This window comes from Eubalaena glacialis, chromosome 13 (assembly GCF_028564815.1).
Source record: "Eubalaena glacialis isolate mEubGla1 chromosome 13, mEubGla1.1.hap2.+ XY, whole genome shotgun sequence".
Classification (NCBI taxonomy): domain Eukaryota; kingdom Metazoa; phylum Chordata; class Mammalia; order Artiodactyla; family Balaenidae; genus Eubalaena; species Eubalaena glacialis.
The window spans coordinates 44370912-44443000 of NC_083728.1; the positions used below are offsets into that span (position 1 = coordinate 44370912).

Genomic DNA, 72089 nt, shown 5'->3' on the forward strand with positions numbered 1-72089 from the left:
AGATTCCTGAAAAGAACCGTCACCTTGAAGATAATACCAGTTAAGCAATGATAAGAAAACAGCAATGCCAGCAACATTGACTTTTATCCTACTCTTAGAGCGATTGCTTCATCCATCGTGTCATGAGATTACAAATAATGAACTAATAAGTAGGTCCCCCCCCAAAAAAACAAAAAATTAGAAATGATTAAGAAGACTATTTGAAGTATGGATTAAAGCCACTATTACTAAAAATGTAGCTCAGGCCATACCTCAAGAGGATACTGTTTCTTGAGATGATAGCTGTTCATAGTGTAAAATAATTTTAGTAAGCTTTTTGGAAATAGCATACTATTTCATATTCCTTTTCATATTTCTGTTTCTTGACTTTGTTTTACCATACAAATGATATATTAGTACAGTATACGTATATAATTTATAAACAAATACATATACATATGTGTTTGCATACACACATATACACATATAAAAATATGTATGTGTTATTGATAAATGCTAAAGTTCTCTCCCCTCATTATCAGACTCTGAAACAAGGACCAGGGTAGGTAGTTTGCTTGGGAGGTGATTTCAGGAAGGACACATAAGAGGGTGAGGAAGTGACACAGGGAAGAGAGAAATGCCAATAAAAGGTGTGAGTATGGTGGACAGCTTGTGCTCTGTCTTGTTGGGGACCATCTAAAGGACCACGCGAATGCACCCCAGAATTGCTCACTGAGAGCTAGGATTGTTGGGGTAATTTCCCCTGATTCACAGCCCTCATTTGTTGAGTTTTACACATGGAGGCATTTGATCGCTGGATTTTCCAAGCTGCCCCTCCATGAGGCTGTGAGATCCCTCTATCCAAGGATGGAGGGACTAGGGGAAAGCCCCCATGCAGCGAGCAGAGGACACAGTGCCTGCGTGGGCAGTCGTGTCAACATGCTGGGTACTGTGTCCCAAGTCACGGGTAGAAACAGAGTTGGGCCAAGTGGCTGTAAGGCAAGGCATCAGTAGCATCAGTTATAATCTCCGCCATGAATATTTGAAGATCAGTGTCCTAGGTGAAGGGCATCCCATGGAGGAGATGTATGATAGATTGAGGTATTCAGAATTGGGGTTTAGAGAGGTCCCTTGAACAGCAGCGTGATGGTGGGTGTTTTGGAGAAATAGGGAGATAGGAGAGGGGAAGACCCATTAGGAAGATGTGATAATCCAAGTGAACAGTGGATCCGAGGGGCAAAGTCTAGAGGTGTGTTGGTTGAAGTGTAAAGATCTCGGTGGCTGATTTGACACTGGAGAGTGAAAGAAGAAAGCATGGCCTGATCCCCTGATTTTGCCTCAAGTTACTTGGTCGATAAAGGTAAGGAGTAACAGAAGGAAGCGGGAGGGTGATGGTATAATGGGCTCAGTCTGAGCAGCTTCAGTGTGACGTGTCAGAGGGATGTCTAGGGGTGGACGGCTACTAGAGACGTAGATAGAGGGGTCTGGAAGCCAAGGGAGAGTTTCCACATTTTTAAAATGGTGGATCTGGGTTTCTGTGACTTAAGATCCTTTCCAAATTGAATAATCTAAAATCCTAACTCTAAATGACCATTGCTTTTCATTATAGATTCAGCCGGTCTAGAAGTTAGGCCCGGAAAGAACACCCATCAAGATGGCTACTATTATTTCTCAAATGAAAATATTTTCCCTACATATTTCAACATACTTAGAGAATGTTTCCACCTGCTAAATTGAAAAATACAGCAGCTTCAGCTAGAGCCTATAAAGATAAATGCATCTTCCTCCAAATATTGGTGCCTGATACAAATGAAAAATATTTTACCACTTTTTAAATTTTGTTGATGGGTTCACAAATAGATGATTTAATTCTTCTGTTAACTTTGACAGTGCTATGGACAGTATAAGCCCTTCTTGAAGTTTAATATGTGCAAAAATTATGTGGGGATCTTACTAAAATTCAGGTTCTGATTTGGTGGGTCTGGGGTCGGTCCTGACATCCTGCATTTCTAACAAGCTCCCAGGGGATACTGGTGCTCCTAGTTCATGGGTTTATGGGATTCAAAAGAGGCAAAATGAGACATTCATGCAGTCAGATTTTGTTTGGATAAAAGCCCAATTGCTTGGTTTTGGGCAATTCATTTTGCTGAATCCACTTTCTCTTGCTGTGGAATGAGGCGATCATCACCAGCTGCCTTGGACTTTTGTGGGTCAAACACTGAGCCCAGTGTACCTGGAAGATCAGAGAGAAATTCACAGGAAATGATGAGGAGAGAGTGGATACATGAATGTATGAGACAGAGTAATAAAAGTTGAGAAACAGAAGCAAGAAGAAGTAGGAACAGATGAGTGATGCATTGAAGAAAATGAGCCAAGCATGGAACCTTTTATTTATTTAAATTTGAAAGATACTTCTGAGTTTTCTTTTTTTTTTCCCCTGTGAATTGAAGGGGAAAAGAGAAAGGATGGAAGAATCGGACAGGAAGAGAATGCTAACTGCCCAAGAAAGCCAATTCCTGACAGGCTGTCTCTTGATTTTCTGAAGGTAGTTTTCAGCAAATATTAATGTGTATAAGATTCACCTGCTCTGTTTGTTAAAATGCAGATTCCTCAGCCTTATCCCAAGAGATTCTAAATCCAGCTCACTGAGGTGGGCCAGGGTCTATGCATTTTATTTTTTTATTTTATTTTTTTATTAATAAAAAATATTCAATGTAAGGCATTAAAAAGCAAGTTGAGCAAATCTAGAAAGTAGAATATTTTGTAAAATATTGAAGTATAGTTGATTTACAATGTTGTGTTAATTTTTTTTTAACATCTTTATTGGAGTATAATGACTTTACAATGTTGTGTTAGTTTCTGCTGTATAACAAAGTGCATCAGCTACATGTATACATATATCCCCATATCCCCCGCCTCTTGCATCTCCCTCCCACCCTCCCTATCCCACCCCTCTAGGTGGTCACAAACACCGAGCTGATCTCCCTGTGCTATGCAGCTGCTTCCCACTGGCTATCAATTTACCTTTGGTAGTGTATATATGTCAATGTTATTCTCTAACTTCGTCCCAGCTTACCATTCCCTCCCCCGTGTCTTCAAGTTCATTCTCTACATCTGTGTCCTGCCCCTAGGTTCATCAGAACCATATTTATTTTAGATTCCATATATATGTGTTAGCATACAGTATTTGTTTTTCTCTTTCTGACTTACTTCACTCTGTATGACAGACTTTAGGTCCATCCACCTCACTACAAATAACTATTTCATTTCCTTTTATGGCTGAGTAATATTCCATTGTATATACGTGCCACATCTTCTTTATCCATTCATCTGTTGATGGACAGTTAGGTTGCTTCCACGTCCTGGCTATTGTAAATAGTGCTGCAATGAACATTGTGGTACATGTCTCTTTTTGAATTATGGTTTTCTCAGGGTATATGCCCAATAGTGGGATTGCTGGGTCACATGGTAGTTCTATTTTCAGTTTTTTTGAGGAACCTCCATACTGTTCTCCATAGCAGCTGTATCAATTTACATTCCCACCAACAGTGCAAAAGGGTCCCCTTTTCTCCACACCCTCTCCAGCATTTATTGTTTGTAGATTTTTTGATGGTGGCCATTCTGACTGGTGAGAGGTGATACCTCATTGTGGTTTTGATTTGCATTTCTCTAATGATTAGTGATGTTGAGCATCCTTTCACGTGTTTGTTGGCCATCTGTATGTCTTCTTTGGAGAAATGTCTTTTTAGGTCTTCTGCCCATTTTTGGATAGGGTTGTTTGTTTTTTTGATATTGAGCTGCATGTGCTGCTTGTATATTTTGGAGATTAGTCCTTTGTCAGTTGCTTCATTTGCAAATAGTTTCTCCCATTCTGAGGCTTGTCTTTTCATCTGGTTTATGGTTTCCTTTGCTGTGCAAAAGCTTTGAAGTTTCATTAGGTCCCATTTTTTAATTTTTGTTTTTACTTCCATTTCTCTAGGAGCTGGGTCAAAAAGGATCTTGCTGTGATTTATCTCATAGAGTGTTCTGCCTATATTTTCCTCTAAGAGTCTTATAGTGTCTGGCCTTACATTTAGGTCTTTAATCCATTTTGAGTTTATTTTTGTGTATGGTGTTAGGGAGTGTTCTAATTTCATTCTTTTACATGTAGATGTCCAGTTTTCCCATCACCACTTATTGAAGAGGCTATCTTTTCTCCATTGTATATTCTTGTCTCCTTTATCAAAGATAAGGTGACCATATGTGCATGGATTTATCTCTCAGCTTTCTATCCTGTTCCATTGATCTATATTTCTGTTTTTGTGCCGATAGCATACTATCTTGATTACAGTAGTTTTGTAGTATAGTCTGAAGTCAGGGAGCCTGGTTCCCCCAGCTCCATTTTTCTTTCTCAAGATTGCTTTGGCTATTCAGGGTCTTTTGTGTTTCCATACAAATTGTGAAATTTTTTGTTCTAGTTCTGTGAAAAATGCCATTGGTAGTTTGATAGGTATTGCACTGAATCTGTAGACTGCTTTGGGTAGTATAGTCATTTTCACAATGTTGATTCTTCCAATCCAAGAACATGGTATATCTCTCCATCTGTTTGTATCATCTTTAATTTCTGTCATCAGTGTCTTATAGTTTTCTGCAAACAGGTCTTTTGTCTCCTTAGTTAGGGTTATTCCTAGGTATTTTATTCTTTTTGTTGCAATGGTAAATGGGAGTGTTTCCTTTATTTCTCTTCAGATTTTCTGTTGTTAGTGTATAGGAATGCAAGAGATTTCTGTGCATTAATTTTGTATCCTGCTACTTTACCAAATTCATTGATTAGCTCTAGTGGTTTTCTGGTAGCCTCTTTAGGATTCTCTATGTATAGTATCATGTCATATACAAACAGTGACAGTTTTACTTCTTCTTTTCCAATTTGGATTCCTTTTATTTCTTTTTCTTCTCTGATTGCTGTGGCTAAAACTTCCAAAACTATGTTGAATAATAGTGGTGAGAGTGGGCAACCTTGTCTAGTTCCTGATCTTAGTGGAAATGGTTTCAGTTTTTCACCATTGAGAACAACGTTGGCTGTGGGTTTGTCATCTATGGTCTTTATTATGTTGAGGTAAGTTCCCTCTATGCCCACTTTCTAGAGAGTTTTTATCATAAATCCATGTTGAATTTTGTCAAAAGCTTTTTCTGCATCTACTGAGATTAGCACATAGATTTTATCCTTCAATTTGTTAATATGGTGTATCACATTGATTGATTTGCGTATATTGTAGAATCCTTGAACTCCTGGGATAAACCCCACTTGATCATGGTGTATGATTCTTTTAATGTGTTGTTGGATTCTGTTTGCTAGTATTTTGTTGAGGATTTTTGCATCTATGTTCATCAGTGATATTGGCCTGTAGTTTTCTTTTTTTGTGGCATGTTTTTCTGGTTTTGGTATCAGGGTGATGGTAGCCTCGTAGAATGTATTTGGGAGTGTTCCTCCCTCTGTTATATTCTGGAAGAGTTTGAGAAGGATAGGTGTTAGCTCTTCTCTAAATGTTTGATAGAATTCGCCTGTGAAGCCATCTGGTCCTGGGCTTTTGTTTGTTGGAAGATTTTTAATCTCAGTTTCAATTTCAGTGCTTGTGATTAGTCTGTTCATATTTTCTGTTTCTTCCTGTTCAGTCTTGGAAGGTTATACTTTCCTAAGAATTTGTCCATTTCTTTCAGGTTGTCCATTTTATTTGCATATAGCTGCTTGTAGTAATCTCTCATGATCCTTTGTATTTCTGCAGTGTCAGTTGTTACTTCTCCTTTTTCATTTTTAATTCTGTTGATTTGAGTCTTCTCCCTTTTTTTCTTGATGAGTCTAGCTAATGGTTTATCAATCTTGTTTATCTTTTCAAGAGCTAGCTTTTAGTTTTATTGACCTTTGCTATTGTTTCCTTCATTTCTTTTTCATTTATTTCTGATCTGATCTTTATGTTTTCTTTCTTTCTGCTAACTTTGGGGTTTTTTTCTTCTTCTTTCTCTAATTGCTTTAGGTGTAAGTTTAGGTTGTTTATTTGTGATTTTTCTTGTCTCTTGTGGTAGAATTGTATTGCTGTGAACTTCCCTCTTACAACTGCTTTTGCTGCATCGCATAGGTTTTGGGTCATCGTGTTTTCAGGTATTTTTTGATTTCCTCTTTGATTTCTTCAGTGATCTCTTGGTTATTTAGTAGCATATTGTTTAGCCTCCATCTGTTTGTATTTTTTATAGTTTTTTTCCTGTAATTGATATCTAGTCTCATAGAGTTTGGTAGGAAAAGGTACTTGATATGATTTCAATTCTCTTAAATTTACCAAGGCTTGATTTGTGACCCAAGATATGATCTATCCTGGAGAATGTTTCATGAGCACTAACACCTTAAATATGTATTAATTTGGAACCACAGTTTAAGAAGCCTGCTAACACCCCAGGAGAAAGAGTAGACATTGTAGATTATTTGAAAGCCAGTAAGATGTAGTAGAATCAGTGAAAAAACACTTTGAGAAGTATAAGTTTAAAAGCACTTCCAGAAAAGTATCTAGGCAGCATTAATGGATTAAAAAAAGGCATTTACAGACGTTCAGAGCAGTGTCTTTCAAATATAATGTGCACATAAGCCACCCGGTGATCCTGCTACAATGCAGATTTTGACTTAGAGAGTCTGTGGTGAGGCAGGAGAGTCTGAATTTCTTTCAAGCTCCCAGGTGATACTGATGCTGCTGTCCTTTGGACCACATGTTGCATAGCAGAGAGTTAGAGGATGGGATGAAAGAAGGCTCTAGAAGTCTGGCCATTTAAAATTGATATGGAGAAAATGAAGTAACACTACCTGAAATTTGCACTCATAACATTCAATAGATAAGGAAAATGTGTTTATTAATTTACCATGGAATAGTTGCTGAGAATGGCAAGAGACAGGGCTAAAGAGTGACTCAGTGATCAAAGTCAGTGCAGTTTATTCTGGAGTGTAGACAGGGCAACATGTGTATAGCCATGGCTGGGCAAGGGGAGGTGGGGGGGGCATAATCCTTTGAACCCTTATTTAATTGCCTGCTTAGGAAAGCAGGAGCCAATGGAAAAAGTTGATTTTCTCTAAGAGAGCATATTTACGAGATAGCAGCAAAGAAATGAAACCAAGAGAGTTCAGTTTTCTTTCTTTATTGGTTGTTCCTTTGTGAGATGCTAACCAAATAAATAGAAGTGATGTAGGGGGAATGTAGAGGTGATGTAGAGGGGAGGAAGGTGAGTTAGTAAGAACAATGAAGCCATCAAGAAAGACAATCAATAATCAGAACTGAAGAAAAAAGTAGGAAGATAATGGAAGGAAATAAAGTCAACACTTAATAAAGAGTTAAAGTACCTTGACTGTTTTGATGGTATCATTGGTGTCTGCATATGTCCAAACTCATCAAATTGTGTACATTGAATGAGTGCAGCCTTTTTGCATATCAATTGTACCTCAATAAATCTGTAAAAAAAGAATTAAAGAAGCAAAGAGAAAATTGGGGTTATGGTGTCTAAGTGACTCACAGATCCACAAACATGACAAAACACTAGGAAGCACACTTCAGTTCACTGCATGCTGGAACACAAATGGGAAAGGGGGAAAAGTCAATTTTGATCAAGAAGTTCATTAAGATTGTCAAAGTTGAAATGAAGAATTTAGAACAGAGACTGAAGAATTCCCAATTTATACCCAAGTAACCACAGCAAAATATTTCATGCATAGTATGCAAAGTCAATGTGGGGCTTGCTACTCAAAATATTTGAATTAAACGTTGAAGATGCCCGGCTACTTAGAAAAATAAACAGTTATGGCCGTTACGTCCTTTGTCATGTGTAAGAATCCTTTGCAGGTTATCTGATGGATTTCTTTCAAATCCTTGTTCCACATGCAGGAATATGCTCCTGTGAAAATATGAATAGCAGAAGTCCCCCAAGCAAACTGTGCCCTTACATACATGCATATTTGTCTGAAAGTATTTTCTTACTCATCTTTGCTGAAAACTTTCTGAAATCTCATAAATAATGGATGTCAAAAGAAAAAAATACTATGTATTCGATCATAACTAACAAAGCTTTGGATAAGAACTTTTATTTCTGTTTTTTAAATTTTTAATGTATTTTTTAATTGATATATAGTTGATTTATAATATTGTGTTAGTTTCAGGTGTACAGCAAAGTGATTCAATTATACATATATATATGTATTTTTCAGATTCTTTTTCATTATAGGTTACTACAAGATATTGAATATAGTTCCCTGTGCTATACGATAAATCCTTATTGTCTATTTTATATATAGTGGCATTCTGTCAGTGTAGACAAGAACTTTTAAATCAACATTTTAACTTAATATGTATAGGAAGTCATTAAAAAACACAGTAAACATAAAAATATTTTAAATAATGAAAATTTCTGATAATGTCTTTCTAACCAAAATTTGAAAATATTTTTTCCCCACATTTCAAAAAACAAATAATCATTCATTTTTATGTGTGCAGAATAACAAAATTCTGTCTTATTGTTTTTTGGTAAACTGTGATTTCTTTTTATTGTGTCAGTTATCATTAATTTCTCTTAATAAGTGTCATGTATTTTTCTTTTTTTCTTCCAGTTTTATTGAGATATAATTAACATAGAGCACTGTATGGTTTAAGGTACACAGCAAAATAATTTGACTTACATATTTCATGAAATGATGACCACACTAAGTTTTGTGATCATCCATCACCTCACATAGATAAAAAATAAAAGAAAAAGAAAAAAGCCCATTTTTTTTTCTTGTGATGAGGATTCAAGATTTATTCTCTTAATACCTTCATATATAACATACAGCAGTGTTCATTATATTAATCATGTTGTACATGACATTCCTCATGCATATTTATCTTATAACTGGAAGTTGGTACCTTTTAACTTCCCTCATCAAATTCCCCCTCCTCCCACCCCTGCCTCTGGTAACCACAAATCTGATCTCTTTTTCTAGGCTTTGTTTGTTTGCTTGTTTGAAGTATGATTGACCTACAACACTATGTCAGTTCTTGATGCACAACATAGTGGTTTGATATTTTTATACATTTCAAAATGATCCCCATGATAAGTCTAGTTACCATCTGTCACCATACAAAGATGTTACATTATTACTGACTGTATCCCCCATGCTGTACATTTCATACCCATGACTCATTTATTTTGTAGCTGGAAGTTTGTACCTCTTAATTTCCCTCATCTATTTCACTCATCTCACCACCCTCGTCCACTCTGGCAACTACCTGTTTGTTCTCTGTATCTAAGACTGTTTCTGTTTTGGTATTTTTGTTCATTTGTTTTGTTTTTTAGATGCCACATATTAGTGAAACCATATGGTATTTGTCTTTCCCTGTCTGATTTATTTCACTTAGCATAATACCTTCTATATCCATCCATGTTGTCCAAATGGCAAGATTTCATTCTCTTTTATGACTAACATTACACATCTTCTTTATCCATTCATCCATCAATGGGGACTTAGGTTGCTTCCATATCTTGGCTATTGTGAATAATGCTGCAGTGAATGTAGGGGTGCATATATCTTTTCAAATTAGTGTTTTTGTTTTCTTTGGAAAATACCCATAATTGGAATTGCTGGATTATATCGTAGTTCTATTTTTAATTTTATGAGGAATCTTCATACTGTTTTCCTTAGTGGTTACACCAATTTATTTTCCCACCCAAAGTGCGCGAGGGTTCCCTTTTCTCCACATCCTTGCCAACACTTGTTATTTGTTGTCTTTTTGATAATAGCCATTCTGACAGGTGTGAAGTGATATCTCACTGTGGTTTTGAGTGCTTTTCCCTGATGATTAATGATATTGAGCATCTTTTCATGTGTCTGTTGGCTGTCTGTACGTCTTCTTTGGAAAAATGTCTATTCAGGTCCTCTGCCTATTTTTTAATCAGGTTGTTTGTTTTCTTGATGCTGAGTTGTATGAGTTCTTTGTATAGTTTGGATATTAACCAATCTCTTATTAATAAGTGTCATGTATTTTAATCTGATACTTCCAGAAACATTTGTTTGTTTGTTTGTTTTAAGACAGAACAATGATGGAAATTTTTGAGATTTATTTTGTTAATATATACTTCTGCAGAACCATGAAGTGTGTTTAAGTGCTCCCAAGGTTGTGGAAAAACTGTTTGAACCTTTTATGAAATTAACTTGAATTGCTCCTGTGGAAAATTCCTCAGATTAATATATATTTTCAAAATGTGCAATATATCTGAATTACAAGTATCTCAATTTTACCCTCCTACTTTCTCATTTTGGTCTACTAGAAGTCAATGTTGATGCGAAATTAATAGTGTGTATACTCTAACAAGTTAAGAGGAAAAGGTTATCTGTTTTATCATTCTCATCCCATATGAATTTATTAAATACCTTCTTGTGGGTACTGCTGTGCCATGTACTTGGCAAAATAAGTTAATTATTCATGGCCTGATCAGATCCTATAATCAGCTGATAGAAATGTGTTCTGCAGCCTGGAAACAGGATGGGTTTGAAAACAGTTCTGACCTAAACATTGGATCAAAGCAGTGCTTACCACTACTGCTTGGTGATTTGGGCCCATTGATTCATTCATGAAACACTGGCAGTCTCCTTGAATCAACACTGTGTGAGGCTCTTGCATAACAAACAGTCCTGTGATGAGTTCATATTTTAATGGGATTAATTTATAAACAAATAGTTAGGCTTAAATACCTTAGGAACTGTAATAAGTTATCTGTAAAATGCTGAGAAAAGTCCATGAAACATAACTCCATCTGGCAGAATCCTTCTCAAAGCATACGTCATTTGGGCTGAATCTTGAAATGTAAATAGGGAATTTGTCAGGCAAAAAAGGGGGAGGAAAAAACCTATGCAAATGCACAGAAGTCTAATATGACATTCATTGTCGAGGCTTGAAGGGAAGAGCCAGTGTGGGTGCAGAATGGATAGGGGAGGGAAAGTAATACAACTAAGGCTATATGATAAATAAGGCTTAGATTAAAGAAGACATTTATGTTATACCAGGTATATAAGTGAAAGTTCTGAGTTGCAAACAACAGAATTCAAAATCCATGTCATGGAAACCCAGGGAGAAGAGACTTTCAAAAACGTAGGAGTGGGAAAGTATGAGCAATTAAGTAACATGAGGACTGAAATTAGACCACTGGATTTCAGTTACTAAAGCTCTGCTACAACAGTAAGAGAATATTCTGTAGGACAGTGATTTTCAAAGTGTGGTCCGCAGATCAGTAGCATCAACATCATTTAGAAATTTGTTAGACATGCAGAATCTAGAGCCTGATCCAGACTTACTGAATCAGAAACTCAAGGGATAGGACCCATCAGTCCGGGGATTTTGTTGCAAGCTGAAGTTTGAGAATCGCGGCTGGAGTGTGCCTAGAAAAGAAGGCTTTTTGTGGCTTGGAGGTAGAAAGAAGTAAAGGCAGAAAAATAAACTGCCTTTTTGAGAAGTTTGTTGTAAAAAAAAGAGGGAAAAGAAAAAAGATGGTGTTTTTGGAGAGGAGGTAGGTAAGATTAAGGAAGCATAATAATCCATCATGTATTTCACTTATTAATAGCTTTTACTTTTCCCAACGACTTTTTTTTATAAATTCACCAAAGTTTTAAGTTTTTAAATAGTCAAATCTTTTGAATTTTTGTGAGTACTTTCCACTGCAAACTTATTCACATATATTTCCATATTTTCTATTACCTTAACATGATTTTCTTTCTTCCATTTTACATTTTAAAAAATATGTCGGAGTTTATTTCAGTGAATACTGGGTTGAATGGCTTTCAGGTGATATGTTCTTCCCCCATAAGCCAGTTTCCTCAAGGTTGTTGATTGACTGTTCTATCCTTAACTCCGAGTTACGAATCTCTTCCTTTATCAGATATTAAGCAGAAGTACCCCAGTATTACCTCCTGGTAATTTTAGGATCAGTTAAATCCTCAGATTGTCTTCAAATTAATTCTCTCAAGTCAGGTCTCCCTTATTCAATTCTTATATGGACATCAGTGGAGATGTGGATTATAAATATAAAATATCCTAACCCAATTTCAAGCTAAGAATAGAGATCAACTCTAGATCAGTGATTCTCAGACTAAGTCCCAGTTCCCATCCGACTTCAAGGAGCCTGGCTGGGCCTTGGTGTCCTGTATTCTTCCAGTGGGTCTGTTCCACACCGAAGTTTGAGAACCACTGCTCCAAATGCTTCCCGATTTTAATTTATCTTTTATTCTTATACACACCTGAATGGAGTTGGAATAGTGAAGCTAGTATTCAAATCACTTAAGACCCAGACACACTCAAGCAGAGACAACCATATTTGCACAGAGAGGTAATTCTTGGACTAAGTTATCCGGAGAGGGCATCCATTCTTTACCTCCCCACAGCAGTAGCTGCCCAGAGTATAATTCTAATGTTTTTTCCAATTTGAAATAATTAACATTCATGATCAGATCAACATTTTGGAGCAACTGGCTTACCATTGTTCTGATGAATAGCTGTTGAAAGATGTATACCATTTGGACATGGTTCTGTATTTTAAAAATCCTTTAAAATTGCCTTGGGCTTCCCTGGTGGCACAGTGGTTAAGAATCGCCTGCCAATGCAGGGGACACGGGTCCAGGAAGATCCCACATGCCGTGGAGCAACTAAGCCCGTGCGCCGCAACTACCGAGCCTGCGCTCTAGAGCCCGCACACCGCGAATACTGAGCCCACGTGCTGCAACTACTGAAGCCCGCGCACCTGGAGCCTGTGCTCTGCAACAACAGAAGCCACCGGAATGAGAAGACCACAAACCTCAACGAAGGGTAGCCCCCGCTCGCCACAACTAGAGAAAGCTCGTGTGCAGCAACGAAGACCCAACGCAGTCCAAAAAAAAAAAAATTGCCATAAAGATAGGATTGAGTTCTGGCCATATTGATATTCTAATGAGTAGCACTGTGCTTATCTCACACATATACACACACACACATATGTATATATACATATTTTAATTGAAGTATAGTTGATTTACCATGCTGTATTAGGATCTTCCTTAAACCTGTGTTCACCATGGATAGGTGCCAATATTTACTGTACAACATGTGGCGGATATATTTGATTTAAAATCATATTTTTATTCTTTGCTATAGATCAACATTCTCTTTATTTTCCATTAAAAATTATATTTCATGGGGAGAAATTACCTGCTATAGAAAGACACTGGATTTTCAGATTGACTAACACCTTCAACTGTGTCTCAAGTATAAGCCTTTTAGCAAAACTTCAACACATTTGACCAAATGTATTATTTTTTCTTTAGGTACTTTTAAACCAAATATATTTTGAAGCAAAATTAATTCATCTCTTTCTGATTTCTTTACAATAAACTAGTAAAATCGCCATTTTAAAGAATTATTTAAGGACCGTGAAATCCTTTGAGAATTTTTATTTTTTTAATGAGAAAGTTAAAAAGACCTTTGAACCAAAGATTGATAGTAAATAAAACATTAAAGGCTGTAGTTTGGATCTTGGAGACCAAGGTATTGCTAACATATAAACACGGGGTGGGGACACGGGGGAGGAGCAGGGAAAACCCCTTCATCCAGCTTCCTGAGAACGCCTAAGTATTGTTTCATCTTTGTATAAAGTATCGACAGTAGATATTTTAAAACAGAGCTCTGCCCAGTCACAACATTAAGTTTCTTTTCTTATCTTTAGTTTTTCAAAGAAAGCATTTCTTCCTTTTCTCCACTTTTTTTTGGCTGAATTCCACAATAGGATCTTCTGAGAAGTCATACCTCTCCCCAGACCTCCTAGCCCTCCTACCTAAAGCCTAACCCACCACCAGGAGATAGACATAAAGGGGTGGGTCAGGTATCAGAAAAAATTACCCAAAAAGGGAAATCCAAAATCTGTGCGTTCACATTATCATTGAGGAAGAAGATGCAAAAAGCAGAGAAATGTTTTATGTTTCTAAGGTAGCACAGATTTCCAAAGTGTTTGCCCATAAACTTTGTCATTAGAGTGGCTCCAATAATGACTAGTGATGTGTGGTTCAACTAGTAGGGCACTTCAACGGAAATTGAAAGACTTCTAGTACCTGGCCCATCATCCCATAGTGTTACACTTGGCAAATAGTATAACGAACTCTAAAGTCTACGATAATCACACTATTATAGCAACTTGAAAATCCAATGTTCCTTCATCAGTGGAGCACTGTCATATGTCTACTTCCTCTTTGTAGGTATATCAGAAATGTATGCCTTGGTTATAGTGATGTTGTGTTGAAAGTATTGAACTAATGCATCAGGGACTTACACAATTCACTCTACATAAAATCATCTTATTAGTTCTGAATCACAGAATCAAAATTTTCCCCTATTAACAAATACTTCATGGGTTACTGGTACCTTTTTAAACTAGCAATTTGCTATTATTTATAATTAAATTATATATATATATATATATATATATATATATATATATATATATATATATATATCTCAGACATTTGTACTTCCCATATTATACTGATGAAATTCCTGGTACGTGCTGTGAAGGATTTTGGAAAATACATTTCACTTGTTGGATTGAAATCCATCTCTGGAGCCCAAAGAGAACTCTGGCGTCTCCCAGGCTCACTGAGTGTCTGTGACATGTGAATAGTTCAATATACAGTGTGGTCATTTCCCTATTCTAAAGGTCACCTTGTAAATAAAACTATTTAGTTGAAAAGGCCATTGAAAATACACATAACTCTCTGATAAGGTAGGGAAAACACTAAATAGCAAAAGGATATGGACTACATAATAGAGTAAATGTCATGAGGTCAGTATTTAAAATACTCATTATTCTTGATGTATTACATTTCCAGGAAGCGTTTGGTGAACTAATATATTTCACTTCTTTTTTTTTTTTTTTTGGTAAGTATAAATAAAAGTTACTCTTTTTTAAATTAAAACAAGTTACCAATGATGTGAACTCAAAGAGGTAGAAAGTTATGGGTAGGGTTACAGCTTTCACTTTATAGAAGTTGTGACCTTTGCTTGAAATCAGGGTCAATTACCCAACTATCTAGTTCCCTCTACAGAAGCATCTTCGCCCTTCTGCACCTAGTCAATTCCAAACTTGAAATACTTAAGTAACGCCATAACCATAACCCTGTGCCATAACCCTGTGTTGCCATTAGTAAACAGAGGTGATATAGAGTTATTTCTCAGTAATGATAGGACTTTTGGTAATGAGAAAAAACTAAGTAGACTAAGATGGGTGTTTTTAAATTAAAATATCCCGGTTTGGGATATTTGTAGTCTACACACCTTCTGACAATCGTTTACTTTTGTGGGCATTTCTTGAACTTTTTTTTTGTAGGACAGGAGAAGCCTTCATGATTATAGAAGATTTGCTCCCTCCTTTCAAAACCTTCAGATTCTGTTCAAGCATAAATTAAGGATGTCCACTTCAAATTTAATTATAAGATCTGGATATTTATAACTCTGTGATAGTAAAGTAATGAGGCTTATTTTTCCATTTCATTTCTAAATTCGTATTGTCATTTCAAGTTGTCAGTTTAGGTTCTTTATACAGATTTAAAGAATGTGGCCATCATTTACAACAATTGTGACTTCCTTTTATAAAATTATATTTTGTCTTGGACATGATCACTTTATCAGCCTAGACAGTAAAGCAAATCATCTTCTGAAAGGGAGATTTGACCTTTGGAAAATAGGTGATTATGAAAAGTCTGATGATCAAATGGGGGAAATGCTATTTTTTTCTGTAAAAAGGTGAATGTTTCTCTGTTTTTCCATAGCTCACAAACTGAGATGCATCACAAATTGAGATACAAACTGAATTAAGACAACTTAATTCAGATTGGTTAGGAACGCAATCAGCATTTGAGCCAAAAAACATTGGCTTTTACTCTGAGTGAACTAAGAATGAATGAATAAATGAATTCACTGAATATTGATTAAGTACCTAATATGTGACAGGTACACTTCTAGATGTTTGGTAGCAGTTCTGTACAAAAATATTTGCACTCCAGGTATTTACATCCTAGAGGGAGAGAAAGAGGAAAAAATAAATAAGCTTAAGAGTAGGGTAGGAGAAAGATAAAGTAAGGAGGGAGAAGAGGTCTTCTTGGAGGAGGATTGCAATTTTAGATATTGTGGTTCAGGAAAGTCACTCTGAAAAGATGCTCTTTGAGCGAGGGCATAAAGGAAGTGAGGGATGGGACCGTGCAGATATCTGGAGGGATGAGCATTCCAGGTGGAAACAACTGGTCCATGGTAGGAGCTGTGGGCAGAGCTCCTGCTGGTGGGGCAGAGTGAAAACAGGAGGTAAGTAGGGAGCAGATTGTGTAGGGCCTGTGGGTCGACAACAAGACTTTGACTCTGAGTGAGTTGGGAAGCCATTAGAAGATTTTTAATAGCCAAGTGTCTTGATCTCACTTACGTTTTAAAAAGATCACTGTGGCTGCTCTGTTGAGAATAGACTAGAGGCAGACAAGGCCTAAAGAAGCAAGACCAGTTATGAAGCTATTACAATAATCCTGGTAGAGATGACGGTGGATCAGATTACTGAGAGTTATTGGTCAGGGCCCCAACAGGAAACAGGTGGCACACTTAAATTTTGAAATTCAAAGAGTGAATTTTGTTAGTTTGTTTTCCAAAGGCATTAATTATAAAGTGTGGGTGGCGTACAGGGGAAACAAATGGGATGGTGTGGTAACCCAGGATGAGTAATTCTTACTGTGCCTGGGCCAGAAGGAATAAGGGAAGAAAAGAGTTCCAGAACCTGACAAAAGGGGAAAGTTGTGTAGAGGAGGTCCTCTTGAGAGGGGCAGGGACACGGCCATCCCAAATGACCTCACAGAGTGAGCAAGTGCAATAGATACCATGACCTCACTCTCCTCCATCCATCCAATCTTCCTCAAAGGCTCCCCGTTGACTAAACCCAATCAGGGGCCAGAGGGCAAGGAAACCATCCATGTCCTTACAAGGTCAGACTCCTGGGGCAGAAAGCAAACTGGAGCATAATGAAAAGTAGATCTGGAGAGACGAGTATAAGTTACCCACCACCATCTACTCCCCTTGCCCTCAGCTTTTTCTCCTTTCTTCTGGCTAAAACGTTTATGTCTTCAACCTAGGGAAAGCATGAAATCCCATCAGATACCGTAACACTGTGGTTGTTGTCTGTGCAGTAATCCTCCTAACTACCATATATCATGATAAGCACCACTTGTGTTATTCATATAAAGTGGTAGAAAAATAGAAGAAAGAAAGAAATGACATGAAACAGAGCTTACACAGTCTTTGCTACTGTACTTGATCATGAGCCAAAATTGGTAATCATGATTATCTTCTACAAATCAATTGCATATTTTTCTCTCCTTGGCCAGCACCATATAGTCAGGCTCTTTACCTGGTAGAATGACAAAAAACTTCATTCATATGAGATATGAGCCCTTGATGTCTTATCTTCCTTGGTCTTCCCACACTTTTCCACTGGTCAAGGACTTTTGGCCAAAGGAGTACTAATAGGTACCCCACCAAATGCATGGGTTCCTAAAACAATCCTCTTGCCCCCATTATGTAGCAGTGACTCATTTTCCCCCTAGTGATCAGGGTCAATCAAGATCAATTATGTTCATTAGTACAAGGGCTCCCTTCTCTCACTGTTGGCTCAGTGGCACAAGGAACAAAAATGACAAGGGTGAAGTCTTGGTTTCCAAATCATTGAATCAATGATATTATTTCTTGGTGGAAGCATTTGAGATGGACACCAGGGCCTCAAAACACAGTGAACCTTAGGTTGTGGAGATGGGAAGAAAATATTTTGTCAAGTAGTTTATTGGTAAAATAATGAGAGGGGTCATGCTACCACTTTGTTCCTGGATGTATACATTTAGGATAAGTTACAAAAATGAAGGAATATGTATTGGCCTTATATTTAAGGCATATATTCCATCTATAGCATTGCACCCAATTTACCAGGCTATTGCCTTACACTTGCATATGCTAAGTGAAGTATGTATGATGCCACCACTTGCTCTGGATATCTCTTGTTCCATTTCTTCCTTTGGTATACGTGCAACCCAATTACAGAGCCTCACTTCAAAGATCTATTTCTTGAGTTACTTTTGGTAGCAATTACTGTCATTCGGGTTCTCAATCAGGAAACAAGTGCCCTATTCAAATTAGGATACTTTAAGGAAGGCTTATTTACAAAGTGACTATTTACAGAAGTATAGGTGGAATATAGGGAAACTACAATGGATAGTGTGATGACCTACGGTTATGATCGGAGGATTTGTTACTGCTAGGCCAGAAGAAACTGAATCCAGAAGGAGAAAAATGTGTGAAGGAGGCTGCCTTGAGAGGAATAGGTACCTTCAATAGAGACATGCCAGCCTGAGGGGATTGCATGATGGAAGCCAGGAACATAATTCCTGGAACACAGCCTCTCTCCATTCTCTCAAACCGTTGTCAATGCTTCCCCAGGATTGAACCTAACTGGCAGATAGGAGGTAAGAGAGCAGATTTAGAGAGTTGGGTGGAGAAGGGTGGAGGGGAAAATGGAAGACATCTGGATGTGTGGCAGTGATGAGAAGAGTTTGGATTCTCTTAATTTGAAGGTAGAGCAGATAGAATTTGCTGACAGATTAAATATGGGGTATGAGAGAGAGAACAAGGATGACTGCAGTTAAAAAAATTATCTGAATAACTAAGGTGAATAACACCTTTCATCTGAAAGGCAAAACTGACGTTTACTGAGATGGAGAAGAATGAGAAAAGGGAAGGTTTAGGTGGATTAAAATGTAGATGCTTAATTTTGGGATATGTTCAATTCTGATGCCTATTAGACATCCAGTGGAGAAGTTTAGTAGGATGTTTGATATATGACCCTAGAGTTCTTGGGAGAGGTCCAGCTTAGAAATAAGCTATGAGTCTTGATGAGATCACCAAAAAAAGTGCATATAATAAAAAGAAGTCTTAAGGGCTTAGGCCAAACACTGCAGTGATTAGAGTTTAGGACGATTAAGAAGAACCAGTAAAGCTGACTGTGGACAATGTGGTAGGAGAAAAGCAAGTAAGTTTGATGTCCTGGAAGTGAAATGTAGAAGGTATTTCAAAAAGATAAGTTATCAAATGATACTGACTGAATTTGATGATAATTAACTATTGTATTTAGAAAACTTTAAGTCATTGATAACCTTCATGTTTAGTAGACTAGCTGGGACAAAAGCTTGAGTAGAGTGGGTTCAGGAGAGAATGGAACAACAAAAAAAACTGGACAGTGGGCATACAGATAACTTTTTTTAAAGAAAATTTGCTGTAAAGGGCAGAAAACAAATGGGGTGTTTTCTGGAGGGGAAGGTGGGGTTATTAGTTTTTGTTGTTGTTGTTATTGTTGTTGTAATGATGGGAGATATCAAGTGCCTCATTCTGGGATGAAAGAAATGATCCATAAAAGAGGAACAATCAATGCTCAATTTAGCAGAAAGAGGGGTGAATTGCTGGAGAAATGTCCTCTAGTAGGTGAGAATGAAAGAGTTGGTCTTAGCTAGATACATGACAGTTTACTGTCACAGCAGGAGAGAAAATAGACTATATGGGCTCATGGGAAGGTAGGAGAGGAGTTGCAGTGATGAGAACTTAGGGAGGTCTAATCTGATAGCTTCTATAATCGAAGATTAAAATTCAATTAAAATTTTTATATGCTACTATTGTTAAGAAATCAGAAGACTGAATCTAGGCACATTTTATCATGTCATGATATAAAAGTAAAGTTAGTTAATTTTCTCAAATGTTGCTTTGATTTTGTATTAGCTATAGGGTGATCTTTATTTGTCATTTCCCCCCAAATTAGGGAAAGATTATGCTTAAGAGAAGTGAGATAGTTCTATTCATTCTGGTTTTTGACTTTTAGGTTTGTATTAGTTTCTATTTTTTAAAATGAGATGTCAGTTCTACATTATACAGTGGAATGAATGAATGGAGGTCTGCCCTTCAGTGTGGTTTTAGGGGTACCCAATCCTTCCCTTATTCTAAAATCCTTACCTTAGAGATCATATCAGTACCTAAATTTCCTGCCATTATTCTATACTTAGAATTGAAGCATAATCTCCTGGAGGATATTTAAAATTTCATCTGTTATTCATGAGGGATAATACAAAACCCATTTGTCCCAATCATCATTCTTGCTTGGTTTATTTTATCATATTAACACGAAAGAAAGTGGAGCCTGGAGTCTATGACACACATATAAGGTGAGTTTTGATCAAAGTAGGGAGTTGAGAATGAGTTTGTCTCTTCAGGAGACCATGTTTTGGTCAATTTCCCATAACCTTGAGGGAATGGTTACCTCAGTTGTGTCTGCTAAACAAGGGGAAGGGGACACCTAAAGGACACTTGAGGATAAACTGAAGATTGACCCCAAAAATGCTCTGATCTAAAATTGTTAGTTTTTAAAGGTAAGTTTATCTTCTCTCTTAGAACAGCTAAAAGGATAACATTTAATTACTGCTTACTGTGTTTTGGACAGTAAATAAAAAACATTTAAAGCTAGTGTACATGTGTTGGTTTTTTTAAGCCTAACAATAACCACTAAGGTTATTGTTTTAGAGATGAGAAAACCGAAGCTTAGTTTAAATAACTTGCCCAAAGTCATAAGATTAGTAGAGGGTCTAGACAAGATTTTGGAAAAGATCTATCTGACTCCTTATAATAAAACAATTCATGAGAGCAGACATCCTCCTGGTATCTGTTAAGTGCCTTGTGTACAGTTTGCCACTGACAAATGTTTATTCATTCAGTGAAGGGGACTCCCCTACATTATGCTGTGACTTATCCCACAAATGCAAAGTAAAGTGGAACATTAAGATGCTTTGCACAGGTAATCGACACTGCATTAATTAAGACCAAACTAAAATCCCATCATGTTTTCTTTTAGTTAGTCTGGTAGTTGAGGTCAAAATGCTTTCTGACACAAAGCAGCACATGCCTTTATGTCTTTCACAGTACGTATTTTTTTTTGTTGTGTGATTCCTAATAAACCTGCAGGTATAATGTTGTTGTTGAGATCATTTGAGAAGTGTTGCCTAATCTTCAGATTCTCTAAGGCATCCATGTGAACACGAGGACCACCCTAAGCAATATGAGATATCTGGCTACATTCTGATAACTCTATTTTCCACTGTAACTAATTCCAATTTACTTGCCAACAACTTCAGACATCAGCTGAACCCTTGCTGGAGGGGAAAAGCAGCTTCAGGGGGTGGAGACGTATTTCAAAGGGTATTGAATAAGATTAGTTTTTGTAATTGGGAAATAAGAAGCATTGCTCTGGGGGGTAATGCCTGTACTGCAGAAGAACTGACTCAGTACAAGGTTTGTAAATGGCTCTCCTTTCTATATCCATTCAATTCAAAGATTTCTGGGTAAATCTATGGAAGGAAATTCATGCAGGAAAGAGGGTGGAGATGGAAAAAAAAAGTTCATACTTAAGTCACAGTCTATGGATAAGAAAGAATTTGAATATTAATGCACAACCTTGAGAATTAAATTCCCTGTCCAACGACCTTAAGAACTGGCAGCTGGCTGGACGCTGATAAGGAATGCTGGGAGGGGGTAGGTCCGGGGAGGAACCCGTTCCCAGGGAAGGCTCTCATCCCTGGCTGGCATTCGAAAGAATTACAAAGCATGATTCAGAATCTAATTTTGTCAGCTGGTGATTGGCTCCCACAAGGCTCTGGCCTCACAATGTGTTCTATTAAGTAATGGGAATTGGGTTGTGCCCTTTTTCTCTGTTTCACGCCTCCCACCCCATTTTTCTTCACAGTGCTTCCCATGTCTCCATCATGAACTTAGGTGTACCTGTTTCCATATACGTTCCAAATAGCGTTTTAAAAGGTCTTTGCAATGCACAGATGTTAAACATATAGAAGGATGCCAACACCACACTGAATTTTTAAAAATTTAATTTCAATTTTTTGACTCTTAGGCTGCATTGGGAATAACAACATGACCATGTCAGGATGGGCAAAACCCAGATGGGGAAAGGGCCAATTTAGATTAAACCTCTCCATATCCTAACCCTGATTTGGAGACTTTGTGCAAGAGAGGCTTTTATCACGGGTAAAGAGTAAACCTCCATGCAGAAATAAACATACTGTGTGAGAAGTCATTTGGTTTATGTTAACTTCACAGAAAGGGAAAAGGATGAAAATGGACTCTGGAACTCGCTTTTTTTGCAGCCAAATGCCAGATACCTGTCAAAACGTCTGTTTATCCTTAACGATATGATTTATATCATCAATGATGAAATTCACTTTAAGGGTAGTGATTTGCACATCTACAAAAAGGTGGCATTATGTGTTCAGAGGACCTGAAATATGGTTTTTATCATTCCTTACATAACCTAACAGGAGTTAGTTTCTCAAAGAGTTATGTAACCGGACTATTTTTCCCTCCATTTTAAGATTTGAGAACTTTGTTATTCTCCCTGGTTTCCAGAACGTACAAAAAATATAATTAATGAGTGAGAGTGATGTGTTCATTGGACAGAAAATGTTAAGCTCAATAAACATTTCTAAGAATATTTTTTCTTAAAATTAAATCACAGGATCTGTTCTTTTCCATTGAAACGATTTCCATAAAAAAAAATTAAAAGATCCCCTCGCAAAGAGTCGAGCAATCTTAGTTCTATGCTGTCGTTTCTTATCTTCAACTCATACCTGTTTCAGATAGAAAAAGCCAGCCGTTTGTTAAAGAAAAGGTCCGACATAAGACACTAGAAGACCTAGACTCTATTTTTGTTCTGGCACCAACTAGCCATAGCAATCTGACTGAGTCACTTTCTGGACTAATTTTCTCATTTGCAAGAATGAGGGATCTGGCTAGATCAAAAGGCAAACACGCTTGGCCGGCAGGCAGCTTCCAGATGTGTTTCCCATGGCAAGCAAAGTTTTTTTTTTTTAAATCTATATTTGAATTCCTTTGGATAGACATGCATTACCACAGTACCACAGCCCTCACCATTCTTTATTACCCTGTTTGTCTGTATATGTGTACCTATGTATCAGTTAGCTTTTGTCATGTAACAAAAACCCCCAAACGTAACGGCTTAAAAGCACAACTGTTTACTTAGTTCAATATTCTAGGGTCGGTCATTTAGTGGGCTTATTTGGGCAGTTAGTTCTGTTGGTTTCGCCTGGGCTCACTTACTCATCTATGGTCAACTGCCATTTAGCAAGGTGGCTCTCTTTCTGGCTGACTGTCACCTGGGGCAGTACGTATTTCTGAGACAACTCCTCATCCAGCAGGCTCACTTGAGATTTTTCCCATGGCAGCCTCTGGGTTTCAAGGCCACAAAAACGGAAGCTACAGGGTCTATTGTGGCCTAGGTTTGGAACTCTCCCAACATCACTTCTGTTGTGTTCTGTTAACTAAAGCAGGTCACAGACCAACTCGGATCCAAAGAGTGGGGAAATAGGCTCCATCTCCCCAAGGAAGGGGCTGCAAAGTAATTTTGGTCATTTTTGCAATCAAGTACAGCCTTCCCGTAAGCATGTAATCTTGCAAACTGTGGACTGCATGGCCTTGAATTCATACCCAGACTAAAAACAAAGCAAATAACAACCAAAACAAACGAACTGGACACTCCTACCTCTATAGCAGGAGCATACTCATTGCCCGACAAGATGTTCAAATATAAATCACTTTAGAGCAGTATTGGAAAGTACGTTGCCCGTTGAACCACAAGTCCCCAGATGGTTGGGGATCTCTGCCCTTGGTGACCAGACATTTGTGCCACAAGCTTCTGGCAGCTTCTGAACTTGGGTTATGCCCTCGTCATAATAGGGAGCCGCAGTTCAATGGTGGTCAGCCTCAGGGGTGGGAATTCTGACTGGAACAAGGAAAGCCTCCACTGTGTCCCTGCATGTCCCTGCAGACAGAACACAATCTGAATCACTTAAGGGGGTTGGAACTCAGTTTCCACACACCCCTGCTTTGACTGTTTCCCAGAATACTCTTAGTTTGAAATGATGATATAGGGAAATTTCCTTTAGAGTGGAGAGATGACTAACTGTCTTTCATGCACAGTGTGAAATGAAGGGAAGACTGTCCAGTTCTGAAATACACGGATAGTAAACCCCACTTTATAAAGCACAGACTTGCCCTGCCTCAGGCTCAGTTGTAAGCTCTATGTATGTAGGTAAATTTATCAAGATAAATAGATAATATGATATACATTCATTAATTGGCCATGTACTAAGTTCAAAATATTGTCCTGGATACTGTAATGACCGGAAATACATATAAGAAAATGTTCCTTCTCTCAAAGGGACAAAAGTCAGTCTGTGATAAGAGCTATTCAAACTCTGAGTCCTTATGAAAGAATTTCTATTGACATGACTCAGGAAAATTATAATAAGTTTTCTCCTGTCACAAATGTTTTAACTGAATCCAGTAAATAGAGAAATGACTTATTTCATCACTTAATTTTTAATCTAAGAAGGAAGATATACAGATAGATCTTAGCTTACTGTTTTCCTTTGGGGAGGTGACAAGACAGATGGGGAAAGATACCTCAGCCATAATATTTAATTAAGAATGCCTAATTTCTGGTTTCAAGTGAAGCTTGCTCATTCCCCTCATGGAAAGGAGCTTTGAATCTGCATCTTCCTCAATAGTTGGGTTAGCAGGAAGGGAGAAAGGCAGTTAAGCCCCTCAAAATGATTGAGCCTGGGGAGAGCACGCAGAGACTGAAGAAACAGCTGATGCTCTGCGAGAGATTATTTCAGGAAAAAACAAGCAACTTGATAGAAAAAAGCAGACAAAGGACATTAGAAACAATACATGGAAGAGTGAATCCAAGTGGCCTACAAATGTCTGAAAAGATGCTCACAATTATTAGTAGCCAATACAATGCAAACAAGTAAAATAAGGTATTATGTACTTTATATCTGTTCTACTGCCAACAATTAAAAATAACATTATCACTGAATACAGGTAGTCATATCTCTAGAGGGGAGGCCTAAGAAACCACGTTTCAACAAACTTTCCAGGTGATTATAATGCACGTGAATCTTTGAGAACCAGGGCTCTTGTGTAGACCTACAAATTGTTGCAGGCATTTTGGAAAGCAAGTTGACAAAACCTAATGAAATTACAAATACATATACCCAGCACCCCTAAGTCTGAAGATCTTTCCCATAGAAAGAAGTACTAGGAAATATAAATATACGGGCAAGGATATTTATTGCAGCTTTGTCACAAAGGCCAAATCCCCAAAAAAGATGAAGGCATAACAGAATATTGAATAAATATGTCCAATATTAGGGGAAAAGTCTTAAAATATGAATTAGTTGTACATTAGAAGAGCTTTCAACAAATTTTTCCATGGAGGAAAGCAAGTTGTAGAAATCTGTCAATATGATCCAGTTTTGTTAAACAGTAATAAAAATTACGAATTGCTGATAAGTAAGCAAGAGAAAGAGAGAGAGAGAAGGGAAAAGGCAAAGAGACCAGAAAAAAGAAGAGTCTCAAGAAGACTGCCTAACATCCAAATAAAAACAAATAAAATAACAGCGGGAAAAACATTTAGGACCAATTGGCGACTTGCCCGAAGTTATGCAGTTATTCAGGGACAAAGCCTGAACGGAAAGACTAGTTCTGACTCCAAACTCATGTCTATTTCCATGAGTAGACACCTTATGTCTCATTCAAAGGTTAAGTCCTGGAAGAGTGTTCAGTTCTGATCCAGTTTTGACCTCGTCCATAGCATCTCATACATGATAGCTGCTCATAGCTGATTCACTTTGTTATAAAGCAGAAACTAACACACCACTGTAAAGCAATTATACTCCAATAAAGATGTTAAAAAAAAAAATTTGTTTAAAGAATGGAGAAAGGAGTAAACAATGCAAGCATATCTCAAAACGGGAGGCAGCAATATTGTGTTCATTTTACTCACTTGTTAGAAAATCTTCCCAAAGTTCCATTTTGTTATCTCTATCAAATTCAAGCAGCTTTGCTTGATATTAAAAATGCGCAGAAGCTAACTCCAACTTCCCAGCCATGCCCTTCCCCCTCCTTTCTCTCAAGTTTTCTCCAGTCCAGCTGTTCCTCTTTCTCAGCATCCCCTCCGTGCTTTCACTGGAAACTCATCCCTCTCTTCCCCTTTCCTCCACTTCTATCCATCTTCCAAGCCTGGTTTCTTTTCTATCTCTCCCATTAAATTTCCTAGGAATAACTCTTATATTTCCACACCCTTATGATGTCTTTTTACCCACATTTTCAAGCCCCTATGGTCAGAGACTATAGTATAAGCTGCTTTGCTCACTCATAGGACCTTTTTCAATACTTTGCCTTCAGTACGAATTTAATCATGTCTGTCCATGATTCAAGTTTTTGTTCTAAGTAAACAGGAATATTTGCCACTTGTCAATGTCAGCCTTCACTTGGCTTGTTTTGAAAGTGTCTGAAGCCCAGATGTCCTGAATGGAATTAATTAGGGTCCCTCCATGAGCTTATATCTCTTTCTATGTTTTCTGTCCCAGTTACTGATACCATCATTAATTCAACTGTCCAAACCAAAAACCTCCCATATTTGATCCCCTATCATTTGTACCTCTCACATTTAATTTGTTGCTAAGTTTGATTGATCTCTCCCCTGCCACACTGCCTCTCCATGTATTCCCTACTTTCCACTGACACTGGCAATGCCATGGTTCACATCCCTGTGCTCCCAGTTCCTATTGTACCAGCTTCCTGATACCTCCGGCTCTCTCTCCAAACCGCCCTTCAGAGGGTCACTGGAGTTCATCTTCGCAAGTGCCGTTTCACTTTTCAAAAAACCATTAAGAATAAAGAATAAGCGTCAGTGTATGGCATTTAAATCCTCTTCCATTGGTTCCCCTCCTAACTCTTCTGTCTTCCCTTCCCCATCCTATCCACACGCACAGTATTATGAGTTTGCACATCTTCCCACCTTTCTTCCTGCTTCTCCCCCAATCTGAAATGCTTTCCTCGGGAATTCCCTGGTGGTCCAATGGTTAGGACTTGGCGCTTTTACTGCGGGGCCTGGTTTCAATCCCTGGTCAGAGAACTAAGATCCCACAAGCTGTGTGGCACGGCCAAAAAAAAAAAAAAAAAAAAAAAATGCCTTCCTCTCTTCTCTACTAACCTAAACTCTGTCTGTAACCCCTGTTAAATAGGAAATATTATTATAACATATTAGATAGTTTCGTTATTGTTAAAGGCTGAATTCAAATGATTATTTTCTCTGTGACATTTGTCTTGATGTTACCAATGAATATCCATGGGTCTTTCCTCTGTACTCTATACTCATGAATAAGTCTCCATACAACTTTCATTTTTTAATTATAATTAGCTATTTGCATATCTTTCTCTTCATACTTGATTGTGAGGTCTTTGAGAAGAGAGACTGTGACAAACTCATCTGCACCTTCCCACAGCGTCTGGTCCATGAGTGATACATAGTAATGGCTCCTTGATTATTTGATGAATGTATGAAAGAATGAATGGTTTCTCTCATCTAATTGTGCTGAGGAATTGCTTATACTGAATGTTTTGCAGTGTCCTATCTACTTCCTTCAGCTGGCAATAGTAAGCACGTGTTTGTTTTCAATTCATAATTTAATTTTTTAATTTATATTTGTATCAGATCAATACATGGACACAGATAAAAACATTTTTTAAATGTTTAATGAAGAAAATACCAGTTCCCCACTCCTTAGTCATTTTCCTATTTTCAACTCTTTTGACTTTTCCTTCTGCTTTTTAGGTATACATTCTTAAATAATATGCATATACTGAAATGTGTTAGTTTATTGATTGTAGACATTATCTATTGACTTGCAATTATACTTGGTAGATTAATAGTTAGCTCTGTCCAGTAGAGAAGACCATAATCTGAGGCCAAGCAACAGTTTTGCCTACACAGAGCCAGCTGATTCTCAAAGGGGTCAAGCCTGTGACTTTCCCTGTGTTAGTCCCTGACTCTCTATCACTCAACAAACTGATTTCTTAACTTAACTGATATGACCATTGGCTTAAGTCTTGGGGCTGTCTGTAGAGTCCACTGTAAGGCTTGCTTCTCTATCAAGTTTTCAGTTGATGCCTGTGTTTAAATATTAGTTTAAGATTAATTTCTTATATTTGCATTTATTAGATGCAATAATCTTGCATTAAAATCTTGGCAAACACTATATGTAGTGATCATCCACGTACCTCTTATGCATTCACTCCTATGAACTTTTGGAAAATGCCAGTGCTATTTCCCATTTAGAAATACGTGGGAATACAAATTATGCAGAAATAACATCTGTAAAGCATAGTTTTTCCTTTGAAATTTCTCAAGAAAACATTGTAGCCATATCAATATTAAACAAAATTAAACATAACTTTCAGAACAATTCGGTACATTTCCAAGAGAAGACTTGTGAAGGTTAGTTTTTATCTTTTGTCATTTGGGTACAACTTCATACCTCAAAGGGAAATGGTGTCAAATGTAAGCCGTGTTTGTCCTAGACATGTTCATTTAGTCAGAAGAGGTCAAAGGCTATGAAATGTCCAACAGGTTTCCTTCTTATATCTTGGCCAAGAATGTACAACAAAGATAGAGATAAGGTTAAGAAAGCAAAAGCAGGTGTGGTCTAATCCTAGATGGTCTGTGCTTAGGAAGAATGTTTTAATTGTTAAAATGCAGAGCCTGGTAATGTTTCCTATCACTGTGTGGTCAGATTATTAACAGTGGTGCTATCATCAGCAACATCATTATTGTGTCTGACCATGTGTGTGCATGCCTCTTAGTGACTCAGAGTGATATCATCAGTGTAGGCCAAGGGGGTACTGGCAAAGAGAAAGACTGAATCTAGTAGAGCAAGAGACAAAGAAAGTTGACTTTTGAGTCAACATTCATGTCTACAGGAGCTAAACTGGGAAAGCCCAGAATGTCTCCATGGCCAAAGCCAAACAAATAGAATTTTTATGAAAGTAAAATCTTTATTAAATAAAGGGACTTCTATATAAATTTTAAATGGAGAAAAACAAGTTTAATGAAATAAAATACATTGCATTGCCCAATATATTTTCATAAGTCAATGTTTGGGTGAAGTGATTTCTGGGTTTCTTCAGGTATGGTTTTGAAGTATGATATTTTTCATCTGGCATGTCTTTGTCTATTACTTTCTTGGTGGGCTTTTGAATGGAATAGGGACAGACATTACTCAGAATTAGGAGAGAGACTGTTTTCCAGTAACAAATCTTTATTTTACGTCTACTTTGCTCCAAATCTTGTTGTTGTTGTTTTGTTTGTGTGTATGTGTGTGTGCATGTAACAATACAATAAAAAAAGTCTTAGGATATTTATCAGCAGACTATATGGACTTACAGATCTAGAGAGAAATTCAGATTTCTCAGAGCTTGAAGGTGCCTTACAAAAAGATGGGTTGTAAACAATGGACTTGCTTTTCTGATGTGTGAAACAGCCATGGAAAGTGCATTCCTTTCAGAATTGGAGCATTTAAACAACTTCAAATCCTTGTTTTTTAGTCAAAGAAATCACATTTTATAAACAAGAGTACATTTGTTACATGTGTGTAAATTGATTACATTCATAAAAGAGCTCATGACTCGCTATTTTATCATTATTATTTTTTTTTGTTTTTCTTTTTATAATACATATTTATATAAGATGACAACCTTTCATTTAGCCAGAACAAATTAATTGAGTAAATTTTGAATATAACTTACCATATGTTTAAATGGAAAAGAATGAAAATGCTCTACTGCAAAATAAGAGACAATTCTTCTTGCACCTGGAATCTGATATGAATAAAAGAAAAAAATGTTAATTTGACTTATATATAAGCATTTCCTCTGTATTAAATGACTTATCTCTATATCTTTTCAGTCCTATCACCATATCAAGTATTATAGTTACTTTTCCTGTATTTTTTTTAATCTAAGTGAAGTTTTAAAAATTTATTCTGATGCCCAGCATGATGTAACACTGAGTGCTGAATTATAAACCAAAAGACCAGCAGCCACTATGGAAAACAGTATGGAGGTTCCTTAAAAAACTACAAATAGAATTACCTTATGATCCTGCAATCCCACTCCTGGGCATATATCCGTAAAAGACAAAATTTCTAATTAGAAAGATACATACACCCCAAGGTTCATAGCAGGACTATTTATAATAGCCAAGACATAGAAGCAACCTTAGCATCCCTTAACAGATGAATGGATAAAGAAGATGTAGTATATATATACAATGGAATATTACTCATCCATAAAAATGAATGAAAGCATGCCATTTGCATCAACATGGATGGACCTAGAGATTATCATATTAAGTGAAGTAAGTCAGAGAGAGAAAGACAAATATCATATGATATCGCTTGTATGTGAAATCTAAAAAAATGATACAAATGAACTTATTTACAAAACTGAAATATACTCACAGACATGGAAAACAATTTTATGGTTACCAAAGGGGAAGGGTAGGGAGGGATAAATTAATAGGATTAATAGATAACACTACTAAATATAAAATAGATAAAAAAGGACCTACTGTATGGCACAGGAAACTATATTCAATATCTTTTAATAACCTATAATGGAAAAGAATCTGAAAATGAGTATATATATAAATATACGTGTATAACTGAATCACTTTGTTGTACACCTGAAACTAATGCAACATTGTAAATCAACTATACTTCAGTTAAAAAACAAATCAAGAGACCAGCACTGGTACTCTAACTTGGCCACAGATTTGCTGTGTAGTTTTAAGTCTAATCAGGTGATCTCTTTAGGTGTCAGTACCTGCACCTGGAAGAATCTACGGGGGATTGAATATAACAGTGCCTAAGGCTCCTCTTGGCTTCTACATTAAGTAAAGGCCTTTGGTCAGACTTGGTATGCATTTTACCTTGGCCCTCAGAAGTTTGCCCTGGTCTTACCTCAGAACAGTATTATGCAAGGAAAGACGCTACACTATATTCTCCTTCCCCGGAATCAAACTGTTTTCAAATTCACTTGGAGCTGGGAATGAAGAGCTCACTCCACAGGCGCATATGTTTTCTATTTGGAAAACAGATCTGGGGAGGCCATTCTAATCAGGCTTGTGCACCTTCCTTTGAACTTGACAGCTCAGTAAACAAAACAATACCTCCAAACTATTCCAAACACCAGCATGAGCTGCCATCCTTGATAAGTTAGTGTGTGAATCTCTCTTTCCTTTTTGCTTTTATTGGAAGTGACATATAGTATTTCTGCGTCAAATTAAATCTGGCCCACATGGAGCTCTTTTATACAGAAAATGCGAGAACATGGGTTTTTGGCAGATGTAAGGTAAATATAGAACCTCTGATGGTGTTTGGGTGCTATGAAGCTTATTCCCTGCCACAGACCAGCAATGACTACATCGTTCACAAGTGGTGAGGCTGTGACAAAGTTGTGCAATTCCTCCAAAAGTTGTGGTATTAAAATTTATACTAATCACCCTACTGCCAATTTTATTCATGTCTACATATCTATTTAATTGTGTTAACTTTTATGGACTTTTTTTACTCCTTTCCATTTTCCATTCCCTTTTTTTTTTTTTTTTTGGTTACTATGGAAAAGATTGGCTCATTAGTTTGGGTGGAGGAAGAAACGATGACAGTCAGCCTTGAGTCTGAAATGTGTTCTGGGGTCTGGGAAAGTGGGGTTTGAAAGAATTCTGAGCTCAATTAAGTATTCAGCGGTTTAAGTGAAACTATGCTAACCTGAATCTCATGAATTGACAGGACATGAATTGAAGACAAGTTAGTTCTTTATGGGGCAACAGACTTATTACCTCTGGCAGTGAAAATATGACTAGTTGTATTTTGTTCACAATTTGGTAAAAATGTTATGATATTATAAGTTGAAGCATAAGACTACTTAGTTTACATTCCCCACTCACTGGTATGTGATATTCAATCAACAGGAAACTAATGAGGGCCTACTATGTGCCAGGCACTTTGCAGATGTTAGGGAAATAAATACAGCTCAAAATTGACTGGAATTCTGGGAGTTATATAGAGTTTAGATGTTACTAAATTTCTGGTGGTTTCCAGATAACAATTAACCTCTGAGGTTATCTGTGAAGGCCATTTTGATGACTTCACTATTATATTCAGAGAGAGAACTCAATTCTTGGCATACATAGGTCCATCCCACATTTTGAAAATTAAGTGAGGTCCCCTGGAATGTTCTAGGAACCCAGTATTGATATTTGCTAATGAATCTAGCATTCAAATCTTTTCATGAGTTTTAAGAGTCATGGTTTCAAAGGCTTTTCACCTATGATTAAAGAAGAGGCAATTTTGAGGAAAACAACAACAGCAAATTAGATCTAGGTGGAATCACTCAGAGTTTGCAGTTCATGGAAGGTTCTTGGATCCTGTTTGTAGGTGATCAGGAGACCAGGAACACCACGCTTTAAGGAAAGCTAGGTCAAATTCTTATAAACCTAAATAATTCATTTACTAACATATTTTCTATTTTTCCTTTTGTTCATTTTAATAAGTTGTGTACCTCTGGATATATATTCACTTCCCATCAATTTTAAAATTTACTAGCATGAGGGACTTCCCTGGTGGCGCAGTGGTTAATAATCTGTCTGCCAGTGCAAGGGACACAGTTTCGATCCCTGGTCTGGAAAGATCCCACATGCCACGGAGCAACTAAGCCCGTGCGCCACAACTACTGAGCCTGCACTCTAAAGGCCGCGAGCCACAACTGCTGAGCCCCCGTACCACAACTACTGAAGCCCGCGTGCCTAGAGCCCTTACTCCACAATAAGAGAAGCCACTTCAATGAGAAGCCCGCGCACTGCAACAAAGAGTAGCCCTCGCTCGCCGTGACTAGAGAAAGCCGCGCAGCAACAAAGACCCAACGCAGCCAAAAAAAAAAAAAAAATTGGCTATATTAAGAATTAAAAAAAAAAATTTACTAGCATGAAATTGTTTATTATATCCTCATTATTTTATTAATGTCTTAGGATCTTTAGTGAAGTTCCCTTTTCATTACTGACATTAATTATTTGTTATTAAAATTTAATTTTTATTAAATTATTTGCCTTTTCGCTCCTTCCTTTCCTCTGTCCCTTTCTGGTTCTCTCTCTCTCGCTCTCTCTCTCTCCATCAGTCTCTTCAGGACGATACTTTATTACTCTTTTTAAAGAGTCACCACTTAGCTTTGTATTTCCATTGTTTTAATTAATTTATATTTTTATGCTTATTATTTCCTTTTTCTATTTTCTTTGTGTTCACTATGTTGTTTTTTTTCCAACTTCTTGACATGGACACTTAGATTATTGACTTCTAGCCATTCTTCTTTTCTAATATATACATTTAAGGCTATGAATTTCCCTTTAAGCACAATTTTAGTTACAGCTTATAAGTTTTGATATACAATATTTTCATTTTAATTCAGTTCAAAATATTTTCTGTTTCTTTTTTTAATAGATATTTATTGGAGTATAATTGCTTCACAATACTGTGCTAGTTTCTGTTGCACAACAAAGCGAATCAGCCATATGCATACACATGTTCCCATATCCCTTCCCTCTTGAGCCTCCCTTCAAAATACTTTCTAATTTTCGTTGTTTCTTTTTGACCTATGGGTTACTTAGAGATGTACTGCTTAATTTCAAAATAGAGACTTTCTACTTATATTTTTATCATCTCTAGCTTAATTCCACTGTGATTAGAGTATATTCTCTATATTATTTCAATTCTTTGAAATTTGGTGAGATTTTCTATATAGTCCAACATCTATCATTTTGGAAATGCCTGTAAACATTTGAGAAAGATGTGATTTCTGCAGTTTGGGAGTGCAGTGTTCTAAAAGTGAGGTCAGTCTTGCTAATCATGTTGTATATGTGTGCTCTCTACTTTCTAATTTTTTGGTCTGCTTGTCAACTAAGAGTTTTTATTATAAACTTCTGCCATTTACATCAAATGCTATTTGTACATCTATTGAAATGTTATATTACTTTCTCGTCTATTCCATTAATGTGGTAAATTATATATATTGATTTTTAAATGTCAAATGAACTTTACATTTTAGTATTGATGAATTGTCTTTCTTTAAAAAATGTGTCTCTGAATTTGTTTACTCGTATTTTGTGCCTCTTGAATTTGTGGCTTGAGGTCTTTTGTCACTTTGGAAAACTCCTAGCTATTATCTTTCAAATATTGTTCTGTCACATCCTCTCCTTTTCTTTTGGGATTCTAAATACTTGTATTTTAGAACCTTTTAATAACTCATATGATTTTTACTTTCTTTACTCTACATTTCATTAAGTTTTCCTTTCAAGTGTCAGTATGTGTGTTTCTTTCTGATCTATGTTCAATTTCATTAATTCTCTCTTCAGCTTTTAACAATGTTACTAAAAGCATTATGTTCTTAATATCTGTTATTGTATATTTTAAGTTCTATAGTTTATTTGTAGTGAGGTGGATGGACCTAGAGACTGTCATACAGAGTGAAGTAAGTCAGAAAGAGAAAAACAAATACCATATGCTAACACATATATATGGAATCTAAAAAAAAAAAAAAAAAAAAGTTCTGAAGAACCTAGGGGCAGGACAGGTATAAAGACGCAGATGTAAAGAATGGACTTGAGGACACGGGGAGGGGGAAGGGTAAGCTGGGATGAAGTGAGAGAGTGGCGTGGACATATATACACTACCAAATGTAAAATAGATAGCTAGTGGGAAGCAGCCACATAGCACAGGGAGATCAGCTCGGTGCTTTGTGACCACGTAGAGGAGTGGGATAGGGATGGTGGGAGGCAGATGCAAGAGGGTGGAGATATGGGGATATACATACATGTATAGCTGATTCACTTTGTTATAAAGCAGAAACTAACACACAATTGTAAAGCAGTTATACTCCAATAAAGATGTTAAAAAATTAATTAAAAAAATTCTGTTCTATTCCAAAATTTTTCTTCCTGTCTTTTAAAAAAATTTCTTGAGTATTTCACTAATAATTAATTTCATGTCCAACATCTTCAGATTCAAGATATCCTGTGGGTCTGTTTCTGTTATCTATTTCCTCTCATTTTTTGGTCATCATTTTTTGTTTTGGCCATCTTATCTTTGGTATCCTTGTTTAGTTTTAGTTTTTGGTTTTTTTTCTGAATGCAAGATATTGTGTTTGATAATTTTTAGAGGTGTTTTGGAGTCCTGGCTGATTTTTGTCTTTCTCCAGAGAGGATTTCTCTTTGTTTCTGGTACACAGCTAAATTAGTCACTAACAATCCTATATCACTTTTTTCTTTTTTAACATCTTTACTGGAGTATAATTGTTTTACAATGGTGTGTTTGTTTCTGCTTTATAACAAAGTGAATCAGTTATACATATACATATGTTCCCATATCTCTTCCCTCTTGCATCTCCCTCCCTCCCACCCTCCCTATCCCACCCCTCTAGGTGGTCACAAAGCACCAAGCTGATCTCCCTGTGCTATGTGGCTGCTTCCCACTAGCTATCTATTTTACGTTTGGTAGTGTATATATGTCCATGCCACTCTCTCACTTTGTCCCAGCTTATCCTTCCCCCTCCCCGTGTCCTCAAGTCCATTCTCTAGTAGGTCTGTGTCTTTATTCCCATCTTGCCCCTAGGTTCTTCATGACCTTTTTTTTTTTTTTTTTTAGATTCCATATATATGTGTTAGCATACGGTATTTGTTTTTCCCTTTCTGATTTACTTCACTTTGTATGACAGACTCTAGGTCCATCCACCTCACTACAAATAACTCAATTTCGTTTCTTTTTAGGGCTGAGTAATATTCCATTGTGTATATGTACCACATCTTCTTTATCCATTCACCTGTTGATGGACAGTTAGGTTGCTTTCATGTCCTGGCTATTGTAAATAGTGCTGCAATGAACATTGTGGTACAAGTCTCTTTTTGAATTTTGGTTTTCTCAGGGTATATGCCCAGTAGTGGGATTGCTGGGTCATATGGTAGTTCTATTTTTAGTTTTTTAAGGAACCTCCATACTGTTCTCCATAGTGGCTGTATCAATTTACATTCCCACCAACAGCACAAGAGGGTTCTCTTTTCCCCACACCCTCTCCAGCATTTTTTTTTTGTAGATTTTTTGATGATAGACATTCTGACCAGTGTGAAATAATATCTCATTGTAGTTTTGATTTGCATTTCTCTAATGATTAATGATGTTGAGCATTCTTTCATGTGTTTGTTGGCAATCTGTATATCTTCTTTGGAGAAATGTCTATTTAGGTCTTCTGCCCATTTTTGGATTGGGTTGTTTTTTTTTTTTTTGATATTGAGCTGCAGTAGGTGCTTGTAAATTTTGGAGATTAATCCTTTGTCAGTTGCTTCATTTGCAAATATTTTCTCCCATTCTGAGGGTTGTCTTTTCGTCTTGTTTATGGTTTCCTTTGCTGTGCAAAAGCTTTTAAGTTTCATTAGGTCCCATTTGTTTATTCTTGTTTTTATTTCCATTTCTCTAGGAGGTGGGTCAAAAAGGATCTTGCTGTGATTTATGTCATAGAGTGTTCTGCCTATTTTTTTCCTCTAAGAGTTTGATAGTGTCTGGCCTTACATTTAGGTCTTTAATCCATTTTGAGTTTATTTTTGTGTATGGTGTTAGGGAGTGTTCTAATTTCATTCTTTTACATGTAGCTGTCCAGTTTTCCCAGCACCACTTATTGAAGAGGCTGTCTTTTCTCCACTGTATATTCTTGCCTCCTTTATCAAAGATAAGGTGACCCTATGTGCATGGGTTTATCTCTGGGCTTTCTATCCTGTTCCATTGATCTATATTTCTGTTTTTGTGCCAGTACCATACTGTCTTGATGACTGTAGCTTTGTAGTATAGTCTGAAGTCAGGGAGCCTGATTCCTCCAGCTCCGTTTTTCTTTCTCAAGATTGCTTTGGCTATTCGGGGTCTTTTGTTTTTCCGTACAAATTGTGAATTTTTTTGTTCTTGTTCTGTGAAAAATGTCAGTGGTAGTTTGATAGGGACAATCCTATATCACTTTAATCCAATTGGGAATTGAGATGGTTTGAATCTGGATTCAGTCTCTGTGAGGTTTGGGCTACTTCCACTTCATCTTCTTCCTTAGGTGTGGTCTTTGAGGTACCAACCAGAAGACAAGGTGTTTACCAAGGATCTTCTTCCTTGGTGTGCAAAGTACTCCCGTTTTTGTCCTCCTAACAATATAAATCTAGCAAAATCTCTGAAAGCTGTAGCTTTTCAGCTTGTCTTCTTCCACTTTCAAAATGAGCAAAAGCCTTGAGGGGAAAAGTGGAAACCACATGCCTGGATCATGTCTCTGGACTGTCCTCTGTTTCATGGATTATGCACCCTCCAAATAACTCTCCAATGCCTTTAAATAGATTTGAAACTAGCTTGTTCAGCTCTTCCTGTTGTTTTCAAGGATGTAGAAATGGGTCAAAAGTACTTAATCCATTTTTTCCTGGAGCTAAATCCGAATCTCATATCTTAATTCAATGTACCTATTCTCTCTCTCACAGTCTTCTCTATTTTAGGACGTATACTCAGTTCCTCAAACATGAAATGTAGGAATCATCCTTAATTTGTCACTTTCTCATAAGTCTCACGTCCAATTCATGAGTGTACCCGGCCAATTCTCCTTCCAGTGTGTTCTCTGCCTCCATGGCTACCATCAAGTCCAACTCACCTTTCTCTCTCTTGTCTACTTTATTGAAATAACCTGTATACTGGTCTCCTTACTACTAGTCTTTCTTCACAAAGAAGCACAAGTTATCTTCCAGTAAATGACCTCCTCCTCTTTAATGTAAATGACCTTAGAGCATCTTGAATTTAGAACAAAATCCACTCTGTAGCACAGCTGCCAAGATCTTCCACAATCTGGCCTCTGACTATTGTCCAATCTCTTCTCACACCCATTTCCTCCTTTAAGCTACATGTCAGCTACAATGGCCTTTTACATTTTCTTAAACAAAATTTCTTAACACGTAATTTCTTTCTTTACAATTTCTCAAGCACACAAAGCTGTTCCTCCCCCTTTCCCCATGCACAAACCATCACAGAGTCTTGGTACAAGCTGTTTCCCCTTCACTCTCTGTGAGCTGAGTTCTTTTCATCCTTTGGGTAGTCACTTAAAGATCACATTAGTGAGGTTGCCCACATTATGTAATATAGATATCATGCCATAAAAATGTAAAGGAAAGGTAAATAAAAGTGAGGAAATAAGTAGTCAGGGAAAGATTTGGGGGAATGTAAACTGGAACATAAAATGAACATAAGCATAACACTGATGCCAAGCTTTGAGAGGGAGCCAGTACGAGCAATAATAGTAAACATGCTTGGAGAGGTAGGGTATATCATGTTATGAAGAAACTTGGGAGGAATGCAGAAGAATTTAAATTTGACATATAGGACAAGCAAAAGAGGAGAAGGGGAAGGGTGATAGGATGAAAGCATAGGTTAAAGAAGATTAGGCTGCCAGTAGTGTGTAGGTGGCCTAGAGGTTAAGAGAAATCAGTAAGGTCAACATAGAGGCTGCTCTTGTAATCCAGGTGTGAGGTGATGAGGGGCTGGATGAGGGTGATAGCAATCAAGATGGAGAGGGTATGGATTTCAAAGACAATTTGGCAGGACTTGTTGACAGATGTTGGATATGAGGAATTAAGAGGACAAAATTGTCAAAGATGTCCCCAAGATTTAGTGCCTGGAAGACTGGGAAGTGGGGAAGTGAGAGGGAGAAATAGTAAATTCATTATATTTATATGTTGATTTAAAGATGAAAACAAATTGTTTAAGAGAAGAATTGCCCTAGAAGAAGTGAACAATGAAGTTGTGTCTTCAAAGGAGAGGATAAACCTAGAGGTGTGGTCATAGACACCAGTGTCACAGAAGCAAATAAATGCCTCTCAAGGGCCCCTCTTCCACTCAAAGAATCAGCAGCCAGACAGAGTGAAACCACAGTGTCTGGCCTTAGAGAGCGGGCTGTAAGGCCAAAAAATCTCACAGTGCTCATCTGTTTCTTAACTTCCTTTTTCTGTGAGAAGATAGCAAAGACTTTGCTGACCATGACAGAGATAAAGAGATGTCATATTTGGAATCCTCTTGCCACGGTTTTGTAACATATTAGGCTTATAAAGCCTTATGTGTGTTTTTGCCCCAAGTCCTTTTCTTATTTTTTAAACCCATATGTATTTTGGAGTCAATTTAATCCATATGTTTCTGATTAATTTATGCTGAGCTCATCAAATTGTTGTTTTAAGAAGAAAAGCTTATAAAAAAACAAAGTCATGCTTCACCAGCCACTGATGAAATCAACTCCAGAAGACTGTAGCTTAGTCAGAAAATCAGACAGGCTAGGGGTCCAAAGGGTTCCAAAATTTGGAAACTCATTGTTATGACCCCAGTGAAATCGAGCATGTTCAACACTTGGGGGAAAAAAATCCTAGTTTCTTGTTTTCTTACATGTGCTTGTTTTTGATTTCTGGATGTATTGATTTGTTCTTTGGATTAACTATGATTTCTTTACTTAGTTGTTCAGCCAGCTTCCAGTTGCTATTCATACAGCCAAGTGGGGTGGAAGCTGGGGAGATGTTATAAAATGATGTCTATTTTCATGGCGGGCATATGTGATTGTGTTTTTGTCAGTTGAAAGACATCTTTGCAATACAGGCCATAGAAGTTTAATAGAAAAATCTATATATTTTGTCTACTTGGGTAATATAGGTGGAATTATGAGTACGTCTCTGTCATTGTATTTAAGGTTTAGAAAGAAATGGTTTTAAAACTAATTCATTGTTTGAGATTACTTGTATCTCAGCAAAATCCTAAAAAAAAACCAAAAAACTGAGTGTATTCCAGAGTTAAGAGTTTACATAATTTTTCTGATACCAGAACATTTGCATGGAAATCATAAATAAACTTCAACAAAATACAATCTTATCTACTTTATTTGAACATCTGTGTACCATCACTAAAAATTTAAGATTAACTTTGCTTCTTTACATTTCCTTCTCTGTCCTCTTTGCAAACGTAATTTCATCTGCTTCCTCCCTCAGTGTTGGTTTTAGCCTTATCTTTCTTCTTATTTTATTCCTCACACACCTTTTGGGTGATCACAGCCACTCCAAGGTTTGACGGTCATCCATGAACTAAAGACATCCAAATTTACATTGAGACTTCAGCTCACTCCCTCATGTTCTAGACTGATGTATCCAAATACTTTCATTTAAAGTCCAATGGAGTAAAAGGATAGACACATCCCAAAGAGAACTCAATTTTATTTCTCAATTTCCTCTTTCTTCATCTCCTCCTTGTTCTATAATCTCTATTCTGGTTTATGCAACCAGCATCTACCTTATGACCCACACTGAGAACATAGGTGTCAACCAAGATTCTTCCCTCCTGTTCACTACCAGCACCTAATCAGGCACAAACCTTCCAATTCTACCTTTTAAATGACTTTTACATTTTTCTCTTTTCTCCATCTCTGCTTCCACTGCTAGGAGGCAAGTGTCTCCCAGTTACTACAATTTTTTCTCATCTTGCTCCTCCCCTATAAAATCTTACTGCTGTCACTGCTGTCACTTCAAAATTAAAAATATGATCTTTTTGCTCAAGTGCTTCAAGTTTTTAATATTCCCTATTTTCTACATGATGAAATCCAGACCATCAAGCATTGTCTCTAAGATACAACATGATCTTCCCCCATTTACCCCTTAAAGCTCATTTGCTTTCACTTTCACCCCCTCAAATCAAATTCAGCCATTCTGGATTTCAAGTTCAAGTTCTTTAAACTCACCATTTTCTTATTTAGCTGCATGCTCTTACCCCATAAGGACACTTTTGCTTGAAATATTCATTCTACACTCTTTGCATGTATCACTCCTATTTGTCCTTTAGGTCTAGGTTTAAATATAACTTCTTCCAAAAAGCACTCTCTTACTTCCCTTATGCCCATATTCTGTAGGAGCCTCTCTTTTTGTGTCATAATATTCAGAATACTTGATTTCATTTTAATTGCTTGTTTAATCATAAGCCCCACAAGAATATAAGCTCTTTGAAAGCAAGTTTCTTGTCATTTTTACTTACCACGGAACCTCCAACTTCTAGCACAGTCAACACCTGGCACATAACATGTTTTCAATAAATATTTGTTGAACAGATGAGTGAAAGGTTTTCATATCTCTGTACTTTCACACACATGATTTCTTCTGTCTTGAATGCCTTTCTTTGTCTTGTTTGATCAGTCAGTTCCTACCTTTGCTTTGACAATTTATTAATATCCCACAGAACTAGTTTCTACAATACACACTCTGGGAAATGCTGATGTAGTACATCTCTCTCCTTTGGCAAAAAGGACACTGAAACCTAGAGAAGTAAAGTGACTTAGTGAAGGTCAGACAGCTGTCTGTAAAGAGAGACCAGGATGCAAGTGTATTCCCTAACATGCCATATTTTTCTAGCCAATGATAACTCATTTTCATTTGTAAAATAAGAGTCCTGTCGTTTTTCTTAATGACGTCAAATCACTTCTTCATTTGCTAATTGCCAACAAGGACACATTTTGTTAGTCCACTTCTGGTTCATCCAATAACAAAAGAAAACTCAGATCAGAAGGGATGAGTACTTCTATACCATTGACAATGGGAGAATGAAAACATGAACAAAAGAATCAATTGGGCTTCACTCTCTGAGTAAATTTTTCCACAGTAATAAAATGATCAGTGCTACACATCATCAGAATCTGGAGTCTCTCCTTGGGAATTTGGTGTTTATTTTAACCAACACTTTTTAAAAACTATGTTGCTCCTCCCTAAAGATGTAAAATTTCACCATTTATTAAGTCTTCTTGGCTTAGTTGAGGATTGTAGCATTCACATTCTCACATGCAAAATATTTCCTAATCACAGCAAACGTTTCACATCTGCTCTGGGTAACTGGCCAAAAACCAAGAAATACAGGCATTCTTAGAGGAGCTTTGTTGATCCCCAGCCAGTCTCCTTGACATTGGAAAAGAACTACAGTGAAAGGGACTCCTCCTCCCCCCACCCTCTTTCTTCTCCCCAAGTATTTCTTCTTTTGGTTACTTGATGACACCGTCTGCATGGAAAGCACAGTCCTCTATGCTAATATCCAGGAACTGCGCCAGAGTTCCAGTTGTGTTTTTAGTTCTGTCTACTCTTTCTACACCCATTGGAAAGCCAAGAACAGATCTGTGTCACTTCCAACTCCTTTTTGGCTACCCTGGTCTCACTTTTACCACATGGAAATTCTCTACCCATTCTAATCAAACTTAACTCGAACAGTTAATAAACACTCAAAGTGGTGATTTACAAAGCTCCAACTAATAGCATATTCATTTTCTTGTTCTGCTCTTATTTCTTGGTAGTATATTCTATAGTAGTGTCAACTTCCTAGTCTCATTCTATTATGTTTTTGGCTAAACTATCAGAGCAAATGAGAAGAGATTCTTGTCTGTCTCCAGAGGGAAGAGGAATGGAGTTGTCCCCAAAATTATTCACATTGGAAATGATTTTGTGTGCTTTCATTTTGATCTAATTTCTTCTCTTTATTGGAAGCTGAAGTTCATAGTGGATGTCATAGTTTGTGGGCCATTTTCATTACTATCACCTGGTTTCCAAGCATAACTGTAAGCAGCAAAATGAGAACATTGCTCACCAAGTCTTAGATGGAGGTGAAGCACCGAGCAGAAGGGAAGAGTTTAATACAGAACATATTTGGTAGCAAGTGACAGAAAACCTAACATAGATTGGCTGAAAACCTAACTCAGAATGAAGCCAAAAAGAAGATGCACTGGTTTAGAACTGAAAAGATCAGAGGCAGGTTGGCTTCAGGCATGACTGGTCTAAGGACCGACAAGGCCATCAGTATTAGGTCTCCCACGATGACTTCTGTTTTCTTCTGCATTGGCTCCATTCTCCAACACACTCTCCCTCCAAGGTGGCAAGTTGGCTTCCAGCACCTCCATGTGTACATTTCGTCACTTCAGTTACCTCAGTAGAAAAGAAAGTTCTTCTTACAGGATTTTTTCAGCAAAAGTGATGAAAGGAACTTTGACTGCACTGATTTGAGTCACATGGTTTTCCTGAACCAATAATAGTGGCTGAGTGTGGAAGATGCTGATTGGCTGGACCTAGGTCATATGCCTTCTCCAAGTCACATGGAATAAGAATAAGGTTGAGATGGTTTCACACAGGTTATCAGATTCTTGTTACCATAATAAAGGGGGAAATATGTACTTGGCAGAATAAGATAACTCATTTCCACTAAGGTATCATGCAAGGCTCTACTGAGACGTACACCCAAGTTTTTTGAAAAAATGAACAAGCCCTAGAGGAAAAAAAATGAATAAAAATATCCTGAGAGAAAGACTTAAAATCCTTTCATATAACTGTTGTCGTTGAAGACAAATCTGATCACTTAATGATGATACAATTGCAAACCCAGAGACACTTGGAGGAGACAACAGAAGTTGATCACTGCTTGGCAGTGAGATGACTGTATTCACAGGTGGGTTTTAGGGGAGTGGAGTCATGTCTGTGGACAGAGATATAGTCTGGCATCACCTGTGAGAACAAAGCAGAATAATGACTGGCCTATTTCAAAGGAAAAACACCTTTATTTCCTCTATTTATTTTTAGTTGTGCAAAAGGCACACCTGGGGATTTCCAAGGGGATATGGTGAGAGCCAAGTGACTATTAATGTGTTTCCTGAGACTATGTGCCTGCCTCTGCCTAGGTCATCAGGAAATCACATCCTCTTTCCCCCCATTAGGGAGGACAGTGTTGGGGGAGGGGCAGGGTCTAGTAGTGGGATACCTTCAGAGTGTGTTTCACCTCTTCTCCACCCTCTAGTCTTTGTGTAAGAGGGCAATGTGGATTAAATGGATTGAAAGTAAAACAGTGAGGGGCCCTGGGAAGGCACTATCCAGCATAAGTGTGGGAGTGTCTTTGGAGGTCATGCTGGTTGGGTCTACAGTGGCTGCTGCCCAACTCTGGGCTCATGTGAGGAACTAACACCATGTCTGTGAATCTTGGGAACTTTAGCCACAGCTGGAAATGCAGGCTTTCCTCCACTCCCTTGTTCCCTCCCAGACTCCCTGCTCCTGGAACTTCGGGCATTTTTTTTGCCGTCTTTGGACTGAAGGGCAAACTCACTCCCAGGCAGCTAGAAGACATTTTTTTTCCTTGAGTAGTAACTGTGTTGGACATGACTAAATTTTTTCAAATCTGTAATGGAAGAAACGTCCCCAGATGCTCTCGTGGCTGTGAAGGGACGGAGGGAAGCATGAGCCCACATGTGTTAAAATGACATCTGTCGTTATCATGGGAGACTTTCGTTGTAGGGAGGAACCCTGCACATAGACAGCACTTCACCCCAGAGGCTGCGTGACGAGGTGGTTCACTGTGTCCTTGGATGGAATGAGGAACCACTGGGTCTCTGCCAACATACCTTTGCCTTTCCTCTGTTCCTTCCTTTGGCTGAGCCCAGGCTTGTCCCTAACTGCTTCCTTTGTTCCATTTCTTCTCTCTCATCTTCCCTCGGGCCTCTGTGTCTGGAACAAGCTCTCCCTTGCAGTCTGCCAATCCAGCAGGCTCCTTTGCAGAACTGCTCTCAATGCTTTATCTTTGAAGACACTGAGCTGCATCACTCCACTAGGGTCAGGGATGAGGGGAAAAAAGGAGGTTCAGAGCAAGCTTCAAATTAGGAGACAATGCAAATAATTATGTCTTAAGCTTTGGAGCCACTCACTTCCATACTATTTTACTCTGTTATTTAAGTGAGTTGTTTCTGTAAACTAATAACAAAATTGTTGTTGTAGATTGGAATCTAGAAAGGTTACATAACATCATCTTTTTTTTATGTTTTAAAAAGACACCAGAGTCTGAGTCCCCAAACTCCCGGCCTGCCATTTCACATTCTATATTCCCTATCTGGAGTATAAACGACAACTCTCATATGCTCCCCAGAACAGAATATACCTGTTACCTGTCCATTCTGCTTTCAGTGGCTCCTGGTTCTACTTAGGATCCTTTTATTCATGGGCCAACCACCCAACCTGTCCTTGCTTATTTGAGGTGAACAAACTGATTCCTAACTGATCCAGCAAATAGCCAAAATTGCTTACATATATGCTTTCTATAGGGGCATCAGTATTGCCTTTCAGTGTTTGCTCATTTTGTCATTCATTTCCTGGACTGGCAATTAAGGATTTTATTCTTATTTTCATTCTACTTGGTCCTCATGGCAGGAAACGGTATTCAATAACACTGTGAGGGCTTTTTACACTTTCATTTAGAAATTTGTTTCTTTTTTCTTATGTAGTGGATGAGTAATTTGTGCTCAGCTTTAAGTAAACATATTATTTTGTATAACCCTCTAACTTGCTCTATCTAGAGATATAGGGAGAGATGTGAGTCATGACATGTGAAAGAAACACTTTACACGTGTTATTTAAAATTCACAGGCTGGTGGAAAACATCGCTGAAACTTTGCAAAATTCACTGTGTTTTCCCCTAGGTCAAAACACAATTACGTGCTTCCTGAGGTTTCAAATTTGAAAGTATATGGAGCTTCATGGTTTACCTAACACTTGGAAACAAGCAAATGATTATAAAGCCAGATTGAAAGCTTAGTTTTACAGGTAAACACATGGAAATGAATCTCATGCTCTTAGCAATATTTATGCACCTACATGGAATCCATGGGGCAATCCCACCAGAACCGAAATAATTAAATCCTTTGCTTGTGTTATTTCACAGATTTTTCTAGGCTTTTCCAAGAATAAAAACTGACAAAATTATTAATAGATCAAGATGGTGATTTGAGGAGGCCTGGGGGTAGATGTGTTTTAAAGATAGAGATAAATTATGTAATGTGGATTGACTGGATGTAAAAGAAAGGGTGTCTACACCTCAACATGAAATGGCAGTTATCAGGAATAGTTCGTTCCTTGCTTCACTGATGGTGGACAAAATTTAAGAGTTATTTGTGAAATGGAGCAAATGAAAACCTAAGCTACATAGCAAGCGGTAAATAAATATTCCATGGGGCAGAGATTATTCATAATGAAATATATAGTAGAAACACTATGGTTTGACTCATTTAAAACTTGTCTGGACAAAGAAGGATGAGGAATAACATAAGGAACACTATTTCTTTGGTGATGAGTAAAGAGCTATGTGGTTTTATGTTGTCCATAATTAAGTGTTTGGGAAACAAGGTGAAAAAAAAAAGGTTCACTAATTCAAACACTTGGAGAATGGATTAACTCTTGGGAGGTTGATGTAATGGAAACAGATACACCCGTCAGCCCTTGTGTGGAAGTAGAACAATGCCAAGAATGACCTGAGCATCATGGGAGTTGTCCCTGCTCCCCTAAATAAGGTTGTCCTTTCAGCTATCCCACTTCTAGAGGTATATCCAAAGAAAATGAAACTGTTATCTCAAAGAGATATCTATGCTCCCATGTTCATTGCAGCATTACTCACAATAGTCAAGGTATGGAAACGACATGATGTTTAGCTATAGAAGATGTGAGGTACGCACACAGACACACATACACACACATAAATACACAATGGACTACTATTCAGCCTTAAAAAAGAAGGAAATCCTGTTATTTGTGACAACATGGATGAACCTGAAGGGCATTACGCTAAGTTACATAAGTCAGACACAGAAAGGCAAATACTGTATGATCTCAGTTATATGTGGACTCTATAAAGCAGAACTCAGAGAAACAGAGTAGAGTGGTGGTTACCAGGGGCTGGGAGAGTGGGGGAAACAGGGCGAGGTTGGTAAAGGGTATAAATTTTCATGTCTAAGATGAATAAGGTCTGAGGATCTAATGGAAAACATTGTGACTATAGTTGATAACACTGTATTATATAATTGAAATCTGCTAAGAATATAGAATTGGAATGTTCTCACCAAAGGGGGAAAAAAAGGGTAACTATGTGAAATGAGGTTAATTAACTAGATGGGGGAATCCTTTTACAATGTATACATATATTAAATCATCATGCTTTGCCACCATGGATATATCTGTTAATCTTTCTGTGCCTTAATTTTCTATCTTTATTTTACCTTCCTGGCAAAGTTGCTGAGAGGCTTAATGGTGCAGCTTTAACTACCTTACAATTTTATTTTTCAATTATACCTCAATGAAGTTGGGGAAAAATTCTCTTTATCTTCACATAAGGCAGTTGGATCTGGGAGGAAAAAAGGCAGGCATTAATTTGTGTGTCAGAAAAGCATTTTGATTCAAAGAAGAAGAAGGAGAAGGAGAAGGAGAAGGAGAAGGAGAAGGAGAAGGAGAAGGAGAAGGAGAAGGAGAAGGAGAAGAAGAAGAAGAAGAAGAAGAAGAAGAGGGAGGGGGAAGGGGAGGGGGAGGGGAGGGGGAGGAGGAGGAGGAGGAGGGGGAGGAGGAGGAGGAGGAGGAGGAGGAGGAGGGGAAGGAGGAGAACAGGAAGGAGAGGAAGAAGAGGGAGAAGGAGAAGGAGAAGAAGAAGAAGAGGAAAGAAGAAGAAGAAGGAAGAGGAAAGAAGAAGAAGAAGGAATAGGAGTAGGAGAAGGAGAAGAAGGGAGAGTGGAAGGGGAAGGGGAAGAGGAAGAAGGAGAAAGAAATGAAACAAAGAAAGAGAGAAAGGAAGGGAAAGAAAAAAGAGCAACTGGTTATTATTATTTTATCTTTTAATGCTCGTGGTTTCATCTTCAGAACTCTTATTTTGATTTTGATTTGATTTGTCCTTCTCATCAGGACTGCAGCTCTAGAAACAGTAACAGGTATGGGGAACAAGAGTATTAGAAAAATATCCCTTCAGGCTTCTCTGAAAATTATGCTACTTTGTTTATGTAAGTAAATAAATGAGTGAATGAATAAATGTCAAATATCCAAGGGAAAGGTACACTACATTCATTCCTGCTTTCTCTGACAATACTCAGTTTTCCCAGAGGAAAATTAGAGACTCTCATTACAGAAACCCTACATCCGGGCTCCAGCTCCCATATTGTTAGAGTTAAGTTTATTCCCTTAGCAACAATGTGTCAGCCTAGAGCTGGCAACCTTATCTTTGTCCTTCTGTTGCCATGAAAACCACATTGGAGTTGACTTTAGCAGTCCTCGCCCAGTGAGTAGCAGTGCCAGTGAGGGTCTAGGGTGGAAAAATTACCTCTATCCTCAACTGATGCAAGTGAGATCTGAACTAAGGGCTAGAAAAACATTCTTAAGACATTTTAGTAATTATAATTTAGTCCAAATGTACAGGTAGACATGTTTCTTGGATTGCTGGGGGATACCAAGGTGCTTCCAAACACATCATTTTAAAGAGATATAAAGCACCTTCAAGGTATTTCTCTTCTTCCTGAAATGGGGTTCTCACTAATGCTCTTAAAAACAACCTCATATTCCTCTTTGCCTACTGATTGCATTGTCTGCTCAATTTGACCTGGATGTATCCCTGTAATCCTAAAGGCATCTTCTTGTTATAGGTGATAATGCATGGCTCTCCTCTAGTGTGCAAAGGTTGCATTTCAGTGAGGAGATAGTCCATCCCCTGGTTTCCCATTTAAGTTGTGCCCAGTATCTTGGGAAGTGATAAAGAGTTGGGACCATGAAGTTGGACTGGCTAGTTCAAATCCCAGTCCCACCACTTCCCTGCTGTGCCACATGGATATATCTGTTAATCTTCCTGTGCCTTAACTTTCTATCTGTAAAATAAAGAAAATAGCTTTATTTTACCTTCTTGGCAATGAAAGTTTCTAATTTTCCTCTGGGAAATTTGAGTATTGTCATAGAAAGCTGGAATGAATGTAGTGTACCTTTCCCTTGGAAATTTGACATTCAATCATTCATTCATTAATTCATGTATTTATATAAACAAAGTTTCTGGGAGGCTTCATGGTGTAGCCCAACTATGTCTATGAACTCTAGTTGTGGAAGCCCAGTATGCATGGAGTGTGTCTAGGATATTCCAAGAACAAAGCCAGGGAAACACTCCTTAGCCATTTCTCTGAACTACATCTTTTATTGTCCTGGTCATTCCTGTAGCCTGTTCCATACTGGCCTCCTAGATAAAGCCAAGTGGTTCTACTGACTGTTCATGGATATTAGTCATCCAATTGAACTACAGAGCTCACAAGTGCTGGTGAAGGCTCACTGTTGTCATAGGTATTATCCTTATTGATGGACAGAAGGTTCCAGCAGTTTCAAATATCCTAATCCTTTTCTAACACTTATTTAAAATTAGATTCAGAATGAAGAAGCAAAGGAGCAACAGATGCTTCAATTGCACATAATTATTTTTATTTAAAAAGCATGGAATATAGATGTCCTAATAACAAAGCATTCATCTGTTTCTAGAATATGCCAGGGCACGTCTTGTAAGTATAATCTACCTGCACCAGTAATTATGAACAGTGGGAGCTTTTGAGCAAGTATCTACCAAAATGACTATTATCGTTGCAACAATGCCTCTGCTAACTTTAAATGGCTTTGAAAAATTTATTCACTGGTCTTTCTTTCCATTAACTTATTAACTAGGGCCCTTTAGCTCATGAATCATATCACTTATATTTGGAACTAGAAGAAAGTCATGCTATTTAAAATATAATTTATATCAAACAATGTAAAATAATTACTGTTCAAAAAATAACATAAATAGCATTTTCCAATACACTGGGTTCAGAAGGCTATCAAGATTCTTTGCAAGTGTTTGTAACCTCATAATAATCTATTGCCATCTATCAGGTACGTTTTCTAGATAACATATCCTAAAATCTTAAAATATCATTGGAAGCAAACTTGGAAATCATTTAGTCTTACCTCCCTTTGATGATTAAATTTCAAACCAGATACTTTTTTAGTTGACTGACTGACATGCTTTCTGCTCTTCTTTAAAAATAAACAGTTTTTTTTCAAGCTCCTTTAAATCATCTTCTTCCCATATTTACTAAAAACAGGCATGAAGTCAAAGGTCACTGTTCTGGGCAGATGCCTGTGGATATCAGATTCCTAGGAACACCAAGCTACAGCTTTGGGGCTCAGATTCCTTGAGAGCAACCACATTTATTTCCGATTTCTTCAGCTCCTTGAGCTCAAACAAAAATCTTGTACTGAAGGCCTTTCTCTTTTGCGTGTAGTCATCTTGAGTAATCCTTGTTATAGCAGGCCATTTCCATGCTTTCTTTTCTTCCAACCTTACTTACCCTGTCTTGTGGTTTAGAAATATTCTACATGACATAGTGATTCTTGTCATATTCTTTGGAGGGCTGGTAGATCTCTACAGAATTTGGGGAATTGGGCAGAGCAGATATTTCAAAGGCAAATAACCATTGCAAATATCACTTCTTCCAAGTGCAAAGGTGTCCCTTTAATCAGATGGTGGTGGGTACCTGAGAAGTCACTGCCCCTGCTTCTGTTAAAGCAGACCTTGGACTCAGAAATCCTTCCAACCTGGCTTTGAAGCTGAGTTTCTTCATTTCCTAGATGCCTGATCTTAGACAGATGGTTTTACCCTTTTGACTCTGTTTTCCCCTCTGGGAAATGGGGACCAGGGTGCCAGGTTCAATGGTTTTTGTGAGATTCCCCTGAGGTGATATAAAATATTCCGGGCTCTTGCTGAGTCTGGCACATAGGAGGCATTCTGCATCCTCAATGCCTTGGGAGTGGGCTCACTTTAGAAGTCTTAAGAAATTTCTAAATGAATCCTATGATATTTGGCCTTGCTTGGGACACCAAATGAAAAACAGACCAGCCTCCTTCTCACCCTATGGGTGGGCTATCACTCCTCTGTATTCTGATTCTTTGTCATAGGAAAAGGGCATCTTGAATATGGTGGGAAAGGCAAGCCCACACAGCAGAAAGGCAGAGACCACAAGATCCTCTTTATTACGTGGCATGTTTCTGTACCGCAGATGTACACACAGATGTGGTCATCAACAGAGATAACTAGTTTACAAGCCCTCCCTGGAAACTCCGCACAGTTCTTAGCAGAAAAGTGATTCTCAGCCAAGCTCTGCACTGAAGCTCAGCCTGTGATGAAAGCATTTCCAACTGTTCCACATTGCAAACAATCAGAGAGGAGAAATGGCCTGCAGTGCCTTTCCAGCCAAGAAGCGAGATCAGGGATCACCTAAGAGGCTAAAAGCCGATTAAAACAAGTATGTACCGTGGCCTCTTCTTTCTGTGTTTGTCTGTCTGCCTGTCTTTCCCTCTTCCCTCTCTTCTTCTCTCCCTTCTCTCCTCCCTTCCTCTCCCCTATGATTTTCCTCCCTTCTTTCATTCCTTTCTTTTTATTTCATTTATTTTCCTTCTCCCTTCTTCGTCTCCTTTTTTCCTAATGGAAAAATATCACTTTATGTCAGGGAAGCGCTGGGGAACATCTGTTCACTGTTGGACATGTTAATGTGGGGAGGGCACATTCATTCAAATTGTGAACCCTGTAACTACTTTATTAATTTTTTTGGTGATCTGTGATGAAGTTGTTACCACAAATGTCTAAGGCAGCCATTTAGCATACGAAATATAGACTATGTTTAGAAAACAGAAAAAAACCTGGGCTCAGCCCTGGTCTCTAGTCATCTCAATGATGACTACCCTATTTGGCTTTCCAGATAGGGTAGTCCTGAGAAGTCAATGAAATAAATATGTGAAAACCGTGTGTCTGTAATAGATCAAGAACTATAGCTTGATTTAGGTCCTCTTCTTTAGAAGCAGAGACTGAGAAAGAGATTCAGATGCATGTGATTTGTTGGAGTAGGGCTCTCAGGAGAAGGGGTTGGGGTGAAGGAAGCAGGTACGGTCAGGGAGGGAGCCATGCTGACATGTGGTCTCTGCTGGACTCTGGCTTTAGCCTGATCTAATAGAGGCTCTGGAGTGTGAATGACACCGTGCATCTGTTCCTCCCTTGAGGTGACGGGCTGGCATTTTGCATTCTTCATGTCAGCCAGTCATTGGCAGTGGGTATGAGAGGTGACCTCCTGGGCAAATGGCTGCCATTTTGCCAAGGGAAATTCTCTGGAAAAGGGGGCAATTGAGATATTAGTTATGATAGAAGAATAATTAGAATGAAATCCATTTCATTTTCTCCAAACAATGGGTCTACACAGAAGTTTATTATTTAAATATTTTGGCTAAAACTTTTGGGGGCACTTAGCTGACATTTTTAAACGTCCCACCTTAGTGGGATCATACATGGGCAGGATGAGGATTCACAGAAGACATTGTTCTGGTTTAGTTTTTAATGTGTGGGTCTTGGCCATGTCAATGTGTAAAAGGAGAAGCCAAAGAACAATGACAACAGCAATCAAAGCCTTAATTCAAACTACGCCCATGGCTATTTCATCAGCTCTACTGGTTTTTGCAGACCCAAGAGTTAATTCTTCTCATCAGTGCTCTTCCCTTGGGTTGTCTTGACAGCATTTCTATCTGTATATTGTTACCTTTGCTCACATAAAATCCTAGTTTTCTTTAACTGGAAGCACATTAAAGTTTGAGAAGCATTTATGTGAGCACCCTCATTCTCTTTCCCATTAAATGTTAGTTTCTTCTGTTCCTCAAAATGGTGAATCAACCTTTTTCCACTTTCTAATAGAATGTATAAGATTGTATGTATTCTCCTCTTAACAAAACAGGTACCTATAATGTAGCTTTTCTATTTATCACTCTTCCCTTCAAATTCTATTAAACAGGAAAAATATAAATTAACCTTCTTATACACAAAAAATAATATCACATATTGTTTATTTTTCATATTTTACAATCTGTACATCTCTAAGGGGGAGGTAGGAGATTAACCTTATGAAATTGAGCCTATGGTTAATTAATATCTAATGTTAGCATAAGTGTATCATCCCAATAATTTCAGATGTACCTTCTTCCTATATAAAATAATTCATTTCCTTTGTCTTATTAAAATGTTGTCCAAAAGACTGTTCTGATTTGGCTTGCTGCATAGTACAATTCATAGAATAAATAAATTACATTTTCCTGTGATTCAGAATTCTACCGTAGCAAAATAGCCATTGTCTTCTGTACATTGGGCAATAGCAATGCTGTAATTTTTTTTTTTCCCTTTGGTTCCAGAACAATCAGAGGCACTCCTTAACTATCTCTGGCTTATTCTCCCTACGTAAGTGGATTGAGTTAATGACAAAGTAATGTTTAAAAAATTAAAATGATGACAAAGGCTAGAGCCAAGAGTATGCAATGGCTAAGGCTTTGTTTCTGTGGCTTGAGGGGGTGGGAGGCACCACCCTCTGAGGTGTCCGTGTGGGTCACCCAACGAACTTGCCAAGGACTAGGAGGGAAAAATAAGTTGGACAACTCTTCTCTTGGGACAAGACCCAGAGTTCCATTATTTGTAGTGATAAAAATATGGGTGGGGATTAGGCTATGTAATTGAAAGGAAAAGGAAGAAAAAAGAATGGATTGGTGTGGAACAGAAGTAGAGAAGAGGGTGTTTTAAATGTGATGACTCTTTGGCTTCCACTCCAGTTCATATTTCTTATCTTTATAAAGATCCAAGATCCACTTTTCTATTGGATAGTCCTACAAAATGCCTGCATACTAATAGAAAACTGAAATGTTTGAATAATGCCTACACTTTTCTTCTTTGGCACAAAATATATTCATATAAACAAAACTGTCACAAGCCATCTCAATGTCTGATTTGGCCTTAAAAATGAACTTTTTTTTTTTTTTTCTTTTTTGAGTGTTATGCTGAGATATTGAAGGAAAATATAAGTTCCTATCACAGGTCAATCTAGTTTTGGTTCTTTCCTCCAGCATTATAAACTATGTCATGCTAAAAATGTAGCCATTATATAGCTATGAAAACTGACCCCAGAGCAGTGAAGTTCATACTACTGGCACTCAGTGGGGTAGAGCTTTGATCCTGGGCAATGCTAATAGAGAAACTATGCTCATGGACATTGCTGCAAGCATTATAATAGGCCCCTAGCTTCCACCAGGCCTATCTTGCCCCCTCCAATCTTTTCTTCACCCTAAAGTGATCATGATCTATCAACAATGTGGATCTAGTTGTTTATCAACCCTGCTGCTGAAAATCCTTAGATATTGTCATAACTGTATGCTACAGATGTTAAAGTCCTAACCCCCAGTACCTGAAAATGTGATCTTGTTTGGAAATAAGACCATTGCAGATGTAATTTGTTAAGATGAGGTCATGAAGGTGGATCCTACTCCAATATGACTGGTATTTTTATAAAAAGGGGAAATTTGGACACAGATATACATATATAGTAAGAACACCATGTGAATATGAAGATAGCCTCTATAAGCCAAGAAGAGAGGCCTAGAACAGATCCTTCTCTTATGGCCCTTAGAAGGAACAGAACTTGCTGACACCTTGATTTCAGACTTCTAGCCTCCAGAACTGTGAGACAATAAATTTCTGTTGTTTAAGCCACCCCGTTTGTGTACTTTGTTTTAGCAGCCCCAGCAAACTAATACATATATGTTTCTATTATTCTTAGGATGATGTTCAATATCCTATAAATGGAAGGAGATGAGTAGCATATAAAACCAAAGAGCAAATGTAACTCAAGCTTGGCACAGTTAAACTTTTTCAATTGTCAGCAGGCTTAGTAAAAATTCATTGAGTAATTAGCATTGTTCAAGGTGCTGGATATTTGGCTGTAAATTAAACTGACACAGTACCTATTCTTAGGGAGCTTACACTGAGGCAGACAATTAATTTCACAAATAATTAATTATAATTATAATATGAGTCAAGGGTTTCAGTGGAATGTCCTAAAGAATGGAATAATGGGGGAACCGACCCTTTTCCTAGAGGAATCAGGAAAAACAGGAAAGGCTTCTTTGAGGCAGTCATGGTTAAGCTTATATCTGAAGGATGTGTAGACATTAGTTAATGGAAAGAGATGCTGGGAGAAATGGCTTCAAGGTCAAGGTGGGTAGCAGTTATGAAGATCCCCAGGCCAGAGGCAGTATGGCACTTTCCAAATCAAAAAGAGGTAAGCACTGGTGGAACAGGAAAGCCTAGGTAGAAAGTAGTGCTGGATGGCACAGGAGCAGCAGACAAGAGTCAGATCCAAGGGCAGTAAAACAGAGCTGTATTGTTAAACACTCCCTCAGGCTGCAGTGTGAAGAAAAGGTCCGAGCAAGCCATGTGCTAGGCTATGGTAAGAGGTAAGGATGGATCAGGAAATGGACAGGAGTGGAAGGATTTAAGAAATAATCCATTGATGTAAAGAAGGTATGGTACATATATACAATGGAATATTACTCAACCATAAAAAAGAATGAGATAATGTCATTTGCAGCAACATGGATGCAACTAGAGATTATCCTACTAAGTGAACTAAGTCAGAAAGAGAAAGACAAATATCATATGATATCACTTATATGTGGAATCTAAAATATGACACAAATGAATTTATCTACCAAACAGAGACATTCACAGACATAGAGAACAGACTTGTGGTTGCCAAAGGTGAGGGGGATAGAGGGATGGGATTGGGAGTTTGGGATTGACAGATGCAAACTAGTATACATAGGATGGATAAACAACAAGGTCCTACTGTATAGCACAGGGAACTATATTCAATATCCTGTGATAAACCATAATGGAAAAGAATATGAAAAAGAATGTATATATGTATAACTGAATCATTTTGTTGTATAGCAGAAATTAACACAACATTGTAAATCAACTATACTTTAATAAAATAAATTTAAAAAGAGAAATAATCCATTGATGGAATCCAGTGGATGAGGTCTAATAATGAAATGCATGCTGTGGAGGCAGGAAACAGGGAAACATGTGTCATGGCTGCTGGTTTTCCAGTTTGTCCAACTGAGTGGAAGGTGGTATTATTCACTGAGTTAAGAAATATTAGAAATTTCATGTAATGTCTGGAACATTTATATTAACATATTTCCATACAATACATACAAGAAATATTAGATGAGGGCCATTTTTTTTCTTCCAGGGGAAGCAAGAGACAGAAGATGGCTTTTGTGCCTAATCGTTGCATTTGAAGCAGTTGTGGGATGTCCGATGTTGCATGGGCCATCAGCCTCATTGGTCAGGAGGTCTAAGCCACCAGAGATATAAATTTGTAAGTCAATTTTTTAGGTGGTAACTGAAAGCATAGGAGCAGATGTGCTCACCCAGCAAGCCAGGGTAGGAGGAGAAGAGGAAAGTCCTTAGCACAATTGAGCAACCTGGCACTTCCAGCTTGGGTAGAGGAAGATGAGTCATCAAGGATGTTAAGAATGGCAGGAGAGAAAGGAGAATGTCCAGAAGGCTGGGATGTCACGTAGCTTCAAAAAGGAAGCAGTGGCTGTGAGTCTTTAAACTATGAACCAATACATCAAGCAGTGCAATTGCTGGAAAAAGTCTAAGCGTTTTAGCCGCATTAGTGCTTAGCAAGAGCTCTTGCAGGGGTCGAATAGAGAAGGTGGAGGAGATGTTGTGCGTGTCTTGTCCAGATCCCTTTGGCAGTCACTTCTGTATTCCAAAGGCTGCTTTGCTTGAGGTATGTGTGTATATATATACGTGTCTATGTATTTAGGCTGGAGAGCACCCTTAGCCTAAGCACAGAGCAAACCAAAATGATAGAGTTAATGTCCCTGGGAACAGCCCTCCAACATGACAGACAGGGATTTGATAACTGAATATCCCAGTCCCTTGCCCTTCAGTTGTGATAACTCTAAAGAATATTCTACACTGTCTCTCTGAGCACTGGTTGCCCACAATGGTAACTGGTTTGATAATATCCTCTTCGTGAACTTTCTGCCCTTTCCTGGCATAGTCTTCTACTCTCTACTGCTGTTTCTGGGATCACATCCTAGAATCTCCCTCTCAGAGGCTGGGGCACAGAGAACACATAGTGGCAGAGGAGATGGACCTGTAAATGAAACTTAACAAGCTAGCTCAAGAGGGGGTAGCAGGAGGAGAAACAGAGTCACGGATGCTTTATTATAATTGTGAAAGAATCTTGAGCTTGTCTGAATGTTAATGGAAAGGATATAGGAGAGAGAAGGTTTAGAGGAATCTATGACAAATACTTTTTTCCCCTCATGCTGTTGGTTAAAATATGAAAGAAGAAAAGGAAAGAAGAAAACGAAAGGAAAGAAAAACACGATATGGTTTGCATCATAAAACTTAGGAGTCCTCTTTGTAGGTGTGACCGAGGCACAAAATTTCCTCTTCAAAAGAATAAAACCAGCTCTGATGTTCATGGATTTTTGTGTGTTTAGGAATTCCCAGCATCTCTAGAATCCACTGTAACCACCTGTGACACATTTTTCACTCCAGATGTGAACACTATAGACTCAGTTGTCAGTTGAATACTCTTGTACTATTTCCTCAGCCATTATTTTAAGGAATGCATTTGAATAAAATGCACTTTTGGCACCATTTTTAAGAATGGATGATGATTTATGCTTTTCTTGCAGGAACAAGATGGCTCTGGGCATGAGTCATGGCTGTACGCTGGGAAGATTCCGATGGGAACCTTGCTCTTGCTGGTTGATCCATACCTTACATGGACTTGAGGCCGTGCGTGGCTTTTATTAACATGTACATTTTGCTTGTTAAGGCTCGAGCTTCATCTTTTCCCTCCCAACTCGAGCCCTGTTTGTATTTCACATACACCTGATTCAGAATCTATGCTTAGGACTCAGAGTGGCTGGGGAATAGTCATTTGGAAAAGCTCTGATTATTCATCAGCTAAAACAGGGTGATGTGTTCCCAGCTGTGGCTGGGAAATGGGCTATTTTTCTGCAGGGGAGCAGATTCAAATGGCAGACAAAGTTCTAGTTCTTTTCACATCTCTGTCTCCATGGGGCAGCTTTGGTGCAAATCAAAATTGTCCCTGGGTCAAGAAAGCTATGAACCACAGCACAGCCTTGTACTTTTCTCATCTGCAGAAAGAGTCACTTTACATGCAACCTTCAGATGTCATTTTCCCAGTGAAAAATCCCTGCGCCAGAGCAGATGTTCCTTGGAAGCAACACCGGAGTCTTTCAGGAGCCAAGGTGAATGAACTGTAAGATTGATTCTTGAAGTTTTCCACATTAAAAACATTTCTGTCATTGTCCTTGGCACTGGTTCTAAAAAAGTGTTCTATAGCCTTGTTTCTCAGGCTTGACCTGTATACAGATCTCCTGGAGACTTTGTTAAACCTCAGACTCTGTTTCAGTAGTTCTGGGGTGGGGCGCTTGAGTTTGTGCATTTCTGACAAGCTCCCAGAGGAGGCTGATGCAGATCCATGTTGATTTCTGAATCCTACTCCGAGTAGCAGGGGGATACAGAAAGTGGGTGTTGCAAGATGCTGTCCAGCACAAAGGGTCTCTGGTCTGATAAGTTCAAGAAAAAAATAGGTTGCATTTTTACCTTCCTCTTCAAAACCCTGCAAATGAATAAATTAAAGACTCTGAGAAGATCTTCCTGAGGAAGTCTGATACAAAACTAACAGACCATAGAACCATATTTTGGTATGCCATGCTACCTCTTAAGAACCTAGGGAACTTGATTTTTGTGAAAGGAAATAAACGTCTGTTGTGTGGTCTCCATTCAAATATTTGTCCAGGCACTTAAGCAGATTGAAGGGGGATTTAGAAAATGTTTGACCTTCTTTGTAGTGACCCCGGTAACCCTTCTCAGGTGAGTGTCACTGGTTCTCCAAATGAGCAAGGCTACAAGTCAGGCTCACAATATCCATGGTAGAACAGTAAATTTTCCACCTAGAGTTCTGGTATTTGAAGTGTATGGTACTCTTTCAACCAGCTCAAAAAGTTGTTAGAGGTTTAGCTGTCACCGTGCTCTTGTCAAAAGACGAGCTGAGAAAGTGATACACAAGAAAGCTAGATGAGGGGAATTTAAATCCCTTCAACCATCTTAAATTGTTTGCAAACTTCCACGTGTTTATGTATCAATCCTCTAATAAATTCCCAGGAAGATTCCTGAGCCTTTGCTCCAGAAATGATCATCTTTTGGGTCGTAGGTATATTCTAAAAATCTTCATTTTAGTAAGCATTCCCAGAATTTTCTGGTGCAGGTTCTTTGAGGACCACATTTGTAGATTAAGTCCTGTTTCCTTAGAGGCAGAGCACAAGAAACTGGCCCAAAACAAGCTTCCTTGTTTTGGCTCTCTGAACATGCACCTTTGTGAGTCATGTTTTCATGCTCTGCCCTGGATTTTTGTGGAGGATATATATAACTGCATGGGAAAACATTAGCATTTTCTCTAAAACTGTTATTAAAGATATTGTCATTATATCAGAAAATCAGAAAATTCTGCAAAAAGACTCTACTGACAGAGAATTACAGCGTTGCTCCTGCAGTTTGGGGTGTAAGCTCAGCAGAAGAACACACTTCTGGATGTGTTTTATTGTAAAAGCAAAGGAAAAGTTTGCTCCTATGTCATGACATGTATTTGCATTAACATAAACATATAAACATGTTAATTTTACCCCAAATTGTTAAGTTGGTGTTCTAAGTCATCTGTGCCTTTATGTTTACCCTTGACATGTCACCATACTCCTGGGATATTCCACAGCTTGAGAATTGTAGCAGTATGTCTTGATTAGGGTCCCAGAAACAAAGAATAAATGAATAAATGGGTGAAGATTGTCAAAAGGTGCAATTGCCAGTTATGAGATCAATCAGTCCTGGGAATGTAGTATACTGCATGGTGACTATAGTTAACAATGCTGTATTGTATATTCCAAGGTTGCTAAGAAAGTAGCTCTTAGAAGTCTCATCAAGAAAGAAATGTGTAACTGTGTGGTGACAGATTTAGCTAAACTAATTGTGGCAATCATCCTGTAATATATACATATATCAAATCATTGTGTTGTACAACTAAAACTAATACAATGTTATATGTCAATTATATCTCAATAAAAAAGGAATAGTGCATCTCCTTTATAATTTGTTCCCAGAAGTAAAGGTTGTCTTACATTCATATTCTATGATGAGAATTCACTATTTCCTTTTCAAAATTTAAGCTTGGTCGGTAGGATGTTCAGGGTAGAATTACTTAACAACAGTGATTTTTATTAGTTTTGTTGCTGAGTATATTTCTTGAAAATATCCAACTTTTCTGTATACATTTAATTTCAGTAGTTCTGTTAATTCTCTTATTTTGCAAGTGATTTTAAATCTAAGGCACTTTAGATTTTTAAGCTGATAAAGAATAAATTATTAAGGAATTTTTACTGTTGACTTAAATTCTCTCAACCATCGATGTCTTCTTACCATTGATTTTTCAATCAGAAATACTCTTCAAGGGAGGGAGTAGAGGAGGTGCAATTACACAGGAGTGACACCAGGGAATGTTTTTGGAATGATGGAGTTGTTCTATATCTTGATTGTGGTGGTGGTCACACAAATCTACATGTATGTTAAAACTCAGAATTTTACCCACCCCCAAAAGTCAATTTTATTGTGTTAATTAAAAAATAAAATCAAGAGAAGGATAACCACAAAAAAAGAAATACTCTTCAATTTTATTGTGGTTGATTCAGGTTCTTCCTGAGGGCTTGGAAACAAAAACTCAGAATGGTTTTGTTATCAGGGTGACTAAAAGGCAAGTGGAAGACAGAGATCAGGAGGTCGCGAGAGAACAAAGATCATTCTGTTTGAAGACTTCTGGGTGGTTCTGCACCTTTTTATGGAGCTTCAGAAGCCATATTACAGCATTCTTCCAACCTCATTTAGTGGTATTACTATAAAGCATTTTTGCATCTCTTCTCTCACTCAAACCTCCCCATAACACTACCAGCCTTGCATCATCTTTATCTTAAAGACTGAAGATTGATGCCCAGAAGCCATTGAAGGACCTACCCAATGTCAATCAAACAAGAAGCAGAACTGACATTGGAATTTGATCTTCAGATACCAAACCTACAATTGTTCCTCATGGACCGCAGCTGCCAACATTCGCTCACTTGATGCCATGTAGTAGGTGTGAATAGTCTCATTTGTCACAGCCTCTTGGCTCTGCCATCTGTCCAAATGGAAAAGTACTGGGTTGGATAATAACTAAGTAAAAGGTATGTGTAAGAAAATAAAGGAAAAACATATTAGTTTTAACAAATCAACGTTCTACAGTTTGATAAAGTGTCGATTGAATGCTTCTCTTTGGACCTAAGATATTTGGGTTGGTTTTAAAATGAGATACAGAGATGACTTTAGCACAAAGGAATTTTTTAAAAATTCCAACTCATTGGCTAAATAAAGCATATTATTTTAATAGAAATGAAGTCCACATGAGTATTGCACACAGATAAGTTTTTCATCAGCAAACCACATTCTCCCCGTGCCTAAGTGACGTCCTGGCCTGGGAATTAAATGACACCCACAGAATATCATGGCAACCAGTTAACATTGGAAAACAAAATGGAGCAAAACAAATAACAACAACAAACAGTCAATTAACCTGTTGATTCTTCCATGTTATGTCAAACCTCCACCCTGATTTTTAATCCCTTAATTGCCCCCTTCCTTTAGTAGACACCCAGCGGTGGATCATATGGGTGCTGAATTGACCCTTTCAGGTTACAGTTATTAAGTTTCATGTTGAAGCTATTTAAGTGAAGTTTCTCCCTCTCTCTTTCTTACACACACACACTCAAGTTCAAACAAATACTGAAGGGACATGGTGAGTACTTAATAAATAATTCTTGAAAATAGATGGATGGAGTTGCCCTGTATCTCAGTGGTTCTCACCATAGCCACCCAATGGGCTCCACATTGACCATTGGTCACTGGATGGCCAGTAGGAGAAGGTTGTTATACAAATAACAAAAACCCCAGGGCAGAGCTATCGTGGGGACATTATAGATGGACCACAAGCTTCTGGAGACCAGGAACATTTCTTACATTTGCTCTTTATCCTCCATTCTATCTAGCACAGTGCAGAGCACCTAGAAGATACCCAATAAGGATTTCCTGGTTGGTGGAGTGAAAAAAACAACATCTGCTTCTCTCATTGGGAGAGAAGTTGTGTGGGAAATATTTATGGACTGAATAGAAGCCAGGAAAAGAGAATGAATATTCTCCCTCTTACCTTTCCCTTCAACTTTTTTATTTAGCATATATTATTAATTATGACAATCAATATTTGTAATAGAATATTACATAATTTATACTACTGTTTTGATTTACCACTATTTTTATATTTATTTTGTATATAATCATAGCACACATTGCAAGTAATATCCAACATATCCATAAGATACTATGTGTCCATAAGCTGTACATATTCAATATTTAACTTGTAATATGAGAAATTTTATTAAATGTGACATCCAGTGCAATGACCGTAAAGCATACAACACAGAGTTGATTCTCCTTCAGTGGCAACTTCCTCTCTCTCCCTAGAGGAAGTGAAAACTTTGACCTAATGAAAGTGGTGAAACAAACTCTGCTCACGTTGATTTGCCAACAAGAAGACCCACAGTCTAAATACAGAAACTGGACACAGGAAGTTCAGTATTTGTTTTGCATTATAAGGATATTGGAGCCATGGAGGGTTTTTTAAAAAATTTATTTTGATTATTAGAGATTCAAACAATGTTTACATACAGGACACCAGTCTGTATGATACTATATACTGGCAGAGAGCCAGCCTGTACACATACTGCCCCTATTGTGTGCAGCAGACAGCCACCATTGGGCTTTGGCTTTTATAAATTAAATTAACAAACATTTAATGGAAACCAGTTTTAACAGATAGCTTGGCCAGATTTAGGAGAAAGTTTTTTGGTTTTGTTTTTTTCAGTTCCTTCCCACTGACAGCTGTTGATAGAACCAGACTGTTACTAACTCTTCATCTTGTCTACCGATTTATATTGACACAAATTTTTTACATTTATTTTATGTTTTAATTTTAATTTTTTACTTTACTTTTTTTAAAAACAATTTTGGATTCTCCCAGCTACTTAGTTACTTCTTCCCTTCAAACACTGGGCTCTGATATGAGGTCACAGGCATTGTGGCCAGAGTCCCTAGAGAGAGGGTGCCTGGAATAGAGTCCACTGGGGATGGTCCCCTTGCCAGGGGAGCACCGAAAAGTACTGAGAAGAAATTATTCCATATCCTCTTATCACATCCACTCTGTGGGGCAGCATTTTCCACTCTTGTTTGTGGAATCCAGAGAGTTCTTTCTCTTTGTTTTCACTTTTCTAGTCCATTAAAGGTACATTAAAGGCCCTAGAACCTTAGCAAATTAATTATGCATTTATGAAGTTCAATTCCTATGCACTCAAATCCTATCATGGAATTAACTGCCATATATGCATATGAAATCTTATTGTACTTTCTTATTTCATTTTATGGAAAATAAAATTTTATTTCATTTTAATGAAAATAAAATTTCCATTTTATGGAAAATAAAATACATAAAATTTCATTTTATGTTTTTTGAAGATGCTAATTGTAAATCTTATTGTACTTTCTTATTTCATTTTATGGAAAATAAAATTTTATTTCATTTTAATGAAAATAAAATTTCCATTTTATGGAAAATAAAATACATAAAATTTCATTTTATGTTTTTTGAAGATGCTAATTAATTTGCCAATATGACAATACTTCTCATTATAAAATTTTATTTTGAATACTTACAGTAATTCTCCTCTGAAAAAAATTTTTAGGAATGAATTATTACTAATATTATATATAGGCATGTATATCACACATTGTTAGTTATGATTTGTATGTATCTTAAATCTCCTAGTAAATATAAGGTTGCCAGATATAATAGAGTGTACTCAGTTAAATGTGAATTTCTGATAAATCATGAATATTTTTTAGTGTAAGTGTATTCCAAAACATGCACAAGACACTAAAATATTAGTCATTTTTTATGAAATTCTAATTTAACCTGGCATCTTGTATTTTTAGTTGCTAAATCTGCCAACTCTAAGTAGATTGTAAGTGTCTCCAGTCATCATAGTTTATGCTTCCCTTTTTCTAATACTTGCTTGGCCTGCATTGTGCTCTCTAATAGCATAAAATCTTAACTGCTAAAATATCAGACAGAGAATAGTTTTCCATGTTTGGTTCAAAGCTGTTCACACATATTTTATAGATAGGGTATTTCTTAGGCACTATTTTAGGGAGTACAGGTTATAACTGATAATACTAAAATTGATTATGACATCTTTATCAGTCATGTCATTGCTCTTTAGTAAAATAAAGGCAGCGGGTGCCATAAAAAGAGGAGCAAACCATAAGTCTAGAGACCTGGGTTCTAGTTTCATCTCCGACACATTCTCTGGGTCTCTATATTATCATCTGTGACTGTGAGCACATCTATGGTGTCATAGATTCACTGCATTCGTGACTCAATTCCTTTCTCCTCTTCATAACCACACCTTTTGACAAAAGAGGTGGTGGAGACTATTTCTGTGCCTCTTGATTCTGACTGTGGCCACATGACTAATTTGGGCCAATTACATAGGAGGTGGTGGAGTCTATTTCTGTGCCTCTTGATTCTGACTGTGGCCACATGACTAATTTGGGCCAATTAAACGTTAGCAGATGGGATACATGCAGAAGCTTGAAAACCAACTGTATATGTGTGTTTCTGCTTCCACTAGTGCACAGCTGCCTTCGCCATGAGAACATGCCCTGGCTAGCCTGTTGGAGGGATGGGAGAGTGAGATAGAGAAGAGCATTTAGCCTCTATGCATTCCTGACTCTCACCCAGGACAGGAAATAATCAGACTGAAAGATTTTACTTTTCTTCAAGAACCATTACTCATCATTTGTATGTAGATATCAGCAAGGTTTCAGGAAAACATATTCATACATGCATATTGGAGTCTTAAGCAAAATCTGATCTGGCCCTGAGCTTATAAAGGACCTATGGACAAACTTTATTTTTTATACTGCATCACCCTTTCTAAGTTTAAAGAAAATAAAACAAGAAAGGATTATAGGATAAGAAGCAAATAAAAATGAAGTGTGAGTACCAAAGGCTGGTTGGTCCATGTGGTAAGTTTGGTGGGCAAATTAAGTTGAACGTGTGAAGGTAAAGTTTGGGTGCTCATTTGTGTGGGCGTAGCCGTGGCAAAGGCTGGAAACGGATACTGCATGGAACTGACTTCATCCAGCTGCTTGCATGAGTTTCTCTGACCATCTGAGTTGTTCTTTATGGCTGTTGCTGAACAGAGTAGGGACATATGAGCGCTTTTCTGTTAATGCCCTACTCAACAGAATCTTGAATTGTCTCATCTCCATGCGTTATTAAACTGAACTTTTTTTCAAACTTTTTACATTTGTTTTCCATTTTTAATGGATTAAGAAGGAAGGATCATCCAGATCAGACAGGGCCAGAGGTCTGATGGCTCCTTTTTTTTCGCTGTGTCAAATAACAAAAATGTTACAATTTAGTAATGAGGTTGATGTCCTTTACTTAAGAGAAAACAATACATGGATTGGGGGAGTACAGAGCTTCACAAACAGTGGGGAACACTTCCCAAGGGATTTTGGGCAAGAGAATTAGAAGCAGCAACTCAAAAACAAGGCATGGTTGTCTAGGAAGCCAGGGACTTCCTGGTAAGGAGAGCAGGTCCTGTTTTCTAGGGTTAGGTGAGCCAGCTAAAGCTGAGCTGGAGGGTATATGTTAGCTTTCCTAGACAGTGAGGCATTTCCCATAAGTTTGGGCTGACTTAGGTTGAGATTTGTGATGTGGACCAGGCCACTGGGACAACCTCTCTTTTGAAGGTCCCAATACATACAAATTTCCTGTATCAGCCAGTAGGTTTCTGTTTCAAAGGGCTGTGAGGGAGGGGAAGGAGAGGAAGGATTTAGGGTGACTTATTCTAGAACTAAGCCTTTATCATGTCTCCATATACTCCTTTCCTAGTAAGTAAACTGAATCCTTAAGGAGGGTTACCTGTGTTTAACCTGGGCTTAAATAAAACATGGAAAGTACCACGGATCAAAATTCTCACCAGACTGTGGCAGGGGTATCACAGGGTCTACTTAGAAACTTGTACAAATACCACAATTAGTCCTCCTCTTCCTAGTAATTTCACATTGCTAAGCAACCCTAGTCTAGCACCAGTAGAACTCAGAATAATGAAAGTAGAGGAAAGCAGTGGGCATTTTCTTCAGTTTCTAACTTGGGAAGGAATTCCTAGATATAATAGGTATGTGGGGGGAAAATCTTGTTGACAGAACAACAATTCATTCACTTCCCTAACTAGACTAGTCATGTACTGTACTTCAGGGCAAACAATAAGGTTATTGTTTGGATGGGAAAACAAGCAATTCGTTGGAAGGCGAAAAGGTGAAAATGTTCTATAAGCTGGTTCTGTTTGGGAAGGCTGCACGTCATTTTCCAGGTAGTCTTAAAAGATGCATGTAACTGACAAATGTTTGAAGATTTGCCTGCCCACTCCTGAAAGCAAGGATTTCTTGTAGTTTTCTTACTGCTTTTGGGAGTGGGGGGTTTCTTTTTGTTTTGATGTATTTAGATCCAATCTCCCAACACGCTCCTTAAGTAAGGGCAGTAGGGTCCAAGATAACACTGTCTGTTCTGTTTCTCTCTAGCATACAAGCATTGGAGGTTTGTGGCTGGGAATCCTTCAAAAGTGACAACACATCAGTGAGTTAATAAGACCCCGGACTGTGATGAACGAAGCTGCTGGTGTGTTCAGTTTATGCTCCAATTAGAGGACTTTGCCAGGGCAGCCTCATGGTTTGGGTTCCCTCTTTTCCTTATTTTGCATTAATTTCTTAGCTAATGGTGGTCCAGTTAGGATGGGTTGGGGAGGAAAGGGAAAAAAGCCTGATGACTTGGGGGAAAAGAATAGAAATTTGGAAGGCCCTGTACCACATCTAGTACCACATTTCTGAATTCTACAGTATCAGAGAGTTTTGTCGTCGTGAATCATATTTAGATATTTACAGGTGGGGTTTGGGGTTAGATACTTACAAACTGGGTTGGGGTTACCTACTGATCCTCAAAAAAGTATTATTCATACAATATTTAGAATCTATTTTAATCATTTTCATTTCTTAATGAAAACACACCCTTAACTTGGCCTGATGTTTTTCTGTTAAGTTTCTGTACCTAGGGACCTGTTTTTGTTTGATTGACTTTTATTAAAATAAACAAATAAATATAGCCAAATTTGTATTTTCTCTGTAAACACAAAATGGCAGGCATCCAGGCCCCCCAAGGGAAATCTTTGAATATACATATACACACACACATAATGAATAAGCTCTCCCCAACCTGCTCTTCTGAATTTCCATCCTTCCATCCCTGTGAAGTAGCTAAGTCTCTAAGAAAGATTTAGGCAAATTTTCAAGAAGTAGGTGTTGGGAATCTGGCCCCTTATATTCTGTCTACAGAAACTTCTGTGGGCGCCATGGTCAGACTGGATGCTTCTTCCTACATTTGTTTATGGGTTCCTCCCAAGTATTTGGATCTCTCTGGTTTCCATTTGAATGTCTGCGGCTGAGAGCAACCATGTGAGCAAAAATAGTCCAGGGGCAAAACAACCTCAGACAGACTGCAGTGAACAGGGAACTGCAGCCTGAGATATCTGCATTGTCATCATTCGGTGCTAAAAGGAGGTCAGTGGATGTTTCTGGATTTGAGGCATAGGCAGGATATGGAATCTTGGAAGATTTTTCTTCTATTGATATCCACGTGATTTGGGGGTTTTTGCTAATAGTTCTTGCTGCTAACTTTGAGTGCCAGAGCAAATAATAGTGGCCAGGGAAATAAAGCCCTTTGGAGCTCATTTAAAGAAAACTAAAAGGAGATTTTTCCTGCCAACCTGGGCTTCATCTTTCAACCCACAACTGAGAGAGCTGGAGACAGAGACATACACTGGAGTCTGGCGGACAGTTCGTAAAAAAGAAGTTGCCATTAATTTCTGTGTATTGGTTTGATTACTGATCTGATGATTGTCATATTATCTGCTATTACGTTTACTATGTGCTCCTCATGAATCGTCATTTTGTTCCCTCCAACAATACTTCAAAGTAAGTATGATCACTGCCCCCCAATTTACAGATAGGGAAACTGATGCACAGACAGTGATTTGCTCGTGGATATATGGCTAGAAAGTAGGGAGAAGGAAGATGGAACTGAACTCAGGAAGGCTGGTCCCATGCCTTGTAGTTACCCAGTATTTCTATTACCCTGGCCTTTGTTTCTTTATCCTTCTTTGTTTTCCTTTTTTCATAAAGACTACCTTTGAAAATATCCAGGATCTTGATTAGAGGGTCGTAAAAGATCAATCATGGACCTGACTGATGAGAGTAAAGTTTGTGGGATACTGGAGGATTTCGTTGCCCCTGCAAACATTGTCATAATTAACCCAGGTCATCAGGAGTTGATTTTCTCTCAATTTGTACAGCTGTCTTATTATTTCTAAGAAATATTTCCCTTTAATGCTTTTCAATTCATAAAAATAATTCCCGGAATTTAGAACTGAAAAATCTTGTCTAACACTTTTTTGGGGCCATAGTAAGTAAAAATTGGATACCTGTTTGAACTTGGAAGTACCTTCCAGGTTAGACCACAAGATAAGGGTATGTGGGAGGGAGGAATTGTAGCCTAGCACCATGATGATGATTTTAAGCTGTGACATCATGAACCAGGTCCAAATCTTGGCCTTGACACTGATTTTTGCCCGGGCAAGTTAAATAACTTTTACATGCCTCTGTTTCCTCATCTGTAAAATGGGAATAATAACAGAGCCTACTTCATGGGGTTGTTATGATGTTCATAATGGGCATTTTAAGCATTGAAAACCACATTTTGTATGAGAAAGTGCTTAATAAACATTAGATATTTTTACTCATTCTTAAAGGCTCCCACATAAAGTTACCTGGTACAAATTGTGTGCACATTCCAAACAAAACATTCTAGAGGTTTCTTTCATCAGTGATATAAGATTGTCTAAATGTCAGGTATTTTATATCACCTTCCTGAAATCCAGCAGGTTGGAAACGTGTCATCTTCAGCAACTCTCTCTCACTCCATACATAAAATTTGTCACTCAAACTTATAGATCATCCCTTCATTATGACTCTGAAATTGCCCACTTTCTGTTCCCCAAATTAGAACTACTTGGCACCCTGTGCATACAAGTTCCCCCCACTTCCCCGGGGCCCACCCCTCACTCACAGCCCCCTGGGCAGCTCTTCCATAGCAGGATCCTTTCCCCACCAGTTGCCTTTTGGAGTCGCTCCAGATATCCTAAACTCCTGCCATAACCTGGTCTTGCCTGCCCACTTTTGTGGCCCTTTCATTTCTGAGCAAGTATTTATATTCTACCTACACTTGGGAGCCTTGAATCTTTAAATTATCCTCCTCTTACCCCTGACCAGGATACTAACTTCAGATTTCCTTTGCTCCTCACTCAAAGCTCAGGCCCAGTCCCAACTCTTTGGGATCCAGCCTTGCCAAGCTGGGGATATGCAATATTTTCAGTGCTTTTCACACTGGGGATCTCACTAAAACAAGAGATTCTAGGTTAGTGGGTCTGGGATGGAGCCTGAACCTCTGTATTTCTAACAAACTCCCTGGTGATAGAGGCGCTGCTGTGAGTAGCAAGGCTGTAGATTTCCTAAAGAACCTCTTAACTTTTCCCTCTGCTTTTCATCCTGGCTTCTCCAATTGTCCCTACCTCCAGAGCTGTTCCCTCAAACAGTCCTGCTTATTTATCTTTAATGGCTCCCCTCAGTTTATAGAAAAAAAATCCAAACACGTTTGCAGAGCATTCAAGTTACTCGACTTGAAATGCTATTAACTAGTCAAAGACCAGTTAAGTAATAACTCCTCCTCCCCAAATCTTCACCTATGATCAGCCTTAATCGCCTGTTTGCACCTCTGATAAGCCCTTTCATTACTTTTCATTCATGGATAGCAGGAATTTGTTCTTGCCTCCACTCTAAAGAGCTCTTTGAGAGTCCAGCTTTGCATTCCCGATCCAAGCTCAGAGCTGGAGAGATGGCTAGTGCTAAGCTCCCAGTCACGTGAATTGTGTTAGACTCTGAGTTACCAGGGCGTGGTCACAGTGCTGGAGGCAGCAGAATGACTGTGATGGATGCTTTTGTTGTAAATGACTTAAAATTAAAAAAATTTTTTGGGTGGGGGGCAGTTGTAAATTCCAAACTGAGAGGAAGGAAGAACTAAGCTTCAACACTGAGAATTTTAAAACACCAATTGAAGATTGCTATCGGCTTTCCTCTTTTGCAGACAGCTACTGCTTTTAAAAAGTGTTGTTTCTATGACTCCATGAGTCTGAGAGAAGTAGACCATGAATGTCTGGGTGTTCATGTTTAAATGTTGATAGCAGCTTACTGATTTTTTCTTCATGGTTCTGTGATGATGCTTACACATGATTTTGAATTCCTTTCATTTCCTCTCTTTGATACAGTTGTTAGAACTCAATGCACAATGATTCACCACTTTACAGGTGTAACTCGGTCCATTTTTTCCCCATTACAATCTGATTAAATTGCTTATTTAATTATGCTTATAGAAGCTTAACGTTAAAATTTTATTAAAGCATCACTTATTTGCATAATAGTGTCAGTGGCCAACCTTTAAAGATGGGTTTAGTTACTATAATATTCCTGAATCACAGAGGCATTGGTTCAGACCCATTCTCTGTCATAAATTCATAATGCCAGCAGCCAACACCTCCTTTAAGAACTCAAGATGCAAATTAGTTTTCCATTCCCAACGTTCTTTGGATGTATTCACAGAAAATTGGAGAGAGTCCTGTAATTCAGCACTTGAATGGGGGCTCTTGTGGCAGAGTTAGACACAAAATCCCAAGATTTTGTTTTAATATCTGGTTCAGCCACTAAACAGTCTGTCATTTTAGACTGGCCACTGTATCTCCCTGGACCTCAGTTTCCTCAATTACAATAGGATAGAGCTGGGAAAAAATTCTTTCATTCAGAAGTATGCACTGAGAACCTACCACATGGTGGTAGGCCATGGGATATATTTGCAAACCAGGTGGACGTGGCCCCTGTCTCAAGGAACTCATAAGACGCATATGTGTCCAAGGTAGATGAGAGACAGCATGAGATGGGAACTTGTAAGCTAAGGAGTTGGGAGTTGCCTAGATTCACGAGCTCTGCGTTCCTTATCACATTGAACTTTCTGATATTGTGTAAACGCAGCACCATTTTTCTCATCCTCTGCTTTAGGGTCTCAGCCTATGCACAAGTGGGACTCTTCTCCTTGTTTCTCCTTTTCCTGCTTATCTTTTGTTACTTACCTCAAGAATTATTTCCCATAACCAGATCTGTCTGGGGCAGAAGCTGTCCCCTGCAAGTCCATGGCCTTTGTCCTTGAATTTTATCTTAGTCTCATGTTATGGTGTCCATTTACTTATCTGCCACTCCAGTAGATATAAACTGTTAGGATAGGGTCATTTTTAAAATCTGCTATACTTAAAACTACTGCATAGCGCATACAATACATACGAATTAATTAGTTAATGAACGAACTAATGAGGGTCAATAATTAGTTAATTATTGGTAATGTTAGTACTGTATATCTCTTAGGGCCTTGTTAACAGAGTTCAAATTATCCTATAGCAATGTGGTCAGTAACACTCATTTAGTTATATAAGGTAAATTTTTGCCATAGAAGTATCTCTACTTTGTAACAAAAACTCAAATATGTTGCATTTCAGTTTGACAATCCAATTTTATTTCATCCATGCAGCCTTCCCTAATGCCCCACCGGCTCCTCTGACTTTGGACTCCGAGTCCTGGGTGAATCTCTTATTTGACCCTTCCACATCCTACTTTGATTTTTGTTTCCTTTTAATTTGTGTATGATCTTTACCAATGCTATTGTGACCTCCCCCCGCCACCACCCCAAGGAATATAGTTTAACGGATCTTTAAGAAATTTACAGCACCCATCCATGAAAAACTAGTTGGTCTATTGACTGGATGTAGCAAATCAGGGAGGCAATATACCAACCTGTGGTGTGTAATCAATGAACCTTTGGGAA

General features: G+C 37.9%; 1 long non-coding RNA gene across 1 annotated transcript; it reads left to right on the forward strand.

The window, feature by feature from the left end:
* Positions 1 to 19009: 19009 nt before the first annotated feature.
* LOC133104279 (uncharacterized) lies at positions 19010 to 58191 on the forward strand. Its single transcript, XR_009703510.1, has 3 exons — positions 19010 to 19086; positions 57523 to 57625; positions 57997 to 58191. It is a non-coding gene; the product is annotated as an uncharacterized LOC133104279 (long non-coding RNA).
* Positions 58192 to 72089: the final 13898 nt, after the last annotated feature.